The following is a 72,089-nucleotide window of genomic DNA, read 5'->3' as shown; positions in this document are numbered from 1 at the left end:
GATCCTGCTACAATATCAAACACTTTAGACCATTATACAATTCATCCATTGCACTCTAATGACACCATAGAAGATGCACTGGAAACGTACCAAATGCGTCAAACAAAAGGATCACCAATCAGCATATGGGAAAAAAGTATAGAAGCACGTGCTTTTCCTCTACTCTTTCCTACTGGTAAAGGAGGAAGATACGATGATAGACCTATTCAAATATCAGCATCAGAATATCGCTCATTACGAATGTATTCTGAAGATCCCAGATTTAGACAAAATGTGTAATACAGGATCACACTTTCAAAATAGGACATCTACACAAAAAGTTCAACAAAAAGATGAGGTTTTACAAGCAAATCTTACACATCTATTAGCAAATATGCGTGGTACTAAAGAGTACTGGTTTCAACGTCATGGAGATGTACGTTGTATGATCAGAAGCCTGGGCCCACCCACTTGGTTTTTTACATTAAGTTGCGTAGAATATGCATGGGAAGATTTACATGCTTTCCTACGCATATCAAATGAAAACAAAACAAACATAGATATACTAACACCTGGAGAACTTTGTTCACAGGATTCTGTTAATGTTTCACGATATTTTCACCATCGCTTCATTGCTATGCTACATTTTATTTGTAACAAAACTGTTCTTCCCCTTGGAGAAGTGCAACACTTCTTTTGGAGAAAAGAATACCAAGCCAGAGGAGCACCACATATCCACATGCTTTTATGGATTAAAGATGCTCCTAAATTTGGTCAAGACAGTGATGCCACTGTTTTAGAGTTTATTGAAAAATGTGTCACTTGTGAAATTCCATCAGAATCCACAAATAGTGATCTTCATGCAAAAATTTTACAATTCCAAAGACACAAATGTGGCAAATATTGTCGTCGCAAATACAAAAACAAATGGAAATACTACACCAAATGCAGATTTGGTTTCCCTAAACCAGTCACAAATACAGGTCAAGTGAACAACCTCATCTCTTCAGTTAGACATAGTGTTAAAGGTAAGTCACCTAAAAATACATATTGCATAAAAGGAAAAGAAGAAGAAAAATATATCAATGATTACAATGCAATCATTGCCTACTTATGGAATGCAAACATAGACGTGCAGTACATTGCAGACAATCCTACTGCAGTTGCACGATATGTCACAGCATACTTAACCAAATCAGAAAAGACAGAGCTCCAAGACCTCTGGAATGACCTGTCATCAGATAAAACAGTGTCTCAGAAATTATACAGCTTGGGCATAAAAATGCTGTCCCATAGAGAATGTGGATCCTATGAAGCAGCTGTTCGATTAACTGGTACTGCATTGTATGGTAAATCTGCAAATATAGTATGGCTAAGTCTTGGTCCAGCTAAATCTAGAAAAAGAGTTCTAAAATCATACGAAGCTATAGAAACAATAGCCAAACATGATCCCAACAGCCAAGACATTTTAAAAAACAATTTATTGGACACATACTTCCCAAACAGGAGTACCACTTTGGAAACCATGAGTCTATACCACATAGTCCAAAACTACACATACAAAAATAAAATAAAACCTGATGAACAAAACCGTAAATACAAAGTGACAAACCGTGAAGGCAGCTTAGTAAAACTCACCAAACCAAATTTAATTAATCATAACAAATTGTCATTAAACACTCCTCAACATAAAGAAGTATATTACATGTCCATGCTACAACTCTTTAAACCATGGAGAAAAGAAGAAGAAATACTAGATAACTATGACTCATATGAAGACGCTTTCAAAGCAAATGAAAGCAGTATAACTGATGTAAACTTTGCACAGTACAAAACAATGTTGCACAATGAACAGCAACATGAAGAAGAACTCCAGGCCCAACTAGATAAGGACACTCCTGACAGTAGTCAACCATCTGTCACAGGAAGCCAAGAACCACTGGGAGACCCGCTAATAACAAATGAGGCAGAATTAGCTATGATAGAAGTACAAAACACCATGTGTCAGTATGAAGATAAAGAAGACTTAACTATACTAGAATCAAAGCTAAACAATGAGCAACGTAGCATTTTTCAAGAAGTAACAAAAGAGATTGCACATGGTGTACAACATGAAAACAAAGAATGCACCTGCCAAAATTACAAACCTATACTATTGTATGTCAGTGGTGAAGCTGGTTCTGGCAAAACATTCCTAATCAAAATCATCAGTAAGTTCCTTCAACAATTCACAAACAACAAATTGTCAGCTATTGTCACTGCCCCCACAGGTTTAGCTGCGTACAACATAGGTGGTGTCACTTTACACCGATTACTGCTCCTGCCAGTAGAACACCAAAACAAATTAGATTATTACAAACTTTCTTCAGAATCTGCAATGGAACTACGCAGAGTATTAAAACAAATGAAAATGCTACTAATAGATGAAGCGAGCATGGTGTCCAACCTAATGTTGGCTTTGATTCACCTCAGATTACAGGAAGTACTCAAAACAAACTATGAAGAGCTCTTTGCAGGAAAACAAATTGTTGTTTTCGGAGATCTTCTTCAATTGACACCTGTAAAAGGTGACCCTATTTTTAAAACATTAGGACACAAACTCTGTCGTAAAACTATTGGCAGCAGTGGAAATGTCACCCTTTGGCAACATTTCCAATACAGAGAATTAACACAAAACATGCACCAATCTGCAGATCTCACTTATGCCAACATCTTAAAAAGTATCAGAGTTGGTATACTTTCTAGAGAAGCAGAAGCAATATTGAAAACCTGGCACATTCATGCACTTTATGGTGATAATACATGTGCTAGAGATGTTATGGAACAATTAGCCCACAACAATGTCAATTGTATGGCCTTAATGCCAACTCAACCAATAATGGAAATTAGCGCCACAGACAAACTAGATGTACATGGAATAATACTACCCATGTGTGACCAAGCCACAGCAAGACTAAACAGTTTAGCAAAATCAATCTCAAACATTGCAGGCTTGGAAAAGATATTAAAATTATCCTTAAACTGCAGAGTAATGCTGAAACGTAACCTTGACGTAGACCAAGGACTAGTTAATGGAGCACTGGGTACAGTTGTTGGCTTTCAAACATACCCACGTGACAACAAAATTCAGTTTGTCAATATTCTCTTTGACAAACTTTCAGAAGTTAAAAGAATAGGACGCTCAACAGCTTGATTCCTTCTCTTCAAAGACATGTATGTACGTAGAGAACAATTTTCTCTGACTCTTGCATACGCATTCACCATTCATAAATCACAAGGTCTTACCTTAGACAAAGCAATGATAAACATTGGTAACACAGTCTTTAAAGAAGGCATGAGCTACGTAGCACTATCACGCTTACGTACACTTGCCGGTCTATTTCTAATCAACTTTGATGCAAGTAAAACAAAAGCTGATATTCCTTGCATTTTAGAATACAATAGACTTTGTTCACTATACACCCCCCCATCTACAAACATATCCTGTTCCACAAAAAGGAAAATGTTTTAAAAGAAAACTAAATCAAACAGAAATGCAACAGGATGTCACTGCAAATCCTCCAAAAAGAGTAAACGAAACTAAAACTTCATCAAGTACCACAATCAAAAAAGAATCAATTAGGGAAAGTAAACCAGGTACTTCTTCAAAGAAGGAAGACAAACTCCAAAAAAAGCAGTCAGATACAGAACTACATGGTCAATTTAAACTCTCAAATATAGTTGGTGTAAGTCGCTACGCAAATGTAGCAATGAATATTCTATTTCAATTACCACCAATTGTTGAGAACATTTACTTACACAGTGCTGACCCATTGTGTTTGCAAATGTTAGTACTTCACAGAAATGCAGCAAACAATCCTGACAACACGTATAGTGTTTCTGGAGTAAGACAACAATTGGACTACTCTGCTGGAATGGTGAATTCACTATAAACTCAGAGGAAGATCCACAAGAATGTATAATGTACTTACTACAAGTACTGGAAAACAAAAACATACCTATAAATGAAATCTACCAGATTTCATACATGTAGAAACATACATGCACTCTCTGCAACAATGTGACACAAGAACAAATCCCCAATGAGCGCTTTGTGTATATATCAATACCTAATTGTGAATCCGTTCCATTTCAGCAACTTGTACAAAATGCAAACCACGGTAGATTATGTTCCACCTGCAAGTCAGATAATCGCTCCATGTTAGTAATACAAACACATAGTAAATACATAATTCTAATGCTTCTACGTTACAATGTAGATGGTACCAAAAACAACTGCAAGCCGACTGGATTCACACATGGTCAAATATCACTTGGTAGGAAAACCTTCACAACAATAGGTATCATCTACCACTCAGGAGCCACAACCAACTCAGGACACTACACTGCATATATAAAACAGAAATGTGGATGGTTTGAATGTAATGATAGTACCATTACTCTAAAGCAGAGATTACCAGCAAATCTTACAAATGCTTATTTAATGTTCTTAAAAACAAAATTTGATAACTAAACTGTACTTAAACCTTAATTACACTTGTAGTAAAAACATATAAACTATCACAATATTCCAAAAGCTATCTAACTGCCCAAAGATGCTACAACAACTAAACAGATAAATTAGGAGTACTCAAATGAATAAAAAAAATAGACAGTTAGCATACGCCAATTGGTATCTAACTGTCCCAAAATTTAGAAATATTCAAACAGATAAATCAATACCATGAAATTATATAAAAAAAATAAACAGTTAGAATACACCTATTGGTATCTAACTGCTCCAAAACTGTACAATATCCAAACAAATACCTAATATCTTACTGCTCCCAAAAACTGGAACAATCCAATGTATAAAGCATTAGCCAGAAACAACAAGTAAACACTGAAAACAAACAAACAAATAAACTGTAGCATAACAGAAAAAGTTTTTTTTTTAATCCAACATGGATTTTTTTTCTCCCACAGACCCATTGATTTTAGCAACAAACACAGAAACTGAGCAAATTGCACAGTGCTCTCGTTTGTCATCGACTAAATATAAGGGTAAAAAAAAAAGAAAAAATGTTGATTGTTCAATCTAATAACTCTTTATAAAACACTAATACTAACATGTTATTTTCTTTTATCACAGAAATGAACAAGAAAAACATGGACTCCCGTTACTAAACCAAATAGTAAGTATAACATCATAAATACAACCATTGCAGCATATCACACCCATACTGGCTTATAACATTGTTCCTTATACATTTGTTTTTGACCCAAAGTTATAAGCCACTCTGAGTGTGATATGCTGCGGTGCTTCTGGCTAGGGCATACACTCTTGGGTGCATGGCATATGACTGTGATATGCTGCAGAGCTTCTGGCCAGGGCATAGACTCTTGGGTGCATGGCATATGACTGTGTCACACCCATAGATTCAAGCATTGCAACCATTTTAATGTCCGCGGACACAAGGAAGGTCCTAGAACACATTCAACTTGCCAGAGGACAATACGGGCAGCGTCCTCAGGACACCCCCATTTTCTTTGTGTACGAACATTTCAGGACACCGCAAGTGTTCTTAGAACACTTTCAGCTTGCCAACAAACAATACACACAACGTCTCCAGGACACCCCCTGCTAACATTCCAAGACCCCACAAGTGTTCTTAGAACACTTTAAACTTCACACCAAATCCATTTTGTTTATTTACGAACATTCCAGAACAGCCGTGTTGTCCGCAGACAAATCGAACACAACAAAAGCGTCTAGCACATTAAAAAAAATACAACATTGAACCTATCTCATAATCCCCCACCCTCCCCAAACACTCTTACACACCAACACACGCCACTAAATACAATTTTTAATTCAAGTTTTACCGCGCTGTCCGAGGTCAGCGGCGAATGTAAGATGGTGGGCGCGACAGAAAATCTGACGCGCATCACGCACCACACTGCCCAATCAGCGAACACGTCGCATGTCCGCAGACATGACGCAAGCCCAATTGGGGTGCTGTCCCCGGAGCGTACAGGGAAGTCCGTCTGCGAAGCGAACACAGATATCACTAATTATTTTGCCTTACATTTTGGTCATTTTTAAAAAACTACTGGACGGATTTACACAAAATTTGCAAAAGCACGCTTTCTAGACCAAGCCGCCGCTCCTGCCGCAAATTTGGTGTAAATCCGTCCAGCGGTTCGGGCTGTAGCCGTGCGCAAAGTTTTTTCCCATTATGTCTATGGGAAAAAACAAAAGTTTTGGGACCCCCCCTATAACTTTGCTCCCCCTGGACCAAACATCTCCAAACTTTGGAAAACAAATTCAGAGTGGGCCATATACTTTGTTTGCAAAGTTTGGTGAGGATTCGTCCAGAGGGAGCGAAGTTATAAGCCACCCAAAAAGTGCTCTTCCTATGGAAACACTAACTTAACCATAACTACAAGGACGCTACCGCGTCCATGTAATATATATATATATATATATACATATATATATATATATAAACTAACAGCTCTCATCTCCTCCTTGACTCCTTGATAGCCTTGAACCCCTTGAAGGTCGAGTGTATCATCTGCAATAGCTTACATCTGGTGATCTGGAGCCATTTGGCATTCATACTGGCCTGAATTATTGGAACCACTAATGCAAAGAACATCTCAGTCCTACTAAACAGTCTGTGCTCTGCTGGTATCATTTCCAATATGTCTTCCATCTTGGGCGAGATATAGTCACTTCTCTTCACCCTTCTTAGTTCTGCAGACCTTTTCTTCCTCTGTTGTGTTTCCATTTTAGGGAACACGTCCACTTGTATGTCTTTCTGAGGCACTACTAATGCCGGTGTATTCATTTGCATTAACTAGCATATTCCTCCCTAGTTTGGCGGTAGTTGCATGTATGCTTTGGATCCACAGGCCCAGTAGTGGCCCATTAATACTGCTGTGCCAACCTCTTTCCAGATGCCAGGTATCTTTGATATTTGATTGCATCCTTTGTTCTCTCCAACCTTCATTGGACCTTCATTTTGGAAGCATTATGAAGCATTCTCAAAACGTATAATTGGAATATAGCCTGCTTAATTTTCCACCCCGGTGAGCAGTTTTGCGCTTGCTGCCCATTCTTTTAGACAATTGTCATTTTCTTTCTGCACTATATCAACTGGAACTGTCAGGAGTGCATGTGCTTTGCTCCCTTCCATTCCCTCTTTCCATCATTCTGTGAACATTTGCCCATATAATAGCAAATGAGGCCTCTACCGGTCCGGGCATCCCTCCTATTTCCCTTTGTCCTGTCTTTGGGCATTGTAACACTGTCTAACTCTTCTGGTATCTCTTTTGTTTGGCCCATCAGGGATGAACTCTATTGTCATGTCAGTGCTCCAATAGTCGTCCATCATTTCTTGGGTTTTGATGTAACTATCTTCATATGGGAAAGTCTTCTGGGACATCCATTTAGTGTAGCCCATTTCCCTTGAAACCGACCTGTGGTGGAGAGCGATGGGTGCATAAGGCATTGTGCTCTGGCCGTTGGGATTTCTTTTGCTATGAATGTTCTTCAAGCACTCATGGCATAGCGGATGAGGGAGCATACATAGCAGCTCTCCTTCATTGTCTCCCTCCCCACCTTGGTCATGTGCTTATACCATACATTGTTAGACACATGGCCCGAATCAGCAAGGTATGCGTATACGTTTTCAAAATCTATGTCTACGCTTTGCCAGATTCTTTTTACTTTTCTGGTAGCGCTACTCATTTGACCAGATATGGTTCCCAAGATAGCACGGGGAGGGGTAATGTGAGCAGGTATCAAAGCATATGCTGCAGATAACACAATATTTTGTAATGCAGTGAGGGTAAAGAGGTAGAGACAGCAGAAGGCAAAAAACATCATCACAACGAACCATGAGGTGGCTTCTGTGTTTTGTATTGCTTGATTTAATTTATATTGTCCTTAGAGTCCATGAAACCATTTGAAAAAGTCTTTGGCATACATTATTATTGCTGTATTATGTTAGTTAAGCTCTGTGCTGGTAAAATCGTGCAGTGCTGTAAGAAACATTTGTTACCAAAAGGATATAATTTTCGGGTTATTGAGTAGGGTGATAACTGATTGGTTGCCTTGAGTCAAGGCTGGGTAGTGTGTGAAACGTAAAGAAGAAAAGCATAAAAGCACACTATAGATGGTATCATTGGTTCAGATGTTGAAAATAATTTAGGAAAGTGCATCTTCAGAGATGTGCAGGTATGACATTTATTTGCCACAAGTCATTTCAACTTTCACGATGAATACTTAGTGTTAGGAAATAACAGTGTGTCTTTTGTAGCTGTTCACTTTGCTCTTGTCCAGCTCTAGTCTGCGATGTGCTGTTGTGTCTCTTCTCCTTGTGGTTCATCTTCTTGCATCCGATCGTCTCCGAGCTGAGCCGTGGAGGTCTCACCTCTGCAGGGCTTAATGTCTCCAATATAGTTATGGGCTTTTTTGCCAGCAAGCTTGACGGCTTTGTCTGTCAGCTGCTCCACTCCAAAAGGGACCTTGAAACAGGGTTTGTACCAGATACGGGTGAGATTCCGGAGTAAGACCTGGTCTCCTGGATATAACAAAAGTTGTTTGGGCAGTTTGAGCAGTCCAGAGTCTGTTACTTGGGCAAAATCTTCCTCATCCTTCCTTGATCTCCCCCGCTGGGATGACGGGAGATGGTGAGATGTAAAAGAAGCAGAAGCCATCCTTAAAGCAACATAGTTGCACATTTCATCACCCAAAATGGTAGAGGTACTCTGGGCATCTGTCAGCGCTCTAGTGGGAGGAGGAAATAGGAGTTTCATGCAGCCTCCTGTCACCATCTCATGAGGAGCTAAATGGTGGGTGGATCCGGGTTGATTGCGCACTGTGAACAGGGCTAAGGGCAGGCAATGGAGCCAGCCCTTCTTTAATGTTGCATTTATTTTGGTGATTTATTTCCTTGATCAAGCCATTCAGGGGTTCACAAAACCGGTTTGCTTGTGGGTGGTAAGCGCAGGAAAACATATGCACAATCCTCAATAGGGGTGTGATGTGCTCGAAGGTTTCATTTATGAAGTGGGGTTCATTGTCTGAATGCAGGACCTTGCACACCCCCCATCATGGGAACATCTCTCTGATGAGGAATTTTGACACTCCTTGGGCATCAGGGTGGGAGCATGGACCCGCTTCGATCCATTGGGAGAAAGGGCATACAATCGCTATCATGTATCTGTACCATTGGTATACTTGGATTATGTCTACATAATCCACATGGAGATGTTTGAATGGCCGATTAGGGCATGATATTGCTCCTACCACAACATGCAGCGTGTGGCCCACATTATATTTCTGGCAAATCACACAAGAACTCGTAAAAGCAGCAAGTTCTGCCCATTTCGGACAGAAACAGTCTTCCCCAATGTTTGCAGAAAGGGTATCCTTACTAAGATGGGTGGGATAGTGCTGTTGCGTAAGTGCAATCTGCAACAATGCCGTGGGAATCAATGGCTTTCCTGTGCTCTCCTGTCGCCACAGCACGTCCGTAGGGGATATCGAGCACCCTCTCCTTATCCGCAACTATTTTTCTTCTATTGGTGCTCGCCCTTGGATCTCTATTATCTGGGTAATGGGCAATGAATTATATCCTCCCTTCAATTTCAAATTGCACAAGTGCCTTCACATGCTCGATCGGGAATTAAATTCCATAATTTCTGAAAAATATGCAGCGTGCTTTGCTTCTGTGTCTGCGGCTTCGTTACTGCAGGAAATCGCCTCCTCCTCCCTCATGTGTACCTGGCAGTTCACGACTGCTCTGGGTGATGGGAGTTGCAGTGCGTCGAATAGTCTGGCCAATATGGGCGTGTGCTGTACTGGTGTGCCGTCAACATGTGGATAGCCCCTCCTCTTCCAACATAACAGTCCTGAATCTACTGTTGACATCACGTAGGTGGAGTTGCAATATACAGTGATCTCCTCATCCTCGTGCACTTCTAATGCCATGATGAGAGTCACTAGTTCTGCCGCTTGCACTGAAAAATGGGAAGGCAATTTGGCACTTGCTACTACTTCGACTGACCCATCAATTTGATTCCTACCACTGGCGTCCCAGTATGTCTTTCTCCTGCCATCCAGTAAATGCTTGAAGACCCATCAATTAAGAGAACTTCTCCTCCCTTGAGTGCATTCCTCCTAATTTAGGGATGACATCATAAGATGTTGTATATGTCACGCAGTCATCTACATAGTCTCCCGCTTCTACCGGTTCTGCTATAAATGTCGCTGGATTCACAATTCTGAACCTTAATACCCTTATCGCTGGATTAGAGATAATCACTTCATATCCTGACGCTACCTGCATGGTCATTGTGCTCTTGGGCTTTTCGAGAATGGCAAAGAGGGCATGCTCCACATATAACATGGTACTGCACCCCATTGTAACACTTGCTGACTTCTCTGCTGTGAATGTAGCAGCAGCCAGGGCTTGTTTGCAAGGATAGTTTCCTCTCATCACTGGGTCCAATCGCTCGCTGTAATAAGCTATTCGTTTGTGCCCTAAAGTCATTTTCTGTGTGAGCACCACAGTCATCACCACTCCATTGGAGTGTGAGAACAAGTAAAACTCCTAGCGATAATTGGGAATCCTTAACACTGGGGCTCTACATATTGCCCCTTTTAGTTCCTCAAATGCCGAAACCATCTGTTGTGTCCATGTCACGTTACTGTCCCCCTCTGAGCATCTCAGAGCCTGCTTATAAGGGGTCTGGTGTATGTGCTGTAGTCAAACACCCATGCTCGGCAGTAATTATAGAGGCCTAAGGATTGCTGCATTCCCCTTACAGTACGTGGAGGTTGTGTTCTGAGGACTGCTTCACACTTTCTGGGGTTACCCTTCTGCCTTTCTGGGATATCATCTGTCCATTTATAAGACTTCACTCTGACAATATTTCAATTTTGCCTTGTCTACCTTCTAACCGTTTTCTACTAGCACATTCAACAATTGCATGGGGTCCTCCCTGCACTGCTCTTCACACTTGTTACAAATTAGGATGTCATCTACGTACTGAATAATCATGCTGTCAATGTGTATGTTCCCTAGGTCCATCTGAAGTACCCTATTGAATATGGAAGGTGATTCACAGTACCCCTGAGGAATACTTGTGTGTTTTCACTTGGTGTTTCTATATAAAAAGTATGTCATATCTTGTGACTGTTCATGAATTGGGATAGTGAAGAAGGCATTCTTCAAATCTATCGCCATGATGTGAGCAGCTTCCGGAGAGATGCCACATAATATTGTCTCAGGGTTGAGAACTAGCACAAGTTCTGCCTTGACTATGTTGTTGAAAGGACGCAGATCCTGAATAAAACTCCACAATCACCCTGTTGCTCTTTTCACAGGGTACATTGCGATTCGGATGGAACCAAAATTACTTGCTTCACTAATGCAGAGATCCTCTCATAAATGCCCTTGTCTGCCTACCTGGACAAGGGGTATTGTTTTGCACTCCTGGCTTGAGCTTGACCTTGACAGCTCCTGTTCCCTTCAACAAGCCCACATCATAAGAGCCGTTGGTACATAGAATGCTCAACGCTCGCTCTAAATCTTCTTCATGAAATGCTGCTGGCACTTATTTCGACATGCCCATTCTCTGTGGTAGCTCCCTGTATTGAATCATCATCCAATAAGTGACGCTCATGCAGAACACTGTTTCACGGTCTGAATAGTCATCTCAAAATAACTCTTTTGAAGTCAAGTCAGTCAGCCAGGGCCCTTCTCCTACCGCAATTACTGCTCTCCATACCTGTTCCGAGTCATCTATTCCATGTAATATTACACTCTTGTCCCCTACTATAGCTACCTCTAGTTCCAGTGGGAACACCTATCCTTCATTCTTGTCCAAGGGGATTTCTGTTCTAAATAAAACCTTGCTAGGTATGCAGAGTAGTTTTTCTTGTATCCCTGGAAGCCATGCAACTAGAATTTCCAGTCCATATTGAAATAACTCTAGGTTCACTGGCACCCCGCTCTGCACAGTCCGGCTGCAAAAGGCTTGAATACAAGTTTGTGCATTCATGTAGTGAATTCCTGGGGTTGAACACACTGGGCCTCATTACGACCCTGGCGGAAGACCATGGTGCTATTAGCACCATGGTCCATGCCAGTAAGTTACCGACTCCGCCATGGAGGAAGGGTGAATTACCACCCCATTACAAGGTAGGTGGGTTGGTAATTCCCCCTTCCTACATGGCCCTTCCCCATTCCCATTTTTGCCCCATAGGGCTTAATGGAAATGGGGAAGGCGCTAAGTACGGTGCCGCAAATTGCGGCATCGCGATTAGCACCAAGGTCCCTTTGCGGGTCCCTACTTTAATGGCTGGTCTACACCAGCCATTAAGGTTGGGTCCCGCAAAGGGACCTCGTAATTAGGCGCTAATAGGTTAACGGTGCCGCAGCCTTTTATGGCGCCGTTAACCCATTAGCGCCTGGGTCGTAATGAGGCCCACTATCCCTGATCTCTGAATGAAATGGTCATATTGAGTCGGCTCATCATGTCTCTTCAGATTTTGTTAACTGGTGTCTGTCGAGAATAAAACAGTGGCATGATAAGGTCATCTCCTATAGAGGTCAGGAGTTTGTCAGTGAAAGGAACCAACTATGTAGCCCCGGGAATACCAGTGCATTCATGGCAATGCCAGACATTGGGTATTTCCCCTCCATAATAGAGGATGGAGTCGTCCCCATATCCATGAGAAAGGATAAGGTCTTGTCAACTATGGTCACACCTACACATCGTTCCTCATGCGTGTTGGGTCTAACAGAGAGTTTTGAAAACATCAGGTCTGTCTGTGGGCTGTCCTACTGTGGATACATGGTCACCCCTGTTCCTGTGAAAGGGTTGCCTCCATCACAGTTGCCTCCTATCACATTGCCCTTTCCTAGCTTCTTTGCTGGATTCTGTACTGTGGGGTCTGTGGGTCTCGTGGCTATGGCATTCTGCTGTGTTGGTGCCAGCAGAGGTGTCTGTAGTGGCTATGTGTATCCCAGTGTCTGCGGTGTATGTTCCATGTGCTGTTGTTGTCTCCATGGTTGCTTTGCTGGTGTCATTTGTGGCACATATGTCTGCATCTGCATGTGATCTTGGGCATAATATTCATGCTGTTCAGTCTGGTATGTCGATTGATTTGTCACCCCTCCATTCTGTTGCATTCCAGCTCCAGTCCTTCAGTGTCTTGCTATGTGACCTACTCTACCATACGTCCAGCAATTTGGCGGACCGCCCATAGTTCTTGGCTGTTATCCATTGAATCTGTCTCCAGCCTGCTGCATTGGATATCCAAACCCTTTTCACTGGGGCATCCCTCTTCCCCGTGGCCATTGGCTGGTATCTCCCCTTGCTGCAAAACATCCTCCTGCCATCTGTGGCAGGTCCTGTGTATTTTCAGTACCAACTTCCTCTCTACTAGTCAACATAGCCCCTTTCATTTTGTATTTTGATAGCTTCCTCTGTACTAATTTTGCTTCTTCATGTTTCCTTTACTCGGCAATAATGTACTATAGCCAACTGGATTTCTGAGCATGTCTTTGCTTCCATTCAATTATCTTCTTTAATTGTTCTGTACTTGCTCTGGTAGCCCTTTGCTCAATATATGATAGAAAACCCCCACTGTCTTGTCCCATGGTTCCCTCATCTCAAGACGCCAACGCTCTTTTAATCTCCTGAATATACTAAAGTGGGTCTTCGTCCTCACGCATTTTGCATGCCATAATTGTGCTTATGTGTTATGTGTCTCAATACTGTACTCTCAGAGATTGCCATTTGGCTGCTCCACAGTTATTAAATGACGCGCTGTCATGCCCCGTGTTCTGTGCTGTCAATCCAGCATACCCTGCCCGTTTCTACACATTGTCAGCTACCTCCCAAAGAATGGCTGAGAGTAAGCTCTTCATGTCACCCGCTGCTAATGTCGTCTTTGTTGTCAGCCTTTTTAACTCATATATCCATTTCCCCGCTCATGCCGTCAACGGGGGCAGCTTACACCTCAGTTTTATCCTTATAATCAGATTATCCTTATCCATCTGTTGCCACGGTATATATTGTGGCTGCCACCCTTCTCTAAAAATGGAAATTGTGTCAGTACTGCTCCCCTATCATACTGCCCCACGTCTTTGGTGCCGATGAATACCCTCGGCATACTCACCCTTTTCTGTCCAGGTAAGGCTCTTAGCCTCTGTGCATAAGGGGTAAATTCATCTGCACTATGCAATCTCTCTTTAGGATGCTTGAGGCACCTGTCAGGTCCTACCTTATCCTTCCTGGTGTTTTCCTCTTCACCACATAATGTCTCTCTCTCAGGGCTTACCTCCCTCGATAGGTGACATAGCTTGGTCTTTACGTCATTGTCACTTGCCCATCATTGCTTATAGTGTCTGTTCTCTTGCTCGCTTGCTTCGTGCTGCTAAGCATGTCCTCTCTGCTGTATGCGGGTGGTGCATAAAAGGGAGTGGTATACCCTGCTGTTGCATTTAATTCCTTCAAAGGGTACAATCCCAGTCTTTCTGCTGTGGGATCTATGGTTTGACGAGGAGGAGGAGTCATGGGTGCTTTGCCCCTGAATCACTTTGTGCTGTAAGACAGAACATTTGTCTTTGAACCTGTGCTACATTTGGATCTCCCTGCATTCAGTCTGGTGGGAACAGCAATCTCTACCTAGCTTAAATGAATAGGAATTGCCCACCATGATCAGGTCACATGTGTAAAGACCACAAAATGGCTCTCCTCTGTAATTATGAGGATTTTGGCTTGGGCTTCTCGCATGTGCTCCATCCCTCTGTTTATCTGGAAAATGTCCTTCCCTCTGTGTCCTTGGCTATCTGTCCATGGTGACTGCATTGAAAGCCTGCCCCGTCAGCTTCAGTTGGATCAGTATATCAGCTTTTTCTGTGCCTCGAATTCTCAAGCTTCTCCCATTCACTCCAATGTACCTATGTTGTTCATCTTTGTTTGCATGGCTGTCCTTGTTAGTTGCATTTAAGCTTCAGCAAGCTGTCCATATGTATTTTTATTTATCTTGCGGTTCTGTGCTCAGCAAAAGGGACATATGGGACTGCTAGTCTTCCAACTATGCGAGTCATAAACATATCCTTTGTGTCTTTCTGCAATAAACTAAAATTTCTGTGTAGCTTCATGCATGGATGCATATGTGCATCATGTCTAACGCATCTATGTCATGATGTCAGTCATGACATCATCGACCCGATGTGGCTGCAATCAGTCAGCTTGCTCTATAGATTGGAGGCTTGCCTCTTCTGTAATGTCATCAGGATATGGTCTGAATGGCTGAGTGACTAGCATCTTTCACACCTTCAATACATCAATGATGAAGGGGAGGAAGGGGTAATAAGCGATGCGCATCTCTCATTTCTCAGTCAACAGGTTGTGAGCAGGATAGGTGCAATGAGGGTGATGTTAGGTCCCATCTTCACTTGAGATATCCATTAGCACTCCTGGGACTTTCCTTGCCTTAGTGTCAGAATCTAATGTGGGTGTTCTGGCAATCCCCCATATACCTTCTCTGGGTCCAGTATTCAATAGCTCTAGGTGTGTCCTGGTTCTTTTGACCACCCTACTGTCAGTCTCCAAGGTTAGACGGGTGACTTCATCACATATCTCCTCCTCTTGCTTGGAACCTTCGCCAGGAACCTCAAGGGGGTATCGCATCAGATAGTCACATTTACTTACTTTCCTGCCTACCGATGTACCACTGAAAAGGTGTAGGGTCATGATGATGTCCTTAGCACTGGAGATTCACGTGAGTGGAGCATAGTCAGTGATTAATCTGAACATTCAGTCGGGTAGATACTAGTTTAGGTAACCTATGGCCCACCAGCTCACCATGCATTCTAATTCCACAATAGTATCATTTTTCTCACCTGGATGTAACGTCCCACTGATGAATTCTACGCCATTCCTCTTTTGGGAATATATCTCCCCAAAAACCAATCAGGAGGCATATGTTTTTAATATGACAGGGTTAACTGAAGTCTGCCATTAGTGAGAGTGGTGGTTGGTATAGTAAGCAATGTAATACTCTAAAAGCCTAATCTGTACTGGATTTTGATATAACACTTTCAACTGATCCATGAGGGGTCCAGCAAATGTGGAGGAGTCAGGAATAAATCAACAACAGTATTGCACTAGGCACGGGTAAACTCATAGTTCTTTCTTGGTTTTGATAGTCTACATGCTGGTGACCTTATCCTTTTGTTTTTGTATTGTTACTCCTCCTACTATAGAGTGGACTTAGCATAATGCCAAATTATATTAAGCTCTGTTTGCCATGAACCTGGTACTTCTGAGGTTCAAGCCACAGTCTAGAGGTTAAGCATGTGCTCTTCCAAGCTTCTGCTGTAAATGACAATATCATACAACTATGCATTGCACATTTCTGATTTAGCTGCAAGATAGTGCCCATCACTCTAGGGACGGTGACTGTGACTCCATAAAGCCAAATGGGAATAGCATAACATGGAACATAGCTGTTAGGGTCATAAAGGCAGACTTTTTCCAGTCTTCACGGGCCAATGAAATCTGCCAATGCCTGTTGTTTAAGTTGATCAAGAATATGAACTTGGCTGGACCACCCATCTCATTTAGTTCAGCAATGTGTAGAATTGAAAATGCATTGAAGTACAAGATTTCATTAACCTTACAGAAGATGATACAGAACTTAACAGTTCTGCCAGGTTTGGAGACTAGGGCATTTTGGTGAGGCCCAGTGACTACATGAGTGAATGATCAGTCAAAAGTGCAGCATCTTTTGACCTTCCATTTTGACTGCCATAAGCTTCATGCAGATGGTAGCACAAAAGACTGGAGGGTCCTCAGACATGTGTACAAATACTTCTATCACATCATGGTCTCGATGGAAATGGCTGCAAATTGTGGAGGGAAGTCTCCTCAATCCCTGATTTTCTGGGTTAGTAGTTTATTTGGAATCAGCCCCTCCAGACTGGAGCACAGTTGGTGTTGCTCATCTTTCAATAGATGAGCCGATTGCCTCAGATCAACTGACTTCCTTCAGGCATTTAACCAAATGATATGGTAGACCTAGGTGGTCTTCCGCTGATTATGTTAAAGGATGTGGTGGTTGTGATCTTTGAGGGCTTATAGGGTCCCTGACATTTGGCTGTTAGTTTAGTTGTGCAGGTAGGGAGTAGGACAAACATGAGGTGACACCCTCCTTTTTACACCCATTTCTGTAATTCTTGGATGATTTTATGGTAGGCTATGGACTAAATAAGACATAACCGCCAAGGGGTGGCTTGAACAAATTCACTTGTTTCTTCCACTGACTCTTCTTGTCCTTCCCAATGCTCTTACAACATTTTGATTACATCCTGAATCTTCCTGCCATTCACAAGTTCAAAGGCAAGTTTCTGCTAAAGGGCTGTGGTGTTGTCTTGGTAACAGACACAGCCTTGGTCAAGAGCTCAGCCCAGGTCTATGCATCTTCACTGACAAATTCTCAAGAAGGTTCTTAGGAATTAGATTAAAGAGTACATCATGTGTAGAGGAGAAGTTAAGTACCCCACCAAAATCTCCACCCCCATGTTGCCTATATGATGGGAACCGGAAATTGTGACACATGCAGTACCAGTGAGGATGCCTGTACTGCCAAAATTCCTTGAAAAAAGGTATCCATTGAAAAAAACATATATGCATTCACAAAGGTATGATGTCCTTCTGGATAAAGTCCTGGAAGAAGTATGAAAATGAGTAAAAAAGAAGACTGGTGACATCACATGAAGCAGAACTGATGCACCCTGAAAAGATGCACAAGGCTAAAGAACATAAAAATCATATAAGATCTGAAGAATAGGTGTTAAAGATGAGCAACATTTCAGGCTCGAGATGAAGATGCTCCTGCTACAGATACGCTGAAGGAAATGCAAAATCAGTTTACACTTGCACAGATGCAGTAACGCAAAGTGTTTTTAAGGCTAGCTATGTAGTGAATATTGTGTGGCAGGAATGTTGGAATGTATAGAATCTGGATGTTCCACAATGCACTTTAGCAAGGCTTGAAATCCTGTGATTGGAAAGGATTTTCAGTGTGGCACAGTTGGAAAACAGCTAATGGTGAAAGAGAATTCAAGAAAGGCTTGGCTGGCCAGGCACCAGGAAGTTGAGTCCACCGTGAGCCTGGTTATGCTTCCAATAGTTACATGAACGTGAGAAAGAAACAAACTTCTGTTTGAGGTGGAATGGAAAAACACTGCAGGCATCAAGAGTTCATCATTTAATAGAATTAAATGCAGCAAGTAGCTCGGAAACGCAGTCTCCAGTCACATGGTCAGATCAAAATAGACATTGGGTCAAGCTACAACGAAACCAGAAGACAAACTATGCCTATACTCCCTTTTATTCTCAGGCACAGAGAGCTTATACAAGGCCAAGTTCAAAGCCTTAATTGACTGGCTGACTGCAAGAGTGATGACAGATGTTCGGCCAATTGGAAGGGGGGGCATGATCACGCCAACCCTCCCTGCACCTGGAATGGTAGCCTGCGTGCTGTTAGCATGTGGAATATTCCAGAAGCGTACAAGGGTGCCAAAACAATTTTAGTGGACCACGTATCAAAGAGCCCTATAGATTGTGTAAACAATGAATCATCGTATATTTTGTGACGATGAAGATGACTTGCACTAGAGTAGGACTTAGTTGTCCACCTAATGTTAGAGACCCAATCACTTCCCCCGTTAGTATGGAACATATACCTAGATACTCCCTGTAAGCCTATCACATTCCCAAGTAGGTTTTTGTAGTTTGCCATGTAGTGTGACATCACTTATGATGAGTTTTGATTATTAAAGTTTTGTTTTTTATAGAATGCGTTGAGAGAAATCGAATGAACGTCCGTTGTAACTCCCTCTTTTAGATCGTTGCAAATAAAACAGTACCATGTTTTGCCAGCTTCCTGAGTCAGTTTGATTATTGACGTTTGAGAAAAATCTGCATCCCCATCCATTTCTAAGTATTGCGTCCTCATCTTAAAGGGCCCTAGGTCTATGGGTTCACATGTTATAAATAGGGCCCGGTGTATGCAGTTGCGTTGCTGGACAAGATTAAGGCATTTGACTCAGTGTATTGGGGATGGATGTATGCCTCTCTCTGAAGTGGGATAGGGAACATTTTCTGCGATGTGTATGGCTAATCTATTCTACACCTAAAACCAGAGAGCGGACCAGTTGGACCATTTTGGAATCTTGGGTACTGGTTAAGGGGAATAGGCAGGGCTGCCCACTTTCACCTATGTTATTTATTCTGGCAGTGGAACCGCTAGCAGGGTTTCTCATGACTGAATTCATAGATGGGGGTTTAACATTGGATGGGACCAAACATCTGATTTCTCTTTATGCAGATGGTATATTTCTGTACATACAAAACCTGGAGAGCAATTTACAACCTATATTGGAGGTATTTTATAATTTCATATGCTTTCTGGTATAACTATCAACTTGGGTAAGTCCTGCCTGTCCCCGCTAGCGGATGTGGGCACACTGGAAAACCACATGTTGCCTGTCTTGGGGATAAATTGGGCAATACAATCCTTTAAATGCTTGGGCATAAATACCAGTCGACGAGAGGGTATATCACGCTCTATGGGATTTTGAAAGAGACTACCGCTATCATTAATGGGTCAAGCAGCGCTAGTGAAAATGGTTATTTTACCTAGGTCATCATATTACTTTGTGAAGGGTCCGTTTGCCATTCTGAAATACTTTTTTAATAGTTTGAATTCCAGGGTTCGTGAACTTGTGTGGGGTGCTGGAAGAAATAAGATTGTCCTAGGAACTATTTGTTAAACTGTGTGACTGGTGGCATGCAGCTCCCACAATTTGAACTATATTACCTGTCAAATCAGTTGCTATTTGTTTTTTGGTGGCTTTTGGATGAGGCTACCTTGGACAACCATGCACACCTATAATACTGACGAGAACTTCAGTCAAAAATAATGCACAAAACTTTGTAATGCTAAACAACTTTTTAGGAAAATACTGAGTACAATCAGCGATTTATTAACTACTGCTCTGGGTATCATATTCAAGCTGTATCTTGTGGTAATCAATTTAAACAATCATCATTATAACATATCAATCTTAGAACATCATAATGAAAAACATACAAATACAAATACTGATACATATAGAATGAGCGGTACGCATTTCGGGATAACAATCACTTTTTCAGGAGTTAGAAATCAATTCTTCTTAATTTTTCAGCAAATTTAATCTACAAACGAATATAAGAGGGAAGTGTCAGGCACCCACATCTCTTAGAACTTTCTGAGTATTTTTAGATCCAACCCTAGCGGATGTTTGAATACTTCACCTAATTATGTTGCATGCTGTGGAACAGTGGTGGTCTAAATGCGAGATACATCTGTGCCTGTGAATGTCATATGTAAAGGAAATCTCAGTGTGGATTTTGTATTTAGAGTATGTAACTAAATTCGACCAAGTAAGGGTATTTACCTTATGGCACCCCTAATAGTCAAGTGTGCATTAACAGGATCTTGACTGTTTCTATTTCAGCACAGTGCAATATTCCTTAAATGATTATTTAACGGGGTTCCCTCTGAGTAATTCTGCCTTTTGACAATATAAGTTACGTTCAGTTCAATTGAGTAATTGTCAGCATATTATCAATTTGTGAGTGAAATGCTACTTACAGACTGCAGCTGATTCAATGGAATTGCTAGGTTGCTAAAAGGTTCCACTTCATAATATTAGATCGTTGTGCTTGCGAAACCCCTTTGCTGTGAAACATTGGAATAAAGCTCAGTACGTGTATCTGATTACATAAACCTAGTCAAAGCTTCATAGTTGTTCGAAGCTTACATTAACAGGTCTGCGTATGCGACCGTGTGCAGTCGAACGCTGTGTATTTCCTTCATGCAAATGCGAGAGTTGGACGCTATTCAGCGATTGTAATCAAATGTTGTGAAGCAATCTTTGGACTTGTAATGAACGTGATGCTGTCATTAAAGTAACGTCTCAGTTTCATGGAAAATGTAGTTTATGAATAGCAAGCTATTCTCGTGTTACGAAAATCGAGACTTGGGGCCTCATTACGAGATATGTGGTAGAGGGATAACGGGGCCGGTAGAGATGCCGGCCCCGTTATCCCTCTACCACCCCATTACGAGGTCTCCTCGCGGGGCCCGCTAAGGTCGCCTGGTTTTTCCAGGCATCCTTAGCGGGTCCCGCGAGCAGACCAGGATGGAAACAACGGGCCCGTCAATAACGGACCCGTTGTTTGCATCCTCCCCATTCCCATTGAGCCCTATGGGTGCTCGAATGGGAAGGGGGATGTACCGGGTCTGGGTTCCCGGGAAGGGGAATTACCAGGCCCTCCAAGGTCAGAATGGCTTGGTACTTCCCCATTCCAGGAACCCGGACCCGGTACCTGGTATGGGGGTAGTCTTGCCGTTAATAGCGGCATGGCTACCTCCATGCTTGCAATTAGGCCATTGGAGTGAAAGTAATTCTTTAAACACGAAAACATGTTGTTGTGCGCCAGATTGGTGCTAACAAAGTTTCCATGACAAAAAACGAGTTTAACCATTCAAAATATAAGTACAACTATATACAAAGATGTGAATTCAATCTTGATTCTAACCCTGATGAATTCATAGTTATATGGAGTATCAATAGTTCAGTCATTTCACAGTGTGCTCATTAAAAAGCATAATTCTGCATGAGTCCACTGTACAGGCGTATTGTATTGTGATATTGGGTAAAAGTACAATCAGCTTATATAGATTCAGTAATTTCCAAATCGGAAGGTGAGCTGTTGGGACGTGATGTACAAGTGATCGGGGCACATGATGCCAATTGTTTTCAAATAATGTGCTGGACTGTTCATACAAACTCTGTCAATAATCGGCAATAACGCATCATTAGTCACTCTTATTGACAAAAGATCAGGGTATCTTAATTCATAAGAATTCCTCATTCATTCCTGATGGTTCCAGGGAGTCAAGTCTATGGATCCAGAACATCTCTCTGCGTTTAATAAGATCTGCGATATTGCCACCTCGCGGTGCTCTAGTAATGGTTTCTAGGATAACAAATTTCAGCTGTGCAATCTATGTTTTCTAAGTTCAAAATGTCAGTAGACTGGTGACTTAATGTTCTTGGTTCAGATGTTTGATTTATGTTCAGATAGTCTTTCTTTTATTTTCTTTGTTGTCTGATGCACATAATATGGGTCACAGGGACAAATAAGGCCATATAAAACACATTTACTATCACATGAGGCATATTGATGGAGTTTAATCTTTGTCCTGTACGAGGGTGTCTACTGAAATCTCCTGTTTGCACATTGTTGCAATGGCAACAATGGAGTCATGGAAAAGTGCCGTACTTTGGTGTATTAATGAACAATTGCTTTCGGGTGTCTGCCCTTTCAGCTTTTACTAGACATTCTTTAAAGTTAAGTCCTCCCGTGTATGCGGTTAGTGGTGGTTTGGGAAATAATTTGCATAGTTGAGGGTCTGATCTAGTAATTTTCTACTCGATTTTTGCAACACGAGAATAGCTTACTATTCATAACAGTATTAAAGTATTAAAGTAAAGTATTAAATATTAAATAACACATAAAAAACACAGCAAAACATCCTATTACCTTATCCTCAGAAAGTAGGTTTCTGAGGATAAGGTACTGCTGTGTTTTTATGTGCTTTGTATGTCTTATTTAATACTTTCCTGTCTGCTGTTGATTTTGTTTGTGTGGAATTTGTTTCATGAACAGTGTTATCAAGTTTTGCTTCATATTTAAAGTAACTCATAAATGTATGTTCAATGTGTACATGTATCAATTTTGCCTTGAGAGATACAAAATAAATAATATTGCAAGGTACAAGGTGATGAATATGTATTTATTTGTGACTTTTCCATAAATACAAAGACTCTAGATTTTGCTTCAAGCAACTAGAGACGAGTGCCAAATTTAGAGGACACTCTATTACCCTACACTAGACAATTTTAGGAACTTACCTCCTGCTAATAAATTATATTCCTGTTGGGACACCTTTTTGTGCTTAGTTTTTTAATGCCTTGGTCGTGCAAAGATTAGGGGATGGCCCTTTTTGTATAGATTGTAGGGGTTAGAGACGGTTTTGAAGATGAGGCAGGCTTGGAGAGATAACCAATGCAAATCCGTAAGGCAGAGAGTGATATGGATTAATTTCTTACCACCCGTGATGAGGTGGGATGCAGCTAAAACCGAGGGGTCTGCAAGCTGTGGCTCTCGAGATGCTTTGGACTATGACTGATGAGAATTGTAGTCCCAAACATCTGGAGAGCCCTAGGTTGTAGACCCCTGAACTAGATTGATAACATTCAGGGGAGATAGGGTGCCTGCCGGGACGTACCAAAAAAGAGTGAGTTGACATCATCTGAACGTGAGAACCGGAGCTTGGACAGTGATTCAAAAATCTGAGCTGGAGAGGAAAGTCATATGACTGCTGATATCGCTGGGGCACGTGACTAACTTGATCAATGAGATGCAGGATAGAAGAACTGGACTTAGAAGTTTACTGTTACAGAGAGCCTGGTAGTCAGATGCATGGAGGGGAATGGAGAACCAGTCATAAACTATGTCAGATGTGTCTGAGATGGAGGTAAGGGCATTGCGCCCAAAAGGGCCATTCTTCAAGGATTCCACATTGCTGCATTTAGGTGATGTCTTTAATGCCTAAAGGAGGAAGAAAGCAGAGATTGGCAGGTAGTCACATGACTGTTAATAACACTAGATCACATGGATCACTCGTAAAATCAGCTCGGTATACCACAGCTAAATCCAGCACACTGCATATTTGCTAGACGAGGGTCAGGAGACTGGCAGGAAGTCATGATAGCAATGGATCACGTGACATACTAAACAAATTAGCTCAATTGTAGCACGGCTGGACCTGAAGAATTCCTGGCATAGTCAGTTGCCGGTTTGCCGGTGAGGGAGTAGTGTGCACAGTGGCCGGTTGTCGGCTTGCCTGACTGCTTCAGTGAATTAGACAAGGTCACGTGAGCTCCGTTTGTGCTTTCAGGTCTTCCTGGGCATTTCTTTTCACTTAGGACACCAGCAGCATTATCCACTGCTGTACCACGCGCATTTACATCTCTTCAACAGGAATGCACATGCGTGTTTGATTCATGTTTTCATTTCAACCATGATAGGTTCTCCTAAGAGCTCGTCATGGAGAAATGTGCTTCTGGCACCCATTCTCCACGCCTATTGTATGTGAGTACCTGGTGGAATGCAGTGAGCTATACATTTCAAAGATAGTGGATTTTAGGGACTACACCTAATTCGTTTTATAATAACCCAATAAGATATATAGATTGTTTATATCCTGTCATCTAAACTTTCCATCTGCCTTCTATGGAATATTGCCTGTGGGTGCAGCCTCGCTACCAAAGGGTCAACCAGGCGTTCTTGTAAACGGTTTGACTTTGCGTAAATGGTGAGTATTCAAGGTCAATCCGGGGTACATGTGGAGCACCCCAAATCTCCCCGCAGTTTATTGACCAACAATCCATCTCAAAAAGGATTATTTTGCTTTGGTGCTATTCCAGGAAAGGTGCATGAGGGACAAACCACATTTCCTCATGACAGGGCTCAATCAGGAATGGTGCTTGGTCAGTTCCCTTGCCTGCCCAGAGCACATGCGTGTCAATCAGGCTTGTTCTGCTGATGCCACACATCTTCAGCAGAGCCACCAAGACATCCTCTTACCTAAGCACACCGCAGAAATACAGTGTCTCTGGGATGAGGACGTATACGGGCACATCATCTGGTACAAAACATGTGCGCATGTGCGACACGTGTCTGAAAAGAAACGGCATGTACTGGGGGAAGTTGCCTTTGTGTATAACACCATGGTGAGTGCGCTTTATAAAAGAGCCCGTCTTCCCCCTCTCTCATGGTACTGTACCATTACTAGAAATGATGGGATACTAGATATATTAACCAGCGAGCGTCATAATTGTCAGTGTACGTTAAACTAGCTCGTGGGTAACGCGTTTGACTAGGAAGCAAGACAACGCAGAGTGCTGCGCTTAGAGACTGGTCTCTGGCGCGTTATAAAAGATTCATTAATTAATAGGACATACAAATTGTGGATTGGGGGTCCGACCCCACCAGAAGTGGGCGGAGGTGGGAAGAATATAATGGAGATCGAATGACCTGCCTTGAAGAGCTGGAGGAGGGAAGTTTGGAAACATCTCAAATAGGTTTTGGGAGAGTGGAGGAGTTCAGGAGCCCAGAACCAGCTCAGAAGTGGCAGGAAGAGGTACAGGATGGAGCCCAGAAACAGCCCCAGGGTTTTAGAGAGGGAGTGGAACTGTAGGGGCACACATGACACACAAAGACACCTATGGGGTGACAGGATGGTCTGGTTGGTAAAGCCTAGAACTAGGCATGGGGATCATAAAAGCAAAAGGCGGGAAAGGTCCAGAACAAAGTCAAAAGGTCCTAACAGTGGATCGGGTGAGCTAAAACTGGGTGCCATCTTGAAGGGGATCTAAGTAAAGGGCCTGGAGGGGGAGCAGGCAAACTGGTGGTATCCCTGACTGACCTGGTCATGCTTATTAAGACCAAGTTTCATGGGGCTGTGTCAAACCTATCAGCTCTGCTCTTCCTGCTTATGCAGGTGGTTCCTGGGGAGCAGGATAGACCGTGGGTCTGCAGCCACCATGCTGAAATGGTGGTTAGGCCAGGAAAAAGACTCCCTCATTTGTTGCAGACACCACAGCTGTGGCGTATCACAGTTGGGGCCTCTCCAAATGTGTTACTAATTTGTCCGTCAGACGATAGATTATGCCTGAAACTCTGAAACTGTGGTCATTTCACATCTGTTAAAAAAAAAGCTAATTTTGATCCGACTCTTATGAAAAACCACTGTGGTCAGCCAAGGTTCTAGAAACACTGGTGACCATTCAACTCCAAGATTTTACTGAGGGAAATGACATTATGGACGTTTATCAAGCAGTCTTTCATCCTAAACTTAGTATGGAATCTGCATTGGTCATGATATGGGATGATGCTGGCCATCCGACTCTATTGCTCATACTAGACCTATCAGCAGAATTCAATACTGTGGATCATTGCATTTTAATATCTCGTTTGAAAACCTAAACTGGGATGACTGGTCTCATTTTTGGTTTCAAAAGTTTACTTACAGGAATACAAGAAGCGGTAAAGATGGGTCTTCATCTATCCTACCCCCTCTGTATCAACTGCGGTGTGCCACAAGGCTACCCCGTTGCCCTTGCTGTTCAATAGTTATCTCCAACCCCTGATGATTCTCTGGACCTTCAATCTTGAAATTCATTTGTACGGGGATGACTCGTAGCTATATATGAAAGCTGCATGCCTCGCTCACAACTTTTCTGCCTTAGATGACTTTATGAGAGTCGTGTGTCGACGGATGACCATAAATGGCCGTCAAATGAATCCATCTAAGACAGAGGCCATGCTGCTAGGGCTGTGCCTCCTGCTTAAAGGCCCTCTAAGGACTCCAACACTGCACCCGCCCCTTTTGGTTCTCCCTGATTACAATGTCTGCAAAGTGAGGACATTGGGGTGTATTTGGCATGCTCACCTATCACTTACAGCCCAGGTCAAAGAGTTAGTCAACATACCTTTCCTACAGCTGCGGCTACTTGAAAAGACCCTTCAGCTTGACTACTTAGAATTTATGGGCTTGTGTGGGGGCTCGCATAAATGCCTATTTAGATTATGCTAATGCCCTCTATGCAGACATCTCTGAAAACTTGCTGCACAAGAGGCCACGGGTCCAAAATGCGGTTGAATTTTAATCTTCCCAAATTCGCCATGATGTCTTCTTACCGCAGACCACTGCACGGGTCGCCTGTTCAGGGAAAAATTTCAAACTCCTCTGCCTCTCATGATCTTGCGCCTCCTTCTCTATTTGAGAAAATCTCTCGTTGCTGTCCCTCGAGATCTCTTCGATCTGAAGATAAGAATTTAGTAGTGGTCTCTCATTCTCGTTTGCAATCTCGGGCCACAGAAAGTTTTCAGGAGTAGGCCCAAAACTGTGGAATATGCACCCTCAGGATCTTCAGAACTGAGACTCCCCTTTATTATTCAGGAATAAGCTAAATACGTACCTTTTACAGTAACGCGTACTCTTTTGGCTGAATTTACCATTACATCTGCGCGCAGATACAGGTTTCTGTGAGGCTCCTCTATCGGGAGGATCTGTACGATATACATCTCTCAGTAAAATACAATAGGTGCATGGTGCATCAGAGCCATAGGTGGAGGGGCCACCTGTAAAGTAGCAAAGAAGGGAGAAGGAGGCAGGAGTGATTCGCGTTTTTTGTTTGTTTTATATATTGGTCATAAATAGCAAAGCTCAATTAATTTGTCAATTGTCACAGGAATTACATTTCATAGGCGGGGACTGCAGCAGTGTTGCACAAAGCATTTTTTTTAAGTAACTATTACCTACGTGGGGAACTATATTGTCACTAGAATAAAATGTTAGCAATGTTGGACCTCTGAAGATTGCTCACGCACTTCTTCCGGCAGGAGATAGTTGCACTGACTTGTAGTCATTTCGTTGTGTGGTCAGGACTGGCAGACATTAAAATAGATACCTGTTCCCTGGTCTCGTTTGTCTTTTTCCATCACCGCCCCCTCTCTTTCCTAATTTTCATCCTGCCTACGGTCATTGAAATGCCTACCTAACTTGATAGCCCCTGACACTTGCCATTTCTCTCAACGTCCTTCCTTCATACTATGATTGTTACTCTCCATTTCTCTCTCCCTCACTCTTGTGGTTCCATCTTTTATTTCCCATTTCGCTCTCTACCTCTCGGTCCCTCTGCTTCTTTCTCTCTGTCGCTCTTTCTCATTGATTTCGCTCTATTGTTCCTATTTCGCTCTTTCATTTTCTCTCCCATCTATCTCCCTTTTGGTTTTATTTTGTGTTTCTCTCTCTCTCTTTAGATCTCTCTGTCCCTCTCCTTCTCGCTCAGTTGCTTTCACTTGACAGTGTTTCTTTCTCTCATTGATTTTGTGCTATTGTTTCGTTCTCTTTCTCTCATACTCTCTCACTCTCCTTCTTGCACTCTCTCTTTCTCTCCTGTTGGCTCCCTCGTTTCTCTCCTTAGTGTTTCTTTCTCTCTCTCATTGATGTTGCTCTATTGTTTCTATCTCTTTCATTCTCTCTCCCCCCTCTCTCCTTCTCTCTTTTGGTTCTATCTTTTGTTTCGCTCCCTCTCTGTCCCCCTCCTTCTCGCTCAGTTGCTTTCTCTTGACAGTGTTTCTTTCTCTCATTGACTTTGTTTTATTGTGTGTCTCTCTCTCATTCTCGCTCCCTCTCCTTCTCGCACTCTCTCCTTCTCTCCCGCTGTCTCCCTCGTTTCTCTCGGTGTTTCTTTCTTTCTCTTCCTTGCTCATTGCTTTCTCTTCAAGGTTCCTTTATTTCTTTTGTTTCTCTCTCCCCTCTCTCCTTTGTTTCAGTCTCCCTCTGTCTCTCGCTGTCACTCTTGCGTCTCTTCTTTCTCTCTCCTGCTCTCGTTGTTCTTTCTCTCTGTCCCTTTCTTTCTCGCTCAGTTTGCTTTCTCCTGACGGTGTTTCTTTCTGTCATTGATATTATTCTATTGTTTCTCTCTCTTTCTCTCGTTCTCTCTCTCCTCTCCTTCTCGCACTCTCTCTTTCTCTCCTGCTGTCTCCCTTGTTTCTCTCGTTAGTGTTTCTTTCTCTCATTGATTTCGCTCTATTGTTTCTATCTCTTTCATTCTCTCTCGTCCCCTCTCTCACCCTCTCTCTTTTGGTTCTATCTGTGTTTCTCTCCTTCTCTGTCCCTTCCTTCTCGCGCAGTTGCTTTCTGTTGACAGTGTTTCTTTCTCTCACTGACTTTGTGCTATTGTTTCTCTCTCTTTCTCTCCTTCTCTCTCCCTCTCCTTCTCGCACTCTCTCTTTCTCTCCCGCTGTCTCCATCGTTTCTCTTGTTAGTGTTTCTTTCTCTCTCTTTCTCGCTCAATGCGTTCTCTTCATGGTTCCTTTATTGGTTTTGTTTCTCTCTCCCCTCTCTCGTTTGTTCAGTCTCCCCTCTGTCACTCGCTGTCACTCTCGTGTCTCTCTTCGGTGTGTCTTTCTCTCGCCTGCTCTCGTTGGCCTCTCGCTCTCTCGCACCTTTTGATGGCCGTCTCAGCTCGCATGTCTGTGGACTTCCCCCAGTCCCCTCCCTTTCTCCCCTCACTCCCCTTGAAGTCTTGCTCCCCTAGACTGCCTCCCCCACAGGAGACCGGGCCCTGCAGAACGTGTCGCCATCGCCCCCGTGCTGAGCACGGAAATGATTATCCGAGTCCTCTTTGATGATGACAGAGCGGCAAACAGGGAAGGAATAAAGGGAAATTCGGTTCCATGACCTCCCGTGACCCTGGCTGCCTAATGACAGATTCCACCCCCTCCTCCAGCAGCAAGGCACGTTCTTGGCTGGCAAGGCATGCACTGGCTCACCAATTGCTCCAACGGCTCTACATAACGGCATTATCGCCCAACCCCCTTCCCACACTCACACGCCAGCGCGTAACCACGCTGCGCTCCCTTGGCCAATCTCAAACGGTGCTGGAATCGGACACGGTGACATTTCAAGTCTGTGGCAAAGGCTCAAGAGGACCTTTTTATCACCACTTCAACCAATCTCCGGGAAGAGGCCGCGAGTCGACACGTGCCTTTAAAAAACGGACCTCAATTAATAAATAAACCCAGCAATGGGATTTTAGATTCACTAAGCAGGTGAGGTAGAGCGGCTGCTGGCACTTGCCAGTCACCAAAGCAGCTGTGGAGGGAGGAGGGGGCAGCCCACTGTGAGTGGTGCCGAAGTACCACAGCAATACACTTTGATGGCCTCCCAAGGACACACTGCCATCAATATCGCCGTCTGATGGAAATAAATGATATCTTAAAAGGCTTGTATACTGGCCAAATTGCCAACGCAGCAGTTTAAGAGCAACTAGGCTTGTGATGTCGAGTGTGAAACTGTGCCCCCACCGGGGTATCCAGACTTCAGTGTGTTAGAGCAAAGCAAATGAGCAAGGGGCGGTTAAGAGCTCAGGAAAGTGTGAGATAGATGCCATAAAAAGGGATGGAGGGATTTAGGGCTGGAAGAATATTTTGTGATAACAGGGGTCCATGACCGTCATGTTAGGCGGCACACAGTTATGCAACAGCTAAGGGGATGATATGGGCTGTTCAAGTACAGGCCTCGAGAGCGAGATCCAGGCCGGGATTTCAGGACACCCCTCATTAATATTCATGAGATACATTTGCATACAATCTTAACTTATTAAAAAATGGGGATGTAATGTTGGATGCATGAGGGGTTTTCAAGAGCTTGCTCGGCCAATCCTGGAAGTTTGCTGGCTTTTCACCTGGGCATCTCTGTGTGTTGTACCCCTGGGACTGCCAAGCTGAGTCAAGAGTGTCCTAGTTAAGAATAGGCTGTGTATAAAGGTGAATGTTGTTGGTAAGGGAATGGACTGGTCAGATGAAGACAGTTAATTGAAAATCCAATCTCCTAGGTGTCTAAAATGGTATTATGAATTAATGAAAACAATTATTAGAATAAAAGTAATAATACTAACAATTAAGCAACAGTTGGGTCCAATAATCACATTATGGACGTTTGGAAAGTATGGATACTGGGCAGTGGGTATTTTCGGAATTGAAATGTAGCAATATTTGTCATGGGTAGCATAATGTACAATTGCAAAATTGCATCTCTATGTTACAAGGGTGGCACTAATTATGGGAAAATGAAATTATAAATGGTGCTATTTGAAACATAAGGGGCGTGCACATTTCATATGTAGACTGTAGGAGCACATGCAACATGCAATGCAATAGACGAAATTAGCATTGTGTGTTGCAGCACAGTCTTAATACCCAAACATTGCAAAGTGCAAAGCTCTGAAATCAAGCAGCCTTAATTTGGCGGTTCTTAAACTTTTTTCTGATCCATCATGATTTTGACTAAAATAATGACATTTTTCCTGCCTGAATCCCCAACACGTACAGGTATTCTAGTGCATTTTAATGGTTCGGTTCCTAGTGATTGCATCAAATGCAAAAGCATCGAATGCAAAACCATTGAAAAAACATGCATCGAAAAAAGGCATTTTAAAAAAAAAATGTAAATGGGGGGCAACCCCTGTTTTTTTTACCCCTTAAAACCCATTATAGTAAAAATAAAAATCTTTACCTACAAAAAAAATGCTTTTTTTTTCGATGCTTTTGCATTCGATACTATGTATTCGATGCAATGCCTGGATACCAACATTTCAAAATGGGCATGCTGTTAAATGCTAGTGAACCCTTAGAGCCTCTAAGACGATTTGAGAGCTAGGGACTACTAACTGGAGTGTTATGGTGGCTTCAGGCTCCCCGGCCTTGCCTTTTACAGATGGCTCAGCACCAAGAGCCCACACTGGTTGTAATGTTGCACTTTACAAATGCTGTGATCATAAGGACAATAATATGGAACTAGAAACGTGCACGGTGTGCCTTAGTAAGTGGAGCAGTGTGGACAATTCTACACTGTAACTGTGCGTGGCCAAAGCAGGAACATATGGGAACAGCAAGGCATGCTGCTGTAAACGTAGCATTGTGGAAAATGGCAAGTTGGGTTTTTGTGCAATATTAATGTGGAGAAATTGCTAAGCATTTTCTGCGTCAGATGATAGCTCCCGAATCAAGTGACTCATTGTACTGTGGGGTCCAAGTTCTTGTAAAACCCTTGTGAAAACATAAAAATTGATATGAGGCTGGGAAGCCCAAAAGAAACACACCAACACAGGTTACAAAGAACATACAAGTGCTTTATTTAAAAGCTACAACAGTTACCAAAGTCAATTGACAAACGGATAGCTATTCGGCTCTCAGAGTAACGTAACGAACTTCATCGAGGGTTCGATGCATTAGTAGAGAGACCGTACATTTGAAATACTTGGGCTTTTATATCCTTTATCCAGCCCTTGGCCAACCCCCTCGCGGGTTAACCATTCTTGGGATCAGGCCTAGGGTTCCTTGCCAGGTCAATCCTATAATGTATGCATTTTGATCAGTTCCGCTGATACAGTTGTTCATTTACACATAGGTCAGTAATAGGACAAGGTCTCAGTTCGCGACCCCGACAAGTGGCCTGCAGGCATATTAATTATTTGTGTGTGCAGAGGTCACAACGGCCAGAATCTCACTCAGAATGTCATTCAGCCTCCATTTTGATGTTCAGGGTGACTTCCACATTACAAGAGAACCTAAAATGGCGGCTAAATCCAAGATGGCAACGTACATTACTTTTCGTTAAGGTCAAGACCTTGCCACGGAGTCTATTCACATGATATTTTAGACAACTTGGCGTAGGCCAATACACATTCAATTACTGCGATAGGAGGTATAATATTATTTCAATTCCAACAGACCCTCCTTTTGGCCTATGCCAAGTGCTAATATCATTTCTAATACCTTTGCAAATAACTCCATGTATTGTCATTCATACATCCCGAATAATTGTCTGTAATATCTATAGCCATTAGGTCGTTAATCAGAACCTCTTGTAACACAAACTCTTTGGATGCTGTATCTGGGGCATATATTCTATGCCCTATTGTGCTCACTGCTTGGGCACAACATCCCCCTAGCATTCCACATATACTCGGAAGACATTGAAAACAGCAACAAAGAAATAGCAGGATCCCCAAAATAACCAGAATAACAGAAAGCACCTTCCAACCCCAAGATCGTAAAGAATCCCAGAACCGGGTGCTAAGATTCCAATCTCCTACAGGGATATGTACAGAACTAAGGATATGCAAGTTCTGTATTGCTTTAAAAATTGTCGGCGAGGAATCTGGTACGAAAACACAGCAAGCGGACCCCACCAATTTGCATACTCCACCTCGTTCTGCCAAAATGACATCTAATGCCATCCGATTTTGGAGTGCTACCAATCTTATTGCTTTTTGTTCTAGTGTCATATTGTAGAGTATGTCCGTGGTCCGGTTGATCGTTCTCTCCAGTACCCTTGCTAATCCCCTAATGTTCTCAGAGTTTCTTATTTGTCCCCAAAAGGGCACAACTGATTTTGCTATATCTCCCAATACTTGCCCAGGGGTATCTCCGTTCTTGTCCCGCCGTGGGCGAGCCTTAGAAACCTCCAATGTACTAGCTACAAATACCCCGATTCCTAAATAACAGGTTCCCTGCCAATCCTTGGGCAACCAGGGAAATGCTAAACTACCACAAACAAAATAAACAGGCCCCCCTACATACAGAGGCCTGTTTTCTGTAGTCAAATTTACAATGTTCATACAACCTTCAAAATCTCCCATTGGCCGAGTGCAATTTCTTTGTACACAAAAGGGGACCGAATCAGGGCTATGATTTATAGAGTAAGAAGAAGGCACGGCGTCCTTATTGCCTATCGGAGCCATTTTAAAGGAAATTAAAGTTTGAAAAAGAAGAGACAGTTTATCAGACGGCCTATAGAAGCGACATTAGGTTTACTTCTATTTGCAAAAAGCGAGCATCCTAGGGGAGTTAATTCACGTTTCTCGAAATCATTCAAATTAGTTCCATCAAAGTTCCCTGAGATGCTATCATTCCAACGGCCAAAGAATAGTGCTCTAAGAGAGGCATAGCAAGCAGTCGTTAAAGGTAAAGGGTGAATATACCATCCTAGTCCCTTGTTCACATGTTGTGGTAAATTAGTGCAAATCCAACAATTACTCTTATTAAAATCATTAGAGTGTTATTATGATACTTTTGTCTATGTTGGGAGTCTCTAGGGGACAGAGTGTGAAGGTGTACAGAGGGAGTCAAAGCAGTTGGTACAATCTCGGTCGGTAGTAGAGGTTTTAGAGGATAGATTTCTTCAAAGTACCAAAGTCCTACAGCAGTAATTGCAAAAATAACAATTATCATTATCAATACACAGCAATACGTTTTCGGGGCCCAGGCACATTGTTCATTGTCCAAGTTGGTCACCCCCTTATTCACAAGTCCAGTGCGGGGAGCAGCAGTGGAGGTGGCAGGCATTGTAGTTCCTCAATCGACGACCCCAATGTTCGTTGCTGGCGACGCTACGGTCGCGCGATTTCTTAGTCCTTCCCAACCCTAGCCAGCAGAATCCCTTTTTTTCCTGTTGTTCAACAGAAACTTTCTTATACAAAAGAAAACTTTCAATCACTTCTCTTTCCCAAATGCACGGAAAAACCTGTGCCGTAGTTCTATTTTCTTCGTCGAAGGTTGTACCTGGTGGTACCCAAGATTGTTTGATCCGAAAATAAGGTGTCGTCACTTCCTGAGGGAAGCGATGTATCGGAGGCGACGGAAGTCGCAGAACTTGAAACAGTGTTTTCCGGAAGTGATTTTTCAAAAGAGTGCGGAGACGAAATGGACTGTTCCCCAAGCTCCACGGGCTCAGAGAAATTCTCCGACGCACTCACAGCGTTGTTTGCTACTCCAAGATCAGGGACTGTAGCATCAGCGAGGGGATCTGCTTCTTCTGTAACGTGTGGCGTCGGGTGAGGAAGTTTCTTGACATGCGTCGCGTGGATCCAGTGTTCCTTCCCAGCTACCCGCACCGCTGTCCGGGTGACCAACAGCACCTGGAAGGGTCCCTTCCAACAAGGAGCGAGACAGGAAGACCTTTCGTAGGCCTTCACTAGGACCCAACTTCCAGGCTGTATATTGTGTCCTGGGCCCGTGAACCGTACAGGTAAAGTTGAATATACCTGGTGATAAATGAAATACAGGTTTTTAGTTAACTGGTTACAGTAGTCTACAAGCAATACATTTTCCACCTCTCTCAGGGCTTTAGGTTTTGGGAGACCCCAAATGTTAGCAGGTCTCCCCATCACTACCTCAAATGGAGAAAGCCCAGTCTTAGTTTGAGGTGTGGTACGCATAGCCAATAATACAATAGGTAAGGCATCTGGCCATTTCAGTTTGGTATCGGCACATGTTTTTGCAAGCTTATTCTTTAAGATACCATTATGTCTTTCCACCAACCCAGCACTCTGAGGATGTCTAGCTGAGTGAAATCGTTTCTCAATATGTAATTCTGTGCATATCTGCAAAATTATTGCTGCAACAAAATGAGGACCATTGTCCGACCAAATTACCCTTGGGAGCCCAAATCGAGGAAAGAATTATTTTACCATAATCTTTGCAGTGGTCATGGCGGTAGCATCTTTAACGGGGAAAGCCTCAACCCATTTACTAAAGGCACAAATAATTACAAGAACATATTTCAGATTGTTACACCGTTCCATCTCAATAAAATCAAAGTGAATGACCTCGAAGGGAACAGAAGGGGGCCCAAAGCTTCCCCTTGGAGTTACTGTCCCCTTACCCACATTGTGCTGTAAGCAGATCATGCAGTTCCGAACATGACGTTTTGCAGTCTCCAGAATCTTGTTATTCACCCAAACTTGTTCTAACATTTTCGTGATCTGCTGAGCACACACATGTGTAGGACCGTGTGCCATCGTAACCATTGCCAGTACATATGAATCAGGGAGCAACCATTTTCCTTCAGATGTATCCACCCAACACCCATCATCATCTAGTTTCCCCATTCCTTCAGCCCACCTTTTAGATTCTTCTTTTCCCACATCATCTATGACCTTACGATGTGTTGCACATTTCATGATCGCTAACTGCCTAGGGAGCGAGAGTGCCGAGAGCAATTGCACTATCAAGGGGCCATGCTGAATCTTGGTCCCATGTGAGGTCAGGAACCCTCTTTCCGACCAGAGCCTCCCAAAGTTGTGAGCCACCCCAAAGGCGTACTGGCTGTCAGTATATATATTTACTATACGCCCTTCGGAGAGTTCACAAGCTCGGGTCAATGCTATAATCTCTGCGGCCTGCGCGGAGTTATGCGAAATTCTCTTAGTTTCAACAACTTTACTCAATGTAGTAACTGCGTAAGCAGCTGTAGATGTACCATCTGAAAGTTTGAAGCAGGAGCCATCACAAAACAGCTCCCCTTCTGCATTGTCCAAAGGAGTATCTATAAGATCTATCCTTCCCTTCGTTTCTTGTTCAGTGGTATACAGACAGTCATGTAATTCTTCGTCACCGCAAACAGTGTTTTGCGGGAAAGGTAAGAGTTCAGCCGGATTAAGAACACAACACCTCTTAATTTGAATGTGAGGGGCAAACAGAATTAATTCATACCTTGTTAACCGTGCAGAGGTGAGGTGTTGCGTTTGGGTTTTGTTCAATAGGATATCTACAGAGTGAGGTACCATCAAAATCAAATCATGGCCTAGGACCATTCCCTCACTCTGTTTTACAGACGCGGCAGCAGCAGCGACAGCTCGCAAACATCTTGGCAAAGCGCATGCGACAGGATCAAGGGAGGAGGAGTAGTAGCCGCACGGCCTATTCTTCCCTCCGTGTTCCTGTGTTAACACAGCCAAAGCACATCCATCACATTCATGCACAAACAACACAAAGGCCTTGTCATAATTTGGAGTACCCAGAACCGGTGCAGAGCATAACGCGGTTTTGAGAAACTGAAATGATCGTTGATGTTCCGATTTCCATGGCAGTGGCAGAGAAATGCCCTTCTTCGTCAAAGCCAACATCGGTTTAATCACTAGCGAAAAGTTCGGGATCCACAACCTACAGTAAGAAGCAATACCTATTAAGGCTCTGACTTCCTTCTCTGTATTTGGAACAGACATGCCAGAAATGTGTTTTATTCTTTCAGGTGTCAATCTTCTCCCCTCCTTTGACAGGAGGTACCCTAAATAGGCGACCTCCTGACAACAATATTGAAATTTTTTGAGCGAAGCTTTATGACCATTTTTGGCTAGATGAACAAGCAACAGTATAGTGCCTTCTTTACAAGCACTTTCAGAGTCTGCAGCCAAAAGCAAATCATCAACATATTGAAGCAGTGTGCAAGTAGGTGGCAATTCAAGGGTGTCAAGCTGCTCTTTCAAAGCTCTACTATAAATGCTTGGACTTTCAGTATACCCTTGAGGTGCCCTAGTGAATGTAAATGAGCGTCCCCCCAAGGTAAACACAAACAAATATCTACTTTCCTTATGTATAGGAATGCTAAAGAAAGCATTTTTTAAATCCACAACGCTGAAGTGCTTAGCCGTAGCAGGGATCATTGTCAATATCGTCGTTACATTAGGCACGATTGGAAATTGTGGGGCGACAACTCTGTTAATAGCACGAAGATCAATTATGAACCGGTATGGGATTGCATTGTCGCCTTTCTTATATACAGGCAAGATCGGACTGTTACACAAACTACCTGTAATCTCCTCGATCACCCCACAATGCACAAAATCGGAGACAATGCATTTCAAAGCACGCTCGCCCTCAACTGATATTTTATTCTGCGGAATGCGTGGTAGTTTAACTCCATGTTTCAAAACTATTTTAACGGGCTCAATCTGTAGTACCCCGACATCATTGTCGTCAACCGCCCATAAACATTCCGGGACAATGCTAAACTCAGGAGGTAAAGGTCGAATCAGAAACTGACAATTAGGAAGTTGCTGTGGTGAAACCGTCAGCCGTACTCCATCAGAGGAACAATGAATTACTGCATTCAATTTCTTTAACAAATTCAACCCCAGCAAATTCTCTCCACAGTTCGAAGTCAGAAGAAAAGGGCAATGGTCCGTAAAGGGACCCAAAGAAACAGACACCGGTGAAGAAACCGGACAGATAATTGGTATACCAGAAAACCCTACGTAAACATTCATTTGCCCTGACAGTGGAATGTTTGGAACCTGAGAATGATCAATGGAGCACTTCCGTGCTCCAGTGTCTATCAAAAACTGGTGTTTCCTATTCCCTACTAATAATTCACTGTAGGGGCCTTTCTGATTAACGGGAATAGGTGAAGGTTCCAAACCCTGCTTCGAGCAGTCCTAATGAAATAGAGTATCGTGGGAAGGAAGCTCTTCAGAAAGGTAGGCAGCAGAAGGGTGATCAAATATGTTCCTCGAGTCCACACTTGATCTGATTTTCCCGTGAAAAAGGTTGCTGAGGATCTTGCAAAAACTGACCTCTACCAGGGCCCCCTGCTCCAGGGCGGCCCCTAGGTCGTCTACCCATACTCCCAAACGCACTGTTTGACCTTTGTCGAAGGACGGGACACTGTGCTCACCAATGACCTTCCTGGCGGCAATAAGCACATTGATTAATATTCACAGAACCCAAAGGAGCATTTCCTTTTGGGAGATACTGACCTCTAGTCTGTGTCGTGCCTCCTCTGGGGTTTCTAACAATTTGTTGTAATAATACATTGGTTTTCAAATCTCCTTTCCTCTTTTCTATTTTCTCCTTCTCATTATTAACACGGTTCTCATAATACTGAGCCATGTGCAAAACCTCAGATTGAGATTTTGTCTGCCAAGCGCTCTCAGAGGACATAATCTGTGACTGGATGTCGGGCAACAATCCACGTACAAATTTGTCCACAAACAACCGTTTCCCAGACTCTGTACCCAAATCCTGCCCACTGAAGTCAGAAAATACCTGCTCAAATCTGTTAAAGAATTCGGTGGCGCCTTCAGTTTTCCCTTGAACACAGGCCGTAAGCTTGTCACAAATAATTCTTTTCTCTGGAATTATAGTTTTTAATTTTGCAACAATTCTATCAGGCAAAGTAAGTATTACCTGTGGTGGTTTCTCACCTGCTGGTCTTTCCCCATCAATCCTAATCATATTAGCTCACGTATCTCCCAACCCTGGCACATCGTCTATTGTCCGAACCTGCTTCCATACATCTACGGGTAGGAGTACAGGGAATAGCAAGTCAATATCACTTACGGTAAACACAGAGGACTGCAAGACTCTATCTCTTTGTAAAACCCTGTCTGGTATTTCCTGATATCGGGAACTGATTGTCTAATAGTGTTCACTTCCTGTCGTGAAAACGGGACGTGAACGAATTGCGATATATAATGTGCAGGGATATCCACAGCGGGTGCACCAGTCCCAGCGTTGGCGGGAATCTCAACCTTTGGGACAAAGGTCGGAGGAACCTCTCTCATAGGCAACTGAGATATAGGTACCTCCGGCCGCTTACTAAGCAACAGAGCCAGGTCGAGCGCTAAGGCAGCCGAAGAAGTGTCGGGTGAAAAAGCCCTTTTACAAATCCCCAACAATTCTATGGGGCAACTAACCTTCTTTCTTACACATTCTTCTTGCAGGTTCTGTACCATTACCTGAATTACCTTTCTTTGCATTTCTACTGTATACTGACTATACGTGTCATATACTTCATCTGGCGGAATCGATGAATCCGAGATCCATCGAATCGCATCTTTGGTACAAATTCGCACTTCCTCAGGTGCCGATCTACGACACGGAAGGAACCGTTTCTGTACATACATACTATCGTCTTCGTCATCCTCATCTCGTGACTTTTCAAAGTCCTCCCTATACTCAAACAATCTTTCAACATGACCATATACTTTCTGCTCTGTGTCCCTCGAAAGTGCCAAAGCATTTAGATCTCTCACCCCTTGTGGAAGATCCGAATTTTGTAGTCTACCCCACATCACACAAAAATGAGTCCCCAAACCTTCGATAAAAACATTTTTCTTGGAAAAACTGTTCAAATTAGATAATGTGGAAAAAACATTAACTTGATCACCTTTCTCCATACAGTGCTTAGCCCATGCAAACAATTCCTGTTTCTTATCTGCAGAAACAGTATTACGAGTGACGATCTTTGATCCTGCACCTTGATCAACTTCAGTCAATACGGGACCACTCGGGAGCGGAGGTGCAGGTAAATTTAATAAAGGTGCAACTATCGGCGCAGGAGGAAGGGGCGGTGCGATAGGTGGAGGAACAACAACTAGAGGAATAGGAACAATAGGTTGTACAGGGGTAACAGGAATAACAGCAGGAACAAAAGCAGGAATGGGCAGAGCGCTCAAGAAAGGATCATACGGAGGTGGCGCAGAGGCACCAGGCCTGCGTTCGTTTAACAATTTTTCAATAAATTCTTCGGAAACATGAAAATCTTTAGAGGGGTACATTTTCTGGATTCCAAGTGAAAAAGCCCTATCCATATTTTTAACTGATTCTGAATGTTTTTCTTTATCATATAACAACGCTTTTTCGGCATTTGTTTTATGACGGCGTGCATGTTTATCCCTACTTTTAAGCTGCTGTAACGCTTCTTTTTTCCAATTCTGTAAAACATCAAAGGCTGCAGGTCTAGCCTTCTTTTTTAGCAAGACCGATTCTAGGTATTCAATACGGGAGATCTCAAAACTGCCATTGATTGGCCACTGAAATTCGGAGGCATGTCTGGTCTGTCTGTGCCAAATATCATTAAATACTATACTACCAATGCCATACTTACAGTACATAGTACATGCCGGCGACCCCTCCTGTGGTGCCGGGCGGCTAAATTCCAAAGATTGTCGATCGCTGCGGAACAGAGCCCTAAAGCAGCCAGACAATTTCCCAGGCATTTCACAAAAAATTGGTGTTACCTGGTCAATAATTGTGTCTGCAGATACAATACGCCAAATTCAAATTGTCAGGCTTAAATTAAGAGCCGGGTCACGACTGCACCTGACCAAACCTAAGGAGGACTGTACGGTTTATCAAAGAACTTACCTAACAAATTTTACCTTGTGTTTGGTGGTTTCGACAAATCTGGCCGCCTCAAAAATGGACCCTCGTCAAGATGCCGTGTCAGACCACACGACTATCATCCAAGGATCGGATCGTGCAGCGCTGCCGAGGTATCGCGTCTCATTCAGTCGGGCCCGCAAAATCACACCGTCCGATCCCGGTTCGATAGTCTGCGTCAACCTTCAATGATCCGGCATCAATCTTGAGGGTCCTTATTTGGGCGCCAACTGTGAAAACATAAAAATTGATATGAGGCTGGGAATCCCAAAAGAAACACACCAACACAGGTTACAAAGGACATACAAGTGCTTTATTTAAAAGCTACAACAGTTACCAAAGTCAATTGACAAACGGATAGCTATTCGGCTCTCAGAGTAACGTAACAAACTTCAACGAGGGTTCGATGCATTAGTAGAGAGACCGTACATTTGGAATACTTGGGCTTTTATATCCTTTATCCAGCCCTTGGCCAACCCCCTCGCGGGTTAACCATTCTTGGGATCAGGCCTAGGGTTCCTTGCCAGGTCAATCCTATAATGTATGCATTTTGATCAGTTCCGCTGATACAGTTGTTCATTTACACATAGGTCAGTAATAGGACAAGGTCTCAGTTCGCGACCCCGACAAGTGGCCTGCAGGCATATTCATTATTCGTGTGTGCGGAGCTCACAACGGCCAGAATCTCACTCAGAATGTCATTCAGCCTCCATTTTGATGTTCAGGGTGACTTCCACATTACAAGAGAACCTAAAATGGCGGCTAAATCCAAGATGGCGACGTACATTACTTTTCGTTAAGGTCAAGACCTTGCCGCGGAGTCTATTCACATGATATTATAGACAACTTGGCGTAGGCCAATACATATTTAATTACTGCAATAGGAGGCATAATATTATTTCAATTCCAACACCCTCATTTGTTATTCAAACAATGACGCGTTTCGTGCTTATCTCTCCATAATGTTCAGCCATTCCTTTGCAGACAAGGCATGTTCTCACCCAGTGGCAATATGTGTGGATAATGCATTTGCATGGAACAGACTATTTTAATTTCGTGCATCTCGTTATAACAGAAGCGAGGGTCCATACTAGTTTGCCAACATTACTCCGCCATACATACTCCTCAATAGATAGTGTGAAAGCACGCACAGCGCATGCACACATACAAACACAGCATGCGTGTGCAGACATGCACATGCAGTGCATGCACACACACAAACACACACACACACAGTGCTTGCACACAAACACACACACACACACAGGGCATGCAGGTACACACACACACACAGTGGGTGTGCACACATACACACACCTGTACCCAACCCTTCACCCACAAAACCATTCCCTTCCGTTTCAGGAGGGTGGTATCTTGTAATGTGATAACCGACAGTGCATGGATTGACACATGTGGTGTTTTGGCAGCATCAAAGAGCCACCACTTAATGATGCAGTGAAGAGCAGAGTCGGTGACATGCCATCTTAAAATGGAATGTGTCAGATTCAGAGATGACAAGAGCTCTGCAAAGTACATGTGTGTCATGAGATGTTAAGGTCCTGGCTGAACAACCAATCGAAAGAAAGGTCAAAGCAGCATGCACATGTTACACATGGGATGGTGTGAATCTGAATAAGCAAACAAGAAAGGGCTTGCCTGTTACTAATCCCTGATATAACGGGGATTCTATTTATAAATACACAAAATCATCACTAAGGTTGCAAAACATCTGAAAGACAACAATCGGGGTCATTTAAAATGGCGCAGAGAGGTACATCAGTGTGTAAAAGCAAGGTGTAACGCTCTTACACTTTGTTTTACCCACCCTCCCATTTCACAGCACTGACAATGCAGAGAAGGGGCACGAGGCCGAGACTAGATCACTGCTGTGCTGACCTCCTTGAGATTAGATCACAGCTGTGCTGACCTCCTGGAGATTAGATCACTGCTGTGCTAACCTCCTCCTCGAGATTCGATCACTGCTGTGTTGACCTCCTCGAGATCACTGTTGTACTGACCTCCTCGAGATTTGATCACTGCTTTGTTGACCTCCTCGAGATTGGATCACTGCTGTGCTAACCTCCTCCTCGAGATTCGATCACTGCTGTGTTGACTTCCTCGAGATCACTGCTGTGCTGACCTCCTCGAGACTAGATCACTGCTGTGCTGACCTCCTTGAGATTAGATCACTGCTATGATTAGATCACTGCTGTGCTGACCTCCTCGAGATTAGATCTCTGCTGTGTTGACCTCCTCCTCGAGATTTGATCACTGCTGTGCTGACCTCCTCATGATCACTGCTGTGCTGACCTCCTCGAGACTAGATCACTGCTTTGCTAACCTCCTCAAGATTAGATAATTGCTGTGCTGACCTCCTGACCTCCTCAAGAGTAGATGAGTGCTGTGCTGACCTCCTCGAGATTAGATCATTGCTGTGCTGACCTCCTCGAGATTAGAACACTGCTGTGCTGACCTCCTCGAGATAAGATCATTGCTGTGCTGACCTCCTGACCTCCTTGAGACTAGATCAGTGCTGTGCTGACCTCCTCGAGATTAGATCATTGCTGTGCTGACCTCCTCGAGATTAGAACACTGCTGTGCTGACCTCCTCGAGATTAGATCACTGCTCTGACCTCCTCGAGACTAGATCATTGCTCTGACCTCCTCGAGATTAGATCACTGCTGTACTGACCTCCTCGAGATTAGATCACTGCTGTGCTGACCTCCTCCCGAGATTCGATCACTGCTGTGCTGACCTCCTCGAGATCACTGCTGTGCGGACCTGCTGTAGACTAGATCGCTGCTGCACCGACCTCCTCGAGATTAGATCATTGCTGTGCTAACCTCCTGACCTCGTCGAGACTAGATCAGTGCTGTGCTGACCTCCTCAAGATTAGATCATTGCTGTGCTGATCTCCTGACCTCCTCGATACTAGATCACTGCTGTGCTGACCGCCTCGATTAGATCACTGCTGTGCCAATCTCCTCGAGATTAGATCACTGCTGTGCTGACCTCCTCGAATTAGATCACTGCTGTGCTGACCGTCTCAGTCTTATCGGTGTGTTTCATTTTACATCTGTATGATGTTTGTATGGGCTTAAACACATGGATCCTTGTGGGGTTCTACGTGGTTTTCTCAATGGCCAATTAACTTGTTGTCATTTACTTCAACAACAGTGAGTACATTTTTTTAAATTCTTTTTGATTAAATGGGGGTTCCCCCATATCCTCTTTCACTGCCACTACCACCTCCTGTACCTCATAACTCCCAAATCACATATACGAATGAACATCGTCACAAAGTAGTTCTTGAAGTAAATTACAACAAAGTAAATTACTTCGTAAAAACCACCCTATGCATTCCTATGGAGTCCGCCTCAGTTTTGCACCTGCTGAAGACTGGGCAGATTCCATAGTAATCCATTAGTAAACACCGTCTGCAAAGTGTATTTGCAGATGACGTTTACTTTTTTTGCAAAATCGAGGGGAAAATAAAAGAGTAACATTGAATTGGTTTCACTTTACTCTTTCCCCCTCTGCTGTGGGAATTTGTAAACGTGCATGCAGTGGACCCAACGGCACATAACTGCTAACAGGGTTGGCCAAGGACAGACCATATGCACTTGCACTTATATGCAAGCATCACCTTTCTTCTCTTTTGATTGTTTTCATGTTGAGGTGTAGTTTATTAATGAAAATCCGTGCAAGACATGGTTTCCGTGCATGGTTACAGCTCAGCATGAAAGTAAACATAAATGTCACCCTTTATGTTCTTTCAAGGTGCGGGCCATTACAAGGATTCCTATGGAAGCTGTTGGCATTTTGCATATACAAAAACATGCAAATTCTGCATGAAAATCAGATGGTAATAGTAAACGCTGTCAGATTTGCGAGACAGAATGAGATGGAAATGGCAGATTCAGTAATTATGATCAGTGCTCCTCTCTCGATCAAAATCGCACGGTAAGTAAAAACCTTGCATGAATAATATCCTACTTTCTATAGTAGCCAATCTGTCCCTCCTAGAAGATGGTCTTTGAGAACCAGCCCATTGCACTAGGTTGACTTGAGGGTAGCCTCTCCACAGTGACTAGAAAAGTCTACGAACACAGTAGGCTTTTTCTTCCCCGCAGAAAATCGGATGACACAGCAACATTAAAGATAAGCTCTATCTGACCTTATGGTGTGTATAAATGCACCACTTCGGTGGAGAACTGCCACAGGCATGGCTGTCCATTCACACACTTTAGAATGCAGCTCCGTCTATGACAAATTCAGTCTAGAAGTGTAAATACTGAGTCTCCTGCACTAGCGCTCTGTTGTGACGTCCCATAGCATCCCTCCACATGTCTGGCATCATGGGTTGCTTACTAGAGCATAGCCAGCCCTCCTAAATCCTAATCTTGGCCAAATGCACACACACATCTTAATCCTCCTCTGAGAACTCTCCTAGACCTGGCCTGGACTTCGGTCCCCGAGGGCGTACCACAAAGCACATTGAAGCCATACAAATGGGAAAAGACACTATATAAATGACTACTACTAAATTATTACTACAATACAATGGGCTAAGTCTACTTCTTTATTATATTAAATGGGCCCACTGCCTCACAGTATTTATTTATTATATCACGTATCCTCATTAGAACAAAGGGAAGAAAAGTACACTATGCATTTTCCTTGAAATATATTTTTTCACATCATCTCTCCTCACTTATGTTCCTCAATTTCACCCACTCCCTTATCTCCCAGTCTTACATTCTTCTTGCTGCCCCTAAACCCCTGTGTGTTCAATCCAGTTCTGGCTCTTTCTCTCTTTTGGCCCCTAACCATTGGAATCATTAAGTTCTCCTTATTTCATCCGCTCCCCCTTTTTCTATTTTTTATTCACGTCTTAAAGTTCACTTTCTCTCACTTGCTTCTGTGTCAATCTGACGTTTTGTAATTGATCATTTTACCTGTTAATTCTACTGTCTCATTTTCGGTCAGTGCTTTTGTGAAAGAGCTTTATGAGTTCAATAAAATACAAATGCACACCTTGCATTTGAAACTGGTCAATATTGTAGTTTAACATATACATTTCGACCAGTATGCAGGTTTAGAAGCCCATTATTGCAACAACTACTTATTAACAGAAGGTAGAATTACACTTTTTGCACACCTGTTTATGACTCGTTTTGTGTCTGCCAGTGCAGTTGCTGCGGCATATCAGTTTGACTTCCGCTGCCCACAATAAAATAAGTTCACAGTCTGTGTTTCGGCTGGTAGTGATTTAGTGTTAAGTTAATTTTACATCTACAGAGCAGCCTTCATCAGGAGAAATACACCTTTATACTCCAATGAGTGATGTTGGAATCTACTCTGTCAGAAGTGCTGTTAGATGAAGACACACATAGGCAATAATGTAATGCCTCATTCTCATTTCACAGCAATGTATTTTGTAAATTAAAAAAAAATATATAATTTGACAAACAGCAACAGGGGTACATGCTCTTTAAGGACTATTTAGCCATGCATAATGTTGTTGTTGTTTCTTATTCGTATTGCGCACCAGACCCATAGGTAACAGGGCACAGAGCATAAGATATTTCAAAGCTTAGTTACACAGAAAACTTACAGAAAGCCCAAAGGATGAGTGTGGTGCACATGATAAAGTGACATAGGGAGATGCAATGTGCGGAAAACATACAATAAATAATAGTAACATGAGTAGCATGAGGAGATAACTGTACAGTTTGAAGGCAGGTAATTTACAAGTATTTACAGTCAGTGTGGTAGTCAAGGTGTAATACAGTGGCAAGTAGCAGCTATAAATCTGAGTCTTTAAGCCATGTGCAATGCTTTGAACCCAGACATGAAGGCTTATTAGGCAACATGTGGTTTTGAGAAGGTAGGATGTCCATGTATTTCTCTGCACTTTGTAATGTGATTGTGAGTTGGGTGTTGTGGACTCAAATGCTTTGGTAAGAGGCATACCTCTAGGTGGTGCCAGAGAGATCAACATATATATGTGCTGTACTAAGTTGTTCATATATTACACGGCCACAGTAGTGGCCGTGTAGTTATGGTTAAGTTGCTGTTTCCATGGGAAGAGCATTTTTTGGGTGGCTAATAACTTTGCTTCCCCTGGATGAATCCTCACCAAACCTTGCAAGAAAAGTATATGGGCCACTTTGAAATTATTTGCAGAGTTTGGTGATGTTTGGTGTAGGGGGAGAAAAGGTATAGGGGGGGTCCCAAAACGTCTTTTTTTCCCATAGACTGAATGGGGTAAAAATTTTGCACATGCCTACAGGTCAAACCGTTGGATGGATTTTCACCAAATTTGCGGCAGGGGCTTGGTCCCAAAAGCGTGCTTTTGTAAATTTGGTGACAATCAGTCCAGTAGTTTCCTTTAAAACGACCAAAGAATATGCCTAAAAAAATGAGTGATATCTATGTCCGCTCCGCAGTCACACCTCCCTGTGCGCTCCGCGGACAAGATACTGATTGGCCAGGGGGGTGGCGTCATGACCGCTAACACGCAACATCTTCGCCGATTGGCTGCAGTAAGCCGTGATGCGCATCAGAATGTGTGGATGCGCCCAACATCTTGGATCCGAAGACAGCGCGGTCGCCACCAGAGGCAAAATGCTGTTTCGGAAACTGTTTTGCTCTCCTACAGTGCGTGGGGAGGTTCACAGAGTAAGAGATGGGTTAAATAGTGTGCTTGTTTTAGTGGCAGGTGTTAATGATGTATTCGCCATGCGAAATGCTGGTTCGGAAACTACTTTGATGTCCTACAGTGCTTGGGAAGGTTCAGAGAGTAAGAGATGGGTGAAATAATGTACTTGTTTGGGCGGCATGTGTTAATGATGTATTCTCTATGCCCGCCTTGTTTGGGATGTTTGTACGTGCAGAAAATGTGGGGTCTAATAAGGATAGTATTTCAGTCCGTACTGTGTACAGGCACCTTGAAACTGTTCTCAGGACACGCATGGTGTTAGCGAGCATTGAAATTGAGTACATGTCGTTATTACATTATTTTTGCCTATGGGTGTGTTATTGATTAGTATGCCACCATGGGTGTGACATGCAGCAGTGGTTGTGGCCAGGGCCTAGAGTCTTGGATTAATGGCCTTAGGCCGAAGGCCATACTTCCAAGAGTGTAGGCCCTGGCCACAACCACCGCAGCATGTCACACCAATGGATACACCTGTAGTATTGATTATTGATTAGATGGTTTTGGGAAGTGTTTACAGTCTTGGGTACATGGCCAAAGGCCATGCACCCAAGAACTAAGTTATAAGCACTGGAGGTATAAGCCACTGCACACCAACACATTGTAATATCTATGAACATACAGCTAGGAGTCTAGCTTCTGGCCAGAACAAGTGAGGCATACCACAGCTTTGGATACAACTGTACTACCGCACATCACTCAGGTGGTTGTGGGCAGGATGTAGAGTTTTGGGTGCATGGCTGCAGGCCGTAGGCCGTATGCCTTACTCCTAAAACTCTAGGCCCTGTCCAGAATCACTACATCATATTACAGGAATGCATTCACCCGTACTATACCTTAGTAGTCTGATGGTTCTGGGGAGGGTGTACAGTCTTGGGTGCATGACCAGAAACAATCTTATAAGCAGTGCAATTATAAGCCAATGTACGCCCATACATTCAAATATCTATGGACATATATCCAAATCTCTAGGTCCTGCCCACAACCACTGCAGCATATCACACAGGCACGTTAGTGGCTGTGTTGTTATGGTGAAGTTGCTGTTTCCATAGGGAGAGCCATTATTGGGTGCCTTACAACTGTGCTCCCCTTGGACGAATCCTCACCAAAGTTTGCAAAAGAAATATGACGGACACTTTAAATTTCTTTGGCACGTTTGGTGATGTTTAGTCCACGGGGGGGGGGGAATTATAAGGGCGGGGTTTCTCAAAACGTCTCTTTTCCCCTTAGACTGAATGGGGGAAAAAGTTTGTGCCCGCGAACATGTGGCGCTTTCTATGATTGGTTTTGGAACAGTGTCAAGTACGTCAGCTTTGATCGGTCCACCCGCTATCTTTTATTAATGTGTTGGTGTACGCAGACATCGCCAGAAACACATACAAAACAAGACAGCTTTGCACTTGTCACACTTATGTAATACTACTTCAAAAGGTGACCTTTGAGGGGGTTGGGATGGGATGTGGGAGCACAAACTGAAAAAGTGGAGTTTTCTTGTCAACAAAGTCATACGTTTAAATGCAAGTTCGTGTTCACTGTACCACTACCAATTAGTGCGCATGGGTTACAATGTTTTTGGAATAATATTGCCGTCAGACTGGCGTCCCAAGTTTTGAAAACTAAGGCCATCATGTGCACTGTTTGCTGGAAACAGCGAGTCTGGGGGTCTATGGGAGTAGCATCCGAGTGATTGTATAAGGGGCAATTGTTTTTTGACCTTGAGCGAAACTGAAACCTTAGAAGAAATTCAAGGAATGAAAGGGTCGAAAAAAATTGCAATTGATAAGGTTATGTTTTAAAAGGTTTGTAAGGGACATGCAATATAAGTCCACGAAGATTCTTTGCTGTGAATACATTGGTGTCTGACTTGCAGAAAAAGAATGGAGGCAGCAAATATTATGTAAGTTTACTTTGCCCACTCTACAGCAAACTGCGCTTTATTTTTACATTACCGAAAATGTAATTGTGCCAATATAACTGACGTATTATGTTTCTGCGCTGTTACATTTTTCCTGTAATATTGGCAAGTGCACATGTTCCGCATTTGTATGGTATGATTACACTCATCCTTGTTTAGCATTAATATTTCTTGTTTGCAACGTTATGTTTGTGCACATAGGTTTGTGCATCACTTTGCACGTTCTTTTGGTTTTGTTTGAAATCACGAGATGTCATTTTTTTAACATTGTCCATTCATTTTTCTTTCATAACTGCACTATCGTCTTCCTGTGTAGTTGCCATTTTCTTTTCTTACAGCGCATGCAGAATCTATGCGTTTGTAGACTGTTTCTATAGTTACACATGGTCATTAGTAACATTTCACTAAAATGTCATTTTTGAACACTTTTACTTCTGTATTACTTTGCAAATGTTTTGTGTCTTTTTTGAAATATTTTTGGTAGAGGGTGGTTACTGACACGTACTTTCTGTTACGTTACCCCCCCCAGGTACATCTTGCCGTATTGTCCGTGCCATGGCTTTCAGATGCCGAGTGAGGGCTTTTTCGGACGTCAAATACAACTGCTTGTGAGCGGTTGCCTGTCCATAACAATTATGTGGGATGATACCCAAAACCCGCTTTGTCCGTACGCTGAACTCGCTACTTGGAGCAACATCACATCATTTATGGTGCTGTAGGCTCAAGGTTATGGCACCTTCTTGGAAATCACTGTGGAAACAAAGCGGCTGGTTTAACCAAGAACCCATCATTTTTTATGGGAAAAAACCAACGTGTTCCTCATTTTCTAACATTTGCAATGCCGCCCTTTGAACCAATGTTATCATTGCATTGAAAATGGGATTACTCTGATGATCTCTGACAGTTTGTTGTTAAATAAACCTACTTTACGAACTCTAAAATGTTTACGTTTTCTTTTACAATCCAGTCTATTATTTCCAAATGTAAGATATTAGGCTGTACGCCGCTGCATGTTTATTTACAGGTTCTGCGTCACATCACGTACTTGTGCTTTTTGCAGCCTACCATGGAAAGGGAAGATGGACTATGTATGAAATAACCGCCTTCCCTTTCTATGGTGGCCATCTTGAAAAAGGATTTTGTTTTGTAATCCGACCCGACAAAGCCACTCCGGATTATAACCAGTAATCCTCCTTTTTAGTAGCACACATTACTGCTTTGCAAATTTAGACTATTACTGACAAAGATTATTGCGTCTATGTATTTTACTGAGAAATATGCAGTACTTGGAGTGTATGCAATTTTTTTAAAATACATTTATTTACACTGTGAAAGGTCGCTATTAACGCAATATTTACTTTGTGTACGGGTGGCTTTGTTTTTTGGTATGGCAGATAATAAGGCAATTTGCGAACGGCAATGAACAAAGAGGGAATAAATGGTAATATGGTTCGGTAGATGTACAGCGACAAATTTTGTGCGTTTGTTATTTGCGAGGCAGCGGCACTGTTTCTCATGCTTCTTCATTACAGCAGTGACATTCAGTATAATTTTTTTTTATTAACAAGACGTTATACATAAAATGACATACTAAAAACCCGTAAAATTCACTCAAAAAAACTTTGTTAAGGGGACGTTATGGTTAAGTAGCCCTACCAAAAACCTGTGCACTTCACTAAAAAAACTTTTCAAAAGTGCCATTATGGTTCAAAGTAACACCGAAAAACCCCTGAAATTCGCCAGTTATGGTAAGCTAAGCAACCGTAACTCACTTATTATTTCACTATTCAACATGGAAAGATTATGATTATTGCACTTCCATCATGTATGCTGCACACAATGCTTATGTTTATAAATGAGTATCTTACTATACTGTAAAGAACTTTATAAGAGAATGCTATTTTTATCAATGTATTGGTTAATGCACTACATAGGTCATGATATTTATTCAAATGATCCTTCACACTTTTTTGTCAACATTATACTAAGAATCCCTTGCACAGACTTTTCATGAAAAGTAAATGCACATTTGATTTCATCAGTGATGTCATCAATGACATTTGTGATGTCGTCTTTGATGTCCTGGGTGTTAGTCTTAGCAATGCACGGTGGTGGCGCGAATTATGGTTGCTTAGCTTATATATATATATATATATATATATATATATATATATATATATATATATATATATATATATATATATATATATATATATATATATATAGTAGTGGCCATGTAGTATGTAGTTATGGTTAAGTTGGTGTTTCCATAGGAGGAGCACTTTTTGGGTGGCTTAAACTTCGCTCCCCCTGGACGAATCCACATCAAACTTTGCAAAAAAAAGTATATGGCCAACATATGCAAAGTTTGGTGAGGATTCGTCCAGGGGGTGCAAAGGTATAGGGGGGGTCCCAAAACTTTTTTTTTCCCATAGAATGAAGGGGGAAAAACTTTGCTCGCGCCTACAGTCCAAACTGCTGGACGGATTTTCACCAAATTTAGACCAGGAGTAGCGGCTTGGTCCCAAAAGTGTACTTTTGCAGATTTGGTGAAAATCCTTCCAGTAGTCTTTTTAAAAATGAACAAAAAGTAGGTCATAAAAAATTAGTGATATCTGTGTTCGGTCCGCAGACACACTTCCATGTTCGCTGTGTGGACAGTGTCCTGATTGGCCAATCGGCTTGCGTGATGTTTGCGGACATGCAACGTGTTCACTGATTGGACGGCGTGGAGCGTGCAGCGCGTCACATTTTGGGTAGCGCCCGCCATCTTGGATTCGCGGACAGCACGGTGAAATGTGGTTTCAAATTTGTATTTAGTAAAGTGTGTTGGTGTGTAAGAGTGTTTGGGGAGGGTGGGAGAGTATGAGATACGGTAAATGTTGTGTTTTTTTATGTGGTAGACGCTCTTGTTGTGTTCGATTTGTCTGCGGACAGCACGGCTGTTCTGAAATGTTCTAAATAAAGTAAATGTGGGGGTGTTCTGAGGATGCAATATGTGTCCGTTTTGTTCGCAAGCAAGCTAAAACTGTTCTAAGAACACTCGCGGTGTCCAGAAATGTTCGTAAATAAACAAAATGGGGGTGTCCTGAGGACGCTGTTTGTATTGGTCTCTGGTAAGTTGAATGTGTTCTAAGAACACTTGTGGTGTCCTGAAATGTTCGTAAATAAACAAAATGGGTGTGTTCTGAGGACGCTGTCCGTATTGTTCGTTGTCAAGTTTAAAGTGTTCTAAGAACACTCGCAGTGTCCTGAAATGTTCGTAGGGGGTGTCCTGAAGACGCTGTCCGTATTGTTCTCTGGCAAGTTGAATGTGTTCTAAGAACACTCGTGGTGTCCTGAAAGGTTCGTAAATAGATAAAATGGGGGTGTCCTGAGGACGCTGTCCGTATTGTTTGATGGGAAGTTGAATGTGTTCTAAAAACACTCGTGGTGTCCTGAAATGTTCGCAAATATACAAAATGGGGGTGTCCTGAGGACGCTGCCTGTATTGTTCGATGGGAAGTTGAATGTGTTCTAAGAACACTCGTGGTGTCCTGAAATGTTCGCAAATAAACAAAATGGGGGTGACCTGAGGACACTGTCCGTATTGTTCTCTGGCAAGTTGAATGTGTTCTAAGAACACTCGTGCTGTCCTGAAATGTTCGTAAATAAACAAAATGGGGGTGTCCTGAGGACGCTGTCCGTATTGTTCGATGGCAAGTTGAATGTGTTCTAAGAACACTTGCGGTGTCCTGAAATGTTTGCAAATAAACAAAATGGGGGTGTCCTGAGGACGCTGTCTGTATTGTTCGTTGTCAAGTTGAAAGTGTTCTAAGAACACTCGCGGGTTCCTGAAATGTTCGTAGGGGGTGTCATGAAGACGCTGTCCGTATTGTTCACTGGCAAGTTGAATGTGTTCTAAGAATACTCGCGGTGTCCTGAAATGTTCGCAAATAAAACAATGGGGGCGTTCTACGACACTGTCCATATTGTTCTCTTGCAAGTTGAATGTGTTCTAAGAACACTTGTGGTGTCTTGAAATGTTCGTAAATAAACAAAATGGGTGTGTTCTGAGGACGCTGTCCGTATTGTTCGTTGTCAAGTTTAAAGTGTTCTAAGAACACTCGCAATGTCCTGAAATGTTCGTAGGGGGTGTCCTGAAGACGCTGTCCGTATTGTTCTCTGGCAAGTTGAATGTGTTCTAAGAACACTCGTGGTGTCCTGAAAGGTTCGTAAATAGACAAAATGGGGGTGTCCTGAGGACGCTGTCCGTATTGTTTGATGGGAAGTTGAATGTGTTCTAAAAACACTCGTGGTGTCCTGAAATGTTCGCAAATAAACAAAATGGGGGTGTCCTGAGGACGCTGTCCGTATTGTTCGATGGCAAGTTGAATGTGTTTTAAGAACACTTGCGGTGTCCTGAAATGTTCGCAAATAAACAAAATGGGGGTGACCTGAGGACACTGTCCGTATTGTTCTCTGGCAAGTTGAATGTGTTCTAAGAACACTCGTGCTGTCCTGAAATGTTCGTAAATAAACAAAATGGGGGTGTCCTGAGGACGCTGTCCGTATTGTTCGATGGCAAGTTGAATGTGTTCTAAGAACACTCGTGGTGTCCTGAAATGTTCATAGGGGGTGTCCTGAAGACGCTGTCCGTATTGTTCTGTGGCAAGTGGAATGTGATCTAAGAACACTTGTGGTGTCCTGAAATGTTCGTAAATAAACGAAATGGGGGTGTCCTGAGGACGCTGTCCGTATTGTTCGATGGGAAGTTGAATGTGTTCTAAGAACACTTGTGGTGTCTTGAAATATTCGTAAATAAACAAAATGGGGGTGTTCTGAGGACGCTGTCTGTATTGTTCGTTGTCAAGTTTAAAGTGTTCTAAGAACACTCGCGGTGTCCTGAGATGTTCGTAGGGGGTGTCCTGAAGACGCTGTCCGTATTGTCCTCTGGCAAGTTGAATGTGTTCTAAGAACACTTGTGGTGTCCTAAAGTGTTTGTAAATAGACACAATGGGGGTGTCCTGAGGACGCTGTCCGTATTGTCAAAATCAGCACAGCATATCACACTCATAGTGGCTTATAACTTTGAGTCAAAAACAAATTTATAAGGAACAAAGTTATAAGCCACTATGGGTGTGATATGCTGCGATGGTTGTACTTATTATAATATACTTACTGTTTGGATTAGTAACTGGAGTACATGTATTTCTTGTTCATTTCTGTGATAGAAAAAATAGCATGTTAGTATTAGTATTTTGTAATGACTTATTACATTGTATAATCAACATTTTTTTTTTTTTGGACACTCATATTTAGTAGATTACAAACCAGAGTACTGTGAATTTGCTCAGTTTCTGTGTTTGTTGCTAAAATCGTTGGGTCTGTGGGAGAAAAAAAAATCCATGTTGGATAAAAAAAAAAAACTTTTTCTGTTATGCTACAGTTTATTTGTTTGTTTGTTTTCAGTGTTCACTTGTTGTTTCTGGCTAATGTTTTATACATTGGCTTATTGCAGTTTTTTTGAGCAGTAACATATTATTTATTTGTTTAGATATTGCAAAATATTGGAGCAGTTAGATGCCAGTAGGCGTATTCTAACTGTCTATGTTTTGATATATTTTAGTGGTATTCATTTATCTGATTAGTTGTTGTAGAATCTTTGGGCAGTTAGATAGCTTTTTGGAATATTCTAACAGTTAATATTTTTTTACTATAAATTTACTTAAGGTTTAAGTACAGTTTAGTTATCAAATTTTGGTTTTAAGAACATTAAATAAGCGTTTGTAAGATTTGCTGGTAATCTCTGCTTTAGAGTAATGGTACTATCATTACATTCAAAACATCCATATTTCTTTTTTATATATGCAGTGTAGTGCCCTGAATTGGTTGTGGCTCCTGCGTGGTAGATTATACCTATTGTTGTGAAGGTTTTCTTACCAAGTGATATTTGACCATGTGTGAATCCAGTCAGCTTGCAGTTGTTTTTGGTACCATCTGCATTGTAACGTAGAAGCATTAGTATTACGTATTTACTATGTGTTTGTATTACTAATGTGGGGCGATTATCCGCATTGCAGGTATTACATAATCTACCATGGTTTGCATTTTATACAAGTTGCTGAAATGGAATGGATTCACAATTAGGTATTGATATATATATGAAGTGTTCATTGGGGATTTCTTCTTGTGTCACATTTTTGCGAGAGTGCATGCATGTTTCCACATGTATGAAATCTGGAAGATTTCATTTATAGGTATGTTTTTATTTTCCAGTACTTGTAGTAAGTACATTAGAAATTCTTGTGGATCTTCCTGTGAGTTTATAGTGAATTTAACCATTCCAGCACAGTAGTCCAATTGTTGTCTTCCATAAACACTATACGTGTTATCAGGATTGTTTGTTGCATTTCTGTGAAGTACTAACATTTGCAAACACAATTGGTCTGTACTGTGTAAGTAATGTTGTCAACAATTGGTGGCAATTGAAAAAGAATATTCATTGCCACATTTGCGTAGCAACTTACTCCAACTATATTTGAGAGTTTAAATGGACCAGGTAGTTCTGTATCTGATTGATTTTTTTTTAGTTCACAGTTTTGCAGGGTATGTTTTCAAGCACCTTCATTCTTGTTAGCATATTTCCATTTTCCACTTTCCACTATTGCCAAGTGCCATTGTAATATTATGGGTACAGTTAGATGCCAGTTGCCGTATTCATTGCAGTGGTATGGGCACAGTTAGACAGCTGTTGGCTTATTTTAACAGTTGGTAGTTTTACAGGTTAGTGAGGATAGTTTGCAGACCCTCATACTCTGTACTTTCTTTTAAGTACTATGGGTAAAACAATATTAATCTGTGTTTTCCACATTTGTTGTTTCTGTGCCTATAATCATTGGGTCATTGGGGAAAAACGGTATAGCAGCACAACTGATGTACTCACGGGCCATTTGGTGTATGCTAAGTTGTTACAGTTTTACAGGACAGAAGGTTATTTTTTGTTTGCAGTTACAAACCTGTTGGTGGCTATTGGGCAGTAGGCTATGCTACATTTGAAGGTCAGTGAGTACATTTTCATTTCATGAATATTAAGTAGGCATTTGCAAGATTTGATGGTAATCTCTGCTTCAAGGCAATGGAAGTATCATTGCATTCAAACCACCAACATTTATTTTTAATGTATGCAGTATAGTGACCTGCACTGGTTGTGGCACCCGTGTGGTAGATTATGCCTACTCTTGTGAAGGTTTTCTTGCCAAGGGATACTTGCCCATGTGTGAAGCTAGTAAGCTTGTAGTTGTTTTTGGTACCATCTGCGTTGTATCGTAAAAGCATTACTATTATGTATTGGCTATTTGAGTTTCTGTGTAAGATGGAACGATTGTCTGAATTGCAAGTAGGTCATACTATGCGATGATTTACATTTTGCACCAGCTGCTGAAATGGAATGGATTCACAGTTAGGTATAGATACATACACAAAAAGTGCTAATTAGGGACTTTCTCCTGCACCACATGGCTGCAGAGAGTGCATGGATATTTCCACAATTATGAAATCTGGAAGATTTCATTTATAGGTATGTTTTTGCTTTTGAGCACTTGCAGTAAGTACATTAGAAATTCTTGTCGATCTTCTTGTGCGTTTTCGGTGCTTCTCAACATTCCCGCACAGTAGTCCAATTCCTGCCTTATTCCTGAGACACTGTAAGTGTTGTCAGGATTGTTTGTTGCATTTCTATGAAGGAGTAGCATTTGCAAACACAACTGGTCTGCGTCGTTCAAGTAAATGTGTTCAACAATTGGTGGCAATTAAAATAGAACATTGATTGATACATTTGCATAGCAATTTACACCAGTTGTGTTGGAAACTTTGAATGGACCAGACAGTTCTGTGACTGAGTCATTTGCTGGAACTCCACTTACTTTTTTTGAAGACATAATTCTCTGTGTTTGTGCAGTTGGATGTGCATCTGCCTTTTCACTACATATTTTTGTGGTTGTGCTAATTGATGGAGTAGCACCTGCTTTCAATTTGTTTGCTGGTTCTGCTGGGAGATCTCCTATAAGTTGTGTTTGCACTAATTTTCTTTTACCAAGTTTTCCTTTTTGAGGAACAGGGTTCATATTGAGATGGGGTGTGTAGAGCGCACGTAAGTCTGTTGTACTCTACGATGCAAGGAATTTCAGCCTTCACTTTATTTGTATCAAAATTGACTAGAAATAGTCCTTCAAGTGTACAGTGCTATGTAACTCATACCTTCTTTAGAAACTGTGCTGCCAATGTCAATAAATGCCTGATCTAGGGTTAGACCTTGCTATTTACTGATAGTGACTGCATTTGCAAGAGACAGAGAAAACGGTTCTCGGCGTACATTCATGTCTTTGAAAAGAAGGAAACGGGCTGTTGAGCGTCCTATCATTTTAACTTCTGAAGGTTTGTCTAAGGGGATGTTAACAAACTGAATGTTGTTCTCACGTGGATATGTCTAGAAGCCAACACCTGTACCAAGTGCTCCATTAACTAAACCTTGTTCCACGTCAATGTTATGCTTTAGCATTATTCTACAGTTTAAACACAATGTTAACATTTTCTCCAAACCAGCTGTGTTGGAGATAGAGGTTTCTGAGGTATTTAGTCATGCTGTGGCTTGTTGGCACATAGGCAGTGTCATACCGTGCACTTCCAGTTTATCTGTGGAGTTAATTTGCACTATTGGTTGCATTTCTTTTTTCAACATTGTTTCATTGAATTGTGCACAGCTTGCTAGGGTTGGCATTAAGGACATACATTTTACATTTTTATTTGCTAATTGTTCCATGACATCAATAGCAGATGTGTTATGCCCGTATTGCTCATAGATGAGTCTACTATTTAAGATAGACTGTGCTTCCTTAGAAAGCACATCAATCTGAATGCTTTTCAAAATGTTTGCATAGGTGAGGTCAAAAACAAAGAGGTGATGGCTGGAAGGTTTAGAATGAATCTTAACCACTGGCAATGCTCTGGGCAACCCTCCAGACCACCGTTCTTCACCTGCCAAGCCATTACAGAAGGGGAAAGACCATATGCAAATCAGGCTTGGCCCCACCCCAAAAGGGGCAGTCCAGCCCGAACTGCTAGGCCATATCCCTTCTGCACGAGACCACAAGCATCCCCAAACATGTTTCACCCTTGTTGGGGCTCATCAGTGAGGAGTAGCTTGGGTCTCTAGGCCCAGCAGGCACGGGACCCACGTCTGGGCATACCCGTCCCACTCGGGGTGACAAAGCAAAAACAAAGAGGTGGTGGCTGGAAGGTTTAGAATGAATCTTAACCACTGGCAATGCTCTGGGCAACCCTCCAGACCACCGTTCTTCACCTGCCAAGCCATTACAGAAGGGGAAAGACCATATGCAAATCAGGCTTGGCCCCACCCCAAAAGGGGCAGTCCAGCCCGAACTGCTAGGCCATATCCCTTCTGCACGAGACCACAAGCATCCCCAAACATGTTTCACCCTTGTTGGGGCTCATCAGTGAGGAGTAGCTTGGGTCTCTAGGCCCAGCAGGCACGGGACCCACGTCTGGGCATACCCGTCCCACTCGGGGTGACAAAGCAAAAACAAAGAGGTGATGGCTGGAAGGTTTAGAATGAATCTTAACCACTGGCAATGCTCTGGGCAACCCTCCAGACCACCGTTCTTCACCTGCCAAGCCATTACAGAAGGGGAAAGACCATATGCAAATCAGGCTTGGCCCCACCCCAAAAGGGGCAGTCCAGCCCGAACTGCTAGGCCATATCCCTTCTGCACGAGACCACAAGCATCCCCAAACATGTTTCACCCTTGTTGGGGCTCATCAGTGAGGAGTAGCTTGGGTCTCTAGGCCCAGCAGGCACGGGACCCACGTCTGGGCATACCCGTCCCACTCGGGGTGACAAAGCAAAAACAAAGAGGTGATGGCTGGAAGGTTGCTGTTGCATAGGTGAGGTCTGCAGACTTAATTCTCTGTATTGGAAATGTTGCCAGAGATTTACATTTCCTATGCTGCCAAGTGTGTTACAGCACAGTTTGTGTCCTAAGGTTTTAAAAATAGGTTAATCTTTCACTGGTGTTAAGTGAAAAATATCTCCAAAAACAATAACGTGTTTTCCTCCAAAGAGTTCTTCGTAGTTCATTTTAAGGACCTCTTGCAATCTGAGGTGAATCAAAGCCAAAATTAGGTTGGAGACCATGCTCACCTCATCTATTAGGAACATTTTCATTTGTTTCAGAATTCTGTATAGCACCATAGCATCTGCTGCTGAAAGTTTGTAGTACTCTAATTTGTTTTGGTGTTCTACTGGAAGGAGCAGCAATCGGTGTAATGTAAAACCACCTATGTTGTAGGCAGCTAAACCTGTGGGGGCTGTTAGAAAGCTTGCTGTTTGTCAATTTTTGGAGGAACTTGCTGATGATTTTTATTAAGAATGTTTTGCCTGAACCAGCTTCACCACTTACATACAGGAGTGCACGTCTATAATCTTTTTGAAAAAACTTTTAGGTAAAAAAGGCTAAGGGGAAGATAGGGGCGAGGAGTCACTGTCCGACAACAAGTTACTTAGGTAATTTCTGTATGGAGCCCAGATATCTTTCGGGCAGCAGGTGGCAGGCACTGTCAACACATATTGTTCCTCACTTTCGTTAACCATTGCCAGGTCTTTCAGGAAATCTTCCAAGCGAAGGGCATAGGCAGATTTCCAGCTCTTAAGTATACAGTGTTTAGCAATCTGTCATACAGCCGACCAACTGGCAGTTACTACCGCGTTGGCGACTGTTCCGCCATTGAATGTTCCATCACGTTGTGTTGGAACGAGAAGCTACGCTATAGTCATTTTCCAACATGGCCACCGCTGGGAAGGACACAGCCTTTGCACTCCCAGCGGTTGGCGTGTTGCAACTGTTCCGGATGGATTTTCCGTGTTTTTGTGAATTTGCTCAGTTTTTATTTTTTCGCTTCGCACCAAAGCTCTTTCTCTTTTCCTCTTACCCTCGGCTCCTGCTCGCTGTGTGCTTTCTTTCCACTTAGCGCTTGCAGCCGTTACTTCCCTCTCCCCCTTTTTCTTTTCTCTCGCCGGAGCCATTCTTAGCTTCGGGTGCTTTCTGTATTGTTTTACCTTCTGCCCTCTGCGATTGTGGTCTCTCTAGTCGGGCTCTCCTCCGTCCCCTTCCAGTACTCGTTGCCTCTTGGCTCCCTCCTTGTTGGATTACTGGTCACAGCCACTATTTACCTTTTCTCTTACCTCTGACAGTTCTTCCGATCTGTTCCCTTCTCATGCAGCCCTGCTGATACGCTGCTCCTTCTTCTACGACTTAAGGCAGCACGAGACTTCTACATACCTGTTTTTGCTGGAAGGTTTTTTTTTCTGCCTTTGGGCTTTTTCCCCTTACTTACAGCGTGTCCCCGGGATAGGGGTCGCAGAGTTGCCATTTACTGACATCACTGTGGCTTCTACCCGAGGTAGGCGTATTCGTCTAAAGTCGTAACCTAGGAACTCTGCCTATGTAACACTGTATTCATGTCTAAGAACACTTTTGGGGCGTCTTTTTTGTAACCCTTAATCAAGCCTTCCTACGCACTGCTTACAGCGCCTCAATGCCCGCGGGCTGCAGTTGCGCTTTACAAATGTAAAAAAATAAAATAAAATAAAATAAAGAAAATGATTACCTGGCACACCGTCATCTAGAACCAGACTACTCGGAGACAGACAACGCAGGTGAGGAGAATGGTGAATGGAGCGGGTTGGAGAAGAAGCAGGGTGATAAGAGTTTGGAGGAGGATAAGGACACAATCGCACAACCAATATTGAAAAGCCATCTAGTGGTTTCAGCTGTCTTCCCAATGTCATCAAACTGGTATTTCAGGGGAGAAAAGGGGGACAGTATTGCAGCAATCTCCTGAAGGGTATTCGCAACCTGCCCCAGAATGTCGCCACGATGGGGCAAGACCAATACATGTGATGGTGTCTGCATTAGGTGTGTCACACTTCAAGCATTTGCCTGTGCATTCCTCCACAAATTTGACTAATCTGGTAGGGGTGTAGTGAAGCTGATTAAGTATCTTGAATTGTATCAGCAGCAATCCTGAATTCAGGGATATCGTTTTAGTAAATTGGCAGTATTTCAGCCATTTCCCCTCACTTAGAATGGTTCCCAGGTGCCGTTCCCAGGTTTCGCGTATAAAATTACAGGAGGTTGACTGTGTCTTGACCAAAGTGTATATCTGTGAGACACCTTTCTTACGCCCATCTGTAGCTGTCATTGCTCTTATGCATTCATGGGTAGGAGGTTCAGTGTGGAACGAGGGCCATTTAGCCGCAAAAGCAGCTTTTACCTGATGGTATTGAAATCTTTTAAGCAGACCCCCTCCAACCGTGTGCATGAAATCCCCCAGCTCAACAAATGTGCCCCCTGGGAAGATATCTCGTAGTTTAATTTGTTTATTCAGGTCCCACCCTCGCTGCAAGGCTTTATCAAAGGTGGGTGTGATGTTCGGGTAATACCACAATGGGACATCCCGATCGTAAGGTGCCTCAATTCCGATTTTTTATAGATTTTGCACCATGCATACACGGTGGCACTGACTGGGTCAAATTCACTGGGGTCTTTGTGATGTGGACTAAAAATAACGACTGTATATCAGTGGGGGAAGCAGCATAGTTCAAAATAGGGATGTGTGCAGATCTGTCATTGAGGTCAAACCAGTGTTTATCTAATTGTGCCTGGGATGCCAGAAAATACAGCTCATAGTCCGAGGCTGCGATGCCGCCAGTATAGCAGGGTTACACCAACTTAGCCAACTTCATCCTGGCCGTCCCACCGCCCCAAACAAACGACGTAACTAAAGATTGGAGTTTCGCAAAGGAGGGACTACCAGGCCACATGGGAATGTTGCCAAAATAATACAGTACTTTCGGAAGTACAATCATTTTCAAGAGGGCTGCTTGACCATACAGAGAAATTGGGAGTTTAGTCCATAAGTGCAATTTAGTTGTTAAGGAGGACAGTAATTCCTCATAATTATCTGTATACAATGAATGCTTGCTACAGCAAATCATGATACCTAGGTATCGAACATGGAAGGGAGACCATTTAAATTCACCAATATTGGATGTGTCAGGTGTGCCAGGTGTTAGTGGGAAGAGCTCTAATTTAGACACATTGATCTTATAGCCAGAATATTCGGCAAACTTGTGAATGTCAGTCATAATCGGACCCAAATTCACCTCTGGATCTCGGGCATAGAGCAAGGTGTCATCTGCATAGAGAGAAATAAGCTGTGGAGGACCCGTTAACCTAATTCCCCTAATTTCCAAACAAACTCAGCCATGGGTTTGATTGTGAGGTTGAACAAAATGGGAGAAAAGGGGAAGCCTTGCCTAGTACCTCTACACAAGGAGAAAAGGGAGGAGGGTGTGTGGTTGGTGATGACCCTAGCCTCTGGGTTTGTATAAAACAGCTTGACGCATCTAAGAATATATAGGCCTATACCGAAGCGTCTCAGTACACAGAAAAGATATTCCCATGACACCGAATCAAAAGTCTTCTCGGCATCTAGGGGTGCGGTTAATTTGAGCATTACCCCAAAAAGGCCGTAGAAGGTTAAGGGCAGTGGACCGGGCAGGGACGGAGCCGGCCTGATCAGGATGTACAAGGGTGGACATGTATGGTAAGAGTCTGGTTGCAAGAATCTTGGCAAATATTTTGGCATCCGTGTTGATTAAGGAGAGAGGCCTATAAGAGGACATATTGTGTGCAGGGCATCTAGGCTTAAGAAGCACAATGATCACTGCTTTGTGCATAGAGTTGGGAAGCGAGCCACGTTCAATCACCTCCTCCCAGACCTTCAGCAAGATCGGAGCCAGTGTACCCAGAAATTCTTTATAAAGCTTGGCTCCTAGGCCATCCGGGCCAGGTGCTTTGCCAGAAGTTAGTGCTTTGATAGCAGCGTTGACCTCATCGATAGTAATAGGGGAGTCTAACAGTTCTTGGGCCACAAGGACTACAGCTGGAAGATCAAGCTCTTGCAAGTAGTCAATTATTTCTTCCCGAGACTTAACATCTTGGTTAGAGTATAGAGTTTTGTAAAATTCAGTGAATGTCGCATGATGTCTTCCTCTCGGTTTACGAGCTCACTCTGTGCAGTGCTAATGCTTGCTATTGGAGTTCAGTGGCTTTCTGTTTTGAGCATATTGGCCAAGAATTTGCCAGCTTTATTGCTTTGCTGTACTTACAGGCACGGGCAGGAGTGGCCAAATATAATACTTCTCCATCCGCCAATTTATGAAAATCTTGCAAGGTGTGGTGTATATCTGCGAAGACTGGTTTGCTATGCGTGACACTATAGCTTGACTCAAGGGTTGCCAATTTAGCTTCTGCCATCCCTAACTCAGTCCTTACAGTTATCAGCGGCCCTGTGGATTTAGCTAAAAGGATCCCTCTCACCCAAACCTTAAACGTTTCACATAGTACAGAGTATGTGTTTACTTCAAAGAATTCAAGAATCTCAGCTTGGAGTGTTTCACATACTTGGGGGTCTCTAAGAAGGGCGGCGGGCATTTTCCAGCATTTAGCCCGTGATGGGCTGTCTCGTAGTGTCAAAAGAAGAGTTATCAGTCAGTGGTCAGATAATGTCCGAGGATATATCTCGCTACCTAAGACTGCATCAGAGAGGGAAGCACTAACAAGCCAGTAATCTATGCAGGACTCCATATCATGCACAGATAAATAATATGTATAGCGCCTGTCGAGCGAATGAAGGGTGCGCCATGCATGAATAAGGGTTATCTTCAAGATTATTTGTTTGAGGGTGGCTGCAGCTTTCGTTACAGCTCGCAAGCTGGTGGAGGATCTGTCGAGGGTTAAGTGAAGTATTAAAGTCCCCACCCCAAAGTATCAGTTGTTCTTCGGGTGTATCAAGCATCCCCAAAACCATCGGGTAGAACTCTGGGTCATCGATATTTGGCCGATAAGTGTTTACTATCACCATTGGATGACCTACAACTTTCCCCCAGACCAAGACAAATCTGCCCTGGGCATCTACTTTGCTGTCGAGGTATTTAAAACCTAATGATGAGTGGATAAGGGTAAGAACGCCTCTGGACTGGGAGGAGTACTCTGTATAGTAGCGAAGAGGGCCCCAACATGGGAGGAACCTGGAAATTACATTTTCAATGCATGGGTCTCCTGAAGTAATAATACTTGCGGATTGTATCTTGATATGTATGCCGCCACTTTCCTGGTCTTAACAGGGTATTGAAGCCTCAAACATTCCAGGAGAATAGTTTAATCGTCAACCCCTTACTCAGGTGAGTATGCCGTGCCATGTGTCAGTGTATATGCCACCATATTCGGACGCAAACCATATGGCCCATCGACTCCTGTACCATTGTGACTCTCTGTTTTTAAACTTTGAACGTCACTTACACGTCGAACATCAACATTTCTCCGCTTAGTGCAGAGGACAAAACTTTCTATTACTTCACCCATACCCCCTCCCGCACCATCAACCCCAAACTGATGATGGAACCCAAAAAACAACTTGTGGAGGATGTCAGACATTTGGTCGACCTAAAACTGGTCGAATGACATTTGGTCGACGCAATTTGGTCGAAAACCAAATGGTCGAATTTTTTTTTAATTATATATTTATTTTTCGGGTTTTCGTTTTTTACAAAAATGGGTTTTTAGAAAAAAAAGGGGGTTGGGGGGGGACCCCCCCCAAAAAAAAAAAAAAGGGGTGCAAATAAAAAAAAAAAAATTCGACCATTTGGTTTTCGACCAAATTGGTTCGACCATTTGTCTGGTCGACCAATTTTTTTCGACCAAATGTCTGGTAACCCTTGTGGAGCTCTCCGGGGGTGTGAATATCGTGGCTCACGGCCACCACGCTAGAGCGTCACTTCTCCGGACTCTATAACAGATGTTTATTGGTGCCACACGGGCAGGCACCCACGCTCCAGACCGCCTATGTAAACATGAAAACGGGTAATATAAATAACATGGTCACCCATCTAAGTCCCTTCTTTCCTCTGCAGGATTCGGTTATTCATTTTTGTCGTTTCTAGGTCTTTGCGGCGGCAGTGGGATAGTAGCCTCCACGTAGTCCATGGCTGCCGTGGGATGATCAAAGAAATGTGAGCGACCTCCATGCTGAATACGAAGCTTAGCAGGGAACAACAGAGCATAAGGGACCTGCCGCAAACAGAGTTGTTTTTTGACCAAATCATAAGATTTTCTTTGGGCATGTACTCCAGCAGTGAAATCTGGGTGTATGTGGATTGGATCACCCTTGTGTCTTAAGGGGCCCATTTCCCTTGCCAGACGGAGAGCCGCATCTCTATCTCTGTAGTTCAACAGTTTGGCGATTATGCTTCGAGGGTGGCTCCGGGTTTGGGAATCGGTGCCAGCGTGCGATGGGCTCTTTCAACTAGGAAGTGTTCAGTGAAGGCGTTGTTTCCAAACATGGATTTCAGTAGCAATTCCACATATATTTCCATAGGGCCCTTGCAGGAGGATTCCGCCACCCCTACTATATTTATTTTGTTTCGGTGGGAGCGGGATTCTAAGTCATGGCACTTCCCACGTAGTTTACCCATCTCGCTTTTCAATAGGGTAATTTCATGGGTATTTTGGCTGATGGGGTCTTCGTTGTTGCTGATGCATGACTCTGCCTCCGTCACCCATGCGCTTTCTTTCTCAACTCAGGCTTTCAGTGAGCCAATGGTGGCAACAATGTCGTCCAATTTTACATTAACAGACACGAACCCACTTTGCTCTGTAGTGAGGAGCTGTTTGAATCTGGCATTCTCTGATGAGGCTGACAGGCTTTTAGTCGGTGGAGGGGGCATGGCTGCAGGGGGCCGGGAGCTAGTAAAGCAGTCCATTGATCCGGTCTTCTTCTTCTTAGATCGGCTCCTTTGGCCATTGACAAGTGACCAGTGTGTAGGTGTCTGTGTGCCTCACTCGTAGCAGGCACAATAGCAGGGTTTCCCAGCACGGGTAGATCTCTGGGTGTTGCAGTAGTGGTTCCACAGTCAAGCTCGGTCCAGCCGATGGGTATTTCGCCAGAGTAATGTAAGATAGCAGTAATGTGCAATGATTAGGCTAAGACTAATTCTCGTGACAGTCTCAGCACCCAGCAGAAATGGGCCGTACACTCACTGTACAACTGAATCCAGATGGTCTAGTGTTGGTCTAGGCAAGCACCGGGCCAGTTGTATCCAGGTCATGCCCAGTTCAGGATACGTAATACGTGGTGCACATGCCAAACAATGATAATTAAGGGTGTCGTGGACGTGCACCGCTGGTCCGCCAGTTTATGTGCAGCTTTATGAATGTGAGATGCTCTATCAATTGTATGATGTCTCACGTATCCGAGGCCGTGGGTTATGAACCATGTATTGTATTGTCTCGGGGAACAGCCAGGTGTACAATGCTGCGGCCGTATCCCGTTTGCACCCTGAGACCTTGGTAGAGGCAGATGTTATCAAATTGTCTGTCCTATTGCAATGGAAAGGGCAGAGGGCGCAGTGCGCATTTGTAAAGGGTGATGCTCAATAATTGTCTTGTCCACCACAAGCCTCGTACAACGTTCTGTTCATCCGGCGGTTGTTGCGTTGCAAGGAGTTTAAAACCGGGTTGAATTCCAATTTGTAGTTCAGGGCACAGGGGATATCTGGCAATGTAGCCGTTGTGTTGTGGCCATGCATTAAATGTCTATTCCATTTAGAATCAGATGATTCAAATATATTGGGCCTCATAAATCCCTACCGCCTTACTACGAGGTCCCTTTGCGGGTTGGGGGATTTAACGCCTGCTTTTTGCAGGCATTAAAATCCAACCCGCTAAGGGACCTCGGAGCTAATTACGGCACCGCAAAATTGCGGTGCCGTAATTAGCGCCTTCCCCATTCCCATAGAGCCCTATGGGGCAGAAATGGGGAAGGGCAATGGCGGAAGGGGGATATACCGCCCCTCCAACCTTGGAATGGGGCGGTAAATCCCCTTTCCGCCAAGACGGTGCCGGTATTTTACCGGCATGAGCCATGGCGCTAATAGCGCCATGGCTCACCGCCTACCGGGTAATGAGGCCCATTGTGCTCTCCCACGTACCTTATAAAAAAGGGGGTCTGCCACGTGCCATTTGCTCAGTCTCCGGTCTCAAGGATGTGTGGTAGTGACACTGTCGCATCCGCCGTCGTGCTCCCAAGCAAAGCAGCCACTCGACATGGATAACTGTGTGGGCATTTAGCTATGCAACGTACAATTCAACAATCCATAGTCACAAGTGCATCATAAAATCACGACAGCATATAGGACACAAGAATAAATACCCTCTGGGCATGGTTCCCGGCCTGACATCATCCAGTGCTACGTTTCCGGTGGTAGAGATGTCCACACACTAAGGGCCTCATTACCCGGTAGGCGGTGAGCCATGGCGCTATTAGCGCCATGGCTCATGCCGGTAAAATACCGGCACCGCCTTGGCGGAAAGGGGATTTACCGCCCCATTCCAAGGTTGGAGGGGCGGTAAATCCCCCTTCCGCCATTGCCCTTCCCCATTCCCATTTCTGCCCCATAGGGCTCTATGGGAATGGGGAAGGCGCTAATTACGGCACCGCAATTTTGCGGTGCCGTAATTAGCTCCGAGGTCCCTTAGCGGGTTGGATTTTAACACCTGCAAAAAGCAGGCGTTAAATCCCCCAACCCGCAAAGGGACCTCGTAGTAAGGCGGTAGGGATTTACCGGTACCGGTATTTTACCGGTACCGGTAAATCCCTACCGCCATCCGTGTAATGAGGCCCTAAGTATTGCAGTGCCTCAGAGCAGGTATGTTAGCCTGTGGCGCAGATTTTTCATAAGTGCCAATGTGTAGGGTGGCCCCCTGTCAGTTTGTGTGGTCCGCTCTGCGCAAGACGGAGGGAATCCGCCGTTGTGCGGGCAACGGGGTACACTGTTTTCTTCTTCCCCGGCCCCCTCACCGCTGCAGCAGGATTATTCAATCAGGCCTCGAGACACAGGATCACTGGCGAGAGGGACGGGTGTCCCTGGGTGCAGAAGATGCTGGCGTTGGGTGTGTAATGCGTACCCCGAGGCTGAAATGGTCTACGTGCCATATCAGCTATGTTCAGGATGTACGTCGTGGGATTTAACAGGTTAGCGACATCCACTGAAGGAAGTTCTCTCTGTCATGCGTCTGGACACGGCACTTCTGCTGTATAAGGAGTAGGCCAGCTTGCGTGGTCTTTCCAGGCAGTCTCAGAGGGTCCGCCCACCAGAAGGGCCTGGAGCGTTTCTTAGATGGAGGGATGAACCGCCCACATCATGGTACTGTCACCCGTTTCGTTCTTACGGCGCCCACTGAACATGTCGGAGTGGATTCCAGGTGAGATCAAATCCAATTTCGTTCAGGATTTGAACCGAGGGAACCCCAGTAATATGCGGCAATACGCTCGTCGTGTGGGCTCCACGGGTGGCTCCCAAATAGGATTAATTGTTAAACAGGAACTTCACCAGAGAGGAGCTCACGCTTCAGGCGCCATCTTCCGAGTGCGCAACAGCGTCCCCCTCATACATGTCTATAATTTTGACAGCTACAAGTTTTAGTTTCGTGCTGCACACCATGTTCAATTTCTTTAGTTACTTCCAAGAAATTGCCACATTGTTCATCATTCAGTTGTGATTTTAGTAGAGCAAAATTTTATTCAGATTCCTCATACTGACACATGGGCCTTCATTACAATCCCGGCGCTAAACCATGGCGCTATTAGCACCATGGTTGGTGCCGGTGTTGTAACGAGTCTGCCATGGTGGAATGGGGAAATACCGCCCCATTCCAAGGTTGGTGGGGCAGTATTTCCCCATTTCACCATGGCCCTTCCCCATTCCCATTTTTGCCCCATAGGGCTCAATGGGACTGGGGACGGTGCTAAGTACGGTACCGCAAATTGCGGTACCGTAATTAGCACCGAGGTCCCTTTGCGGCACCCTACTTTAACGGCTGGTAAAACCAGCCGTTAAGGTCAAGTTCCGCGAAGGGACCTCGTAATCAGGCGTTAAGGGTTTAACGGCGCTGACACCTTTTACGGCGCCGTTAAACCCTTAACGCCAGGGTCGTAATGACCCCCATGGGCCTCATTACGACCCTGGCAGAAGACCATGGTGCTATTAGCACCATGGTCCATGCCGGTAAGTTACCGACTCCGCCATGGAGAAAGGGGGAATTACCACCCCATTACAAGGTTGGCGGGGCGGTAATTCCCCCTTCCTCCATGGCCCTTCCCCATTCCCATTTTTGCCCCATAGGGTTCAATGGGAATGGGGATGGCGCTAAGTACGGTGCCGCAAATTGCAGCACCGTAATTAGCACCAAGGTCCCTTTGCGGGTCCCTACTTTAACGGCTGGTCTACACCAGCCGTTAAGGTCGGGTCCCGCAAAGGGACCTCGTAATTAGGAGCTAATAGGTTAATGGCGCCGCAGCCTTTTACGGCGCCATTAACCCATTAGTGCCTGGGTCGTAATGAGGCCCTATGTAGTTACCTTTTTCTCATCTGGTTTATATTATTCTTGTTTGAGAAATCTTGGGCTATGTGGTATAGACACATGGTTTTCAAAGCAGTACTCCTGCTTGGGTAGTATGTGTCCAATAAATTGTTTTTCAAAATGTCCTGGCTGGTGGGATTGTTTTTAGCTATTGATTCTATGGCCCTTATTACACGTTAGGCGGTAAGGGAATAACAGTACTGGTAATGGATTACCGGTATCGCTAAATTCCCTGGCTAATCACGACCCGGACTGGCCGCTATTAGCGGCACCGCTAATAACGGTGCCACTAATAGCGGCCAGTCCATGGGTGCGCGACCCCTCAGGTCGGAAATAGCAGCATGGCCCTAATAGCACGCCATTACAAGGCATGCGGACATGCAAATAGCGGCATGGTATTGGCTGAAGAAGCCCATACTGGCATGGAGGAAATACCAGCATCGCGAACCACACGTTAAGAGAGCTGAGTAGTGTCCCCACCTGCCACAGGTGGCCACAAGAGCACAGGTGGAGGCAATGGAGACTGGGGCAGCACAAAAGGAGCACCCCACACCCCTTCCCACACCGAGATGGTTCCAATACTTGCAGCATTACATGGGCTGGAGGACATGACTGCACTGTAGCACCCACAACAACAGGCAGCACAGAGGAGACGCAGGGGGAGGAGTATGGCGATACTGGCCCAGCAAGCCACACCAGTGCACCCAGTCATACCACAGAGGCAGCCAGCAATCCCCAGGATTCTAGCCATTCCATTCAACCTGACCCATGAGCAGATACACACCCTGTGCCGCCTGGACCGGGATACCATCACTACCATGGTGGACATGAATCACAATGACATAGTGAGCCACATAGACATCCGTACTGCCATCCCCCCTCTACTGAAGGTGGTAACTGTGCTGCACTACCTGGCCACAGCCACCTACCAGCATACGGTAGGGCAGATGCATGGCATTTCACAACCAGTATTCACACGCACGCTGACCCAGGTGCTCGATGCCCCCCTGAAGCACACAAGTGAACACATATACCTGCCACGGACAGCCCAGAAGATCTTCAACAACAAAGTTGGCATCTATTCACTGGCATGCATCCCAAGTATCATCGGGGTAATCGACTGTACCCATGTGGAAATGGTGCACCCACATCACAATGAGGTTGTCTACCGAAACAGAAAGCATTACCACTCCATCAATGTCCAAATGGTATGTGACTCAAAAAAGAGAATAACACATTGTTGTGACCAATACCCCTGATCAACCCATGAATCAATGGTCCTGCTGAACTCAAGGATACCACGCAACATGGAGCGCCATGCTGGACAAAGTTTGTGGCTACTTCGTGAGTAGCAGGGCAGGCACATGGCAGTGTGATGTGGGGTGTGTTTGGGGGGGAGAGATGCATACTCAAACTGGTTGTGGACTGTCGTCCGTACAATAAAGGGACATACAGATGTACGCCAATGTCCACCAGCGCAGCCCACAATGGAGAGGACACGAAACCACATGCAAGTAGTAAACTGCACAACAAAGACATCAATCCATAACACAATGCATGACACATCTATCCACATGCACATTGCACATCATACCATACCCTACATGACACAAAGCTGCTACATGCAGCCAATATGCATAATGTAAATATGCGCTGAACAACATCACAACAGATATGCGCCCTTGAGTGCATGCAAATGGATCACCTGTAGCCATTGTACAGAACCACACCCGTACACCAGTACTGATGTGCCGCTTCACAGCATGGGGACATTGGAATCATAATGGCAGTACACTAGCAGTGTCGTACAAAGGTTGTCTGGGCCCAGGAACACCTAGGACCTATCCATACCCAGGACATGGGAAATACTGCCGGAGGCATGCATGGTGCACGTCCACTTGCAGGGACTAGCTTACCTTCTCACATTGCAGTTACACTGATCGTCTCCATGCATGCTGGGATTCGTGGATGCCAATCAGAATGCTAACAGAATTAGTGTGAAATGTCCAGATTGCAATTGAGGTGACCAGTAAAAAGGCCCCATTGTTCCAGCCATGCAGGTGATGCTGGCTATCCCCTGAAAAGTTGGCTCCTTACCCCTATACGGAACCCACAGAACAGGCACAAAGAGGAATAGAACCTTGCACAGAACCGTACCCGCGTTGTGATTGAGCAGGCATTTGGCCTTCTGAAGACACGGCTCTGGTGCCTAAGCTG

This window comes from Ambystoma mexicanum, chromosome 12, assembly GCF_040938575.1.
Source record: "Ambystoma mexicanum isolate Mex_15411 chromosome 12, UKY_AmexF1_1, whole genome shotgun sequence".
In the NCBI taxonomy this organism is placed as follows: Eukaryota; Metazoa; Chordata; class Amphibia; order Caudata; family Ambystomatidae; genus Ambystoma; species Ambystoma mexicanum.
This window is presented reverse-complemented; position numbering follows the sequence as displayed.